At 47.9% G+C, this 71334-nt stretch overlaps 2 protein-coding genes across 2 annotated transcripts; one reads left to right on the top strand and one right to left on the bottom strand.

Annotated features, from left to right (window-relative positions):
* The first annotated feature begins 20771 nt into the window (after nucleotides 1-20771).
* Nucleotides 20772-28116, top strand: LOC122367061 (endothelin receptor type B-like). Its single transcript, XM_043339841.1, has 7 exons — nucleotides 20772-21128; nucleotides 21369-21548; nucleotides 21902-21993; nucleotides 23149-23283; nucleotides 23636-23803; nucleotides 24706-24840; nucleotides 26091-28116. The coding sequence occupies exons 1-7, from the start codon at nucleotides 20772-20774 to the stop codon at nucleotides 26272-26274; spliced, it is 1251 nt and encodes a 416-aa protein (XP_043195776.1). The 3' UTR covers nucleotides 26275-28116.
* Nucleotides 28117-29710: 1594 nt separating this feature from the next.
* On the bottom strand, nucleotides 29711-67324 carry LOC122367055 (fibrinogen-like protein 1). The gene is made up of 2 exons (XM_043339834.1): nucleotides 66964-67324; nucleotides 29711-31310 (listed from the first exon to the last, which is right to left on the bottom strand). Exons 1-2 carry the CDS (start codon nucleotides 67162-67164, stop codon nucleotides 30120-30122), a joined length of 1392 nt encoding a protein of 463 aa, XP_043195769.1. The 5' UTR covers nucleotides 67165-67324; the 3' UTR covers nucleotides 29711-30119.
* Between the last annotated feature and the right edge of the window lie 4010 nt (nucleotides 67325-71334).

The following is a 71334-nucleotide window of genomic DNA, read 5'->3' as shown; positions in this document are numbered from 1 at the left end:
ATAAGTTGACCTTGAATGGTCGTTTTGAAAATTTGACCTCAGGTCAAGGTAGCTGACCGGCATGGGTCATGTTGCATATCAGTCGATCTGTATTGTTGAGTTGAACACATCTGACGTGCTTTCACCGCTCTATCACCGGTCTCTATCAAAAGTTATAGTGAAAAAACTGCTGGTGAATTTTCATGACCTCACCTAAGATGAACTCAGGGTCACACAGAGCCCGTCACAGTTGCAATTTTCAGATTAAGTCTGTCATGTTTACCTGTGAATCGATGTTTGAGAAGGTTTAGAACGACATTCATCCAAAAGAGGCGCATTTCAATTTTCTTCCATTGACATAATGAAGAGGTCGCTAATCGATCTGACCAGTTAGGTTATAGATAAAAAAAAATCCGAGATGAACATGTTATACATACTGTTACTCTTATCGACTGCTGAAAGTTTCAAAGTGATCGTTCAGTCGGTGTAGCTACAGCGAGCCTTTGCACTTTTCTGTGGTAAGGTCACTTGACGTGACCTGGTGACCTGACCTTGAACGGCCCGGGTCTGAAATTTTCACAATTTGTGTGGAAAAAATGCATGAATAAGTGTACAACAAAACACCCCGCCAATGTAAAACGTCTCACCTATCTCGGAAAAAGCAACGTTGTGGGGAAGCAGCTGCCGCTATGTAAAACGTACACTGTGTGTTCATTATAATGTGTATGGAAAGACAACTGGGAAGGAGTTGTGATAGCTTTTTATGGAGATGCAGACAAAAATTTGCTATCCGAGTGTTCTTTATATTTACTGTCGTATTATGCACAAAAGGACTCTCAATTGATGCATATTAGCTTAACGACTTGAATATGTTTTCTAACAACATTTAACGCTTCTTATGCCGGTTTGGTTCGTGTTAACACTCGCAACGAAGTCTGCGCCAACTTCGTACCGACGGGGGGGGGGGTGGGCGGATGACCGCCCCCCCTGAGATCTCGAGAACAAAGCAAGATAGCGACAAGCGGTAAACGGCATCGGATACGCACGGACAAGGTCTACAATTTTTACTAAGGTCATTTTCAGGTCAGGTCAAAGATGACGTCACAGGGGTCAAAAAAGTCAAAATGGCGGCGCTAGATATGGCGTGAGTTTTTCTCGAATAACTTTCGAACTGGTCAAGCTAGGAACAAACTAAGGGCACCATCGTGATCCTCTCGTCAATCCGCATCGAATGATATATGATTTGACCTCGAAAGGTCAAGGTCAAAGGTTGACCTCAGGTCACGTGACCTCGAGGTCATCATGTATATCAATCGATGCGTCTTGACGAGGGAACACAATGAGACCATCCGCGCGGCTGTATCTTGTTACTGTACCGAGTTATTGGCAAAAAACCGCTGGTGACCTTTGATGACGTCACATGACCTTACAGCTGCCCAACAGCAAAACAGACCATAAGGTAGTGAAGGTTGATCGTATATGAAGTCATGTATGGTATATGGGGCCATTCCGACCCGTTTTAGTGGTAAAAACAGGAAGTTGATTTTTCCTCCATTGACTTATAATGGGGAGGTCGAGAAATTGACCTGACCTTAGGTCATCGATATCAAAATTCCGAGATATACAAATTGTAGCTACTAATGACTTCATAACATCCTGCGACTTTCAAAGGCCTCCAACATCTACTGTAGCTCTGGCACGGTAACAAAGTTGCAAAAAAGTGACTTGAGGTTGGGTTATTCAAAGTGACCTGGTGACCTGACCTTGAAAGTTAGGAGGTTCAAACTTGCACACCATGTGTAAAATTGATAAGAGAATAGTCGTACCGAATTTCGCGGCGCTACGCGCCGCGGTTTTCCCGCTATTTGCTAAAAACCTCAGGGGGCGGATATCCACCCCCCCGTCGGTGCGCGTGTTAAATTATAGTTGGCTGGCAAGCACGGCGCTTTGTCTAGACGACCTACATTAGTGAGGTAAAATGTCCCAGTATACATGTAGGTCGCGGGGCAAGTCCGATGGGGCGCTACCCAATGTGCTGGTCGAACCACCCAACTTTTATATAACGTTGGGCAACTAGCGAACAGTGAGGCACTAAGTATTTCAATGTATTTTTATTCGCAAATGGATAGCAGCGGAGACGGCATTTAGTTAAAATTCGCATATCGATAATACACTATTTTGCTATGGGGCAAGTGGGACACCTGACCAGAACAAAGTGTCACAGCTGAACAGAGCATGATGGGATGGGAGGTGCTGGCTCAGCAACGTGATTCGGAAATATAACGGACCTCTCATATAAGATTAAGCCAAATACCATGTTCAATTTTAATCTCAAGAATGTCACTTCTTGTCCTAGGCTGGAGGCATTTTGCCCAAACGCCTCATTTGCAGTTGGCTTTACAAATCGCTTTTTAGTCAGAAATCCGATTACAAGTGACTTAATTTGAGCGATTGAATTTATATTAAAATGTCCAAAAAATACACTGAGCACTAGAGGTGGCAAAATGTGGACCCGAGGACCCGGTCCAAAGAACCAGTCTGGACCCATATGGGTCCAGACCGGTTCCTGGAAATTTTCTGACGGGTCCAACCGGGTCCTACCATAAACGGTACATCTTGCACACTACACATTATTGCAAAATATGAAGTGAATGAAGTGAATGTTTTTTGGCACACAGTAGCTCATGAGTATTCCCAGTGGGAAAAAGGCTGCTTTACATGATGCAACTAATGATACCTACAAGTAGTTTGTATTAATTGACTTTTGGGGAACGGGTCCAACTGGTTCCGATTCCAACTAAGACCGGGTCCGACTGGTTCCAGAAATGTCCAGCCGGGTCTGGTTCGAGTCTGGTTCCTAAAATTTTCATCTTTTGCCACCTCTACTGAGCACAAATTAGCCCTTTCAGGTGATGTGGGACAAAGGTTATTTAGGAAAATAAATAATTTGGGCAGCCTGCCCCAGTGGGAGTAAGCAGCAGGAGCCATGCAGGAGGACGATACCATGTGCGGCGGGCCGAAGCAGTGCAAATGGTTACCTAATGCCTGGCGTTGGATAATACCGTCTACCGAGCGCGATGTCCCTGCGGCCTGCCGTCTATCGTACCCGTTCCACTTGGTCTTGCGTAATGTATAAAACGGACAACAACATGCCGCATCAGTTGGACCACAGAAGCAAAACTTACAATCAGCCTCTTCTTCCATGGACGCATTTGTGATCCAAGTTCGGTTTCTTCCGTTGGGTGATTGGGCAGCCACAGGGTAAAAAAAGGAAGAAAAGTAAAACAGTATGCTGCGAAGTAAAGCAGGGTTTCATTACCTATTGATTTCTTTGAGATATTAGAGAGATAACACATAGGATGATATCGGGAAGATACGCTGCGCTCTTTGCTTACATGCATATTACCCATGACTATCTGGTAACATTTAAATTGCTTCAAATTAAAGTCCCTAGCTTTGTTGGCTTCAGAGACATGATGTTGCAACATATTGTCCTCCTCCCAACGATTCGTGTTGCAATTAGACCCAAGCGACTGTAATTGGTTGAATGCTGAGCTGAATTAAAGGGGACAATCATTGGAAATGGATGGCAATCCATTGCCAGTGTTGGACCCAAATATGAATTTAAGACTGCCTAAATTTGAGGCAGAGCGGTAAGACGGAACACCCGCCGGTCGGACACTGCAATCAGCACAATCCTACAAAGGGCTGCTGAAACTCGCATCAACTAAATCTGCGTGATGATCGTCGAATCGATTCACGGTCGTGAGCCTGTCAGACGGAGGCTTTTGCCGGGAACTGTCATCGTCTGGTAGTGCTGACAGCCAACCTGTCTGACGAGGCAGTGGATGCTGTCGCCGCGGTCGTTACGCTACATTGTCCGGAAGGACGCTGGTCGTCTTGATCGACTCAGCCGGCCTGGCGACTGTCACGGGTATAGTCTGTCTGTTCATAGATCTCTGCCTGTCACGTCACCCGTCTTTCGCTGGAACCAAGGCTATAGAGCTCCGCTGGAACCCCGACGCCCCGGCAGCGGCTCAGACGGCTGACTTCCCCGGCTGGCTGTGGGGTCGTGGTGCATGGGTCTCGGCCAGTCTCTCCGGTCAGGGCGGTAGGCCGCTCGGTCGATGTAAATCGCGTGGTGCTGGGCGATCGGCGGCGGCCGTGTGTGCCGCCCCTCCGTAGGCCGTCGGGCCGCCCCGGCCGGCCACATTAGCCGGACCCAAGTGGCCGGCCACCCTGTGACGGACTGCCCCGTAACGCTGACGCACGGCCGGCGGCCGGCCGTGAAACCGGCCCTGACGTCGGCCATTGTCGGCCGTTACCTACGGCCGTTACAATTACGCGGCGCGGCGGGACCAGCAGTGGCGGCGCCGGATACTAATGCATATGCAATATGCTGGGACTGCCGTGTCGGTGGGACTTAAGGCTGAAACAGACTCTTTCCGCGTTCAGGAACTCGCATGCGAGAGCCTATTCAAATACATTATAATTCTTCCCGCATCAATCGCATCCGGGAGGTGCGTGCGATTGATGCGAGCGTGCTTCCATGTATTGGAATAGGCTCTCGCATGCGATTTCCTGACTGCGGAAAGAGTCTGTTTCAGGCATTAGGAGGAGCTGACGTCTCTCTGACCGGCGAGTAATTACAACTTGCTCTATAGGACTTAGTAATGAATCATGTGGGCCAGGTAATGATGCATTCGCGGGAGTTGGTCGACTTTGTGCCGCTAATTCCCTTTACTGGTTGGATGGCGGAAATTCATTGGTTAAACCATGTTAAACCATATTCCTCGGTAGTTGAGAAACACAAGCGTGGTTGATTTCATGCACTGGAACAGTAAATCCTACTGGGAAAAAGTCGATGGAATATCCACGAATTATTTGCAGTGCCGTAAATGTATTTGTTGATTGTTCAGGTAGGTAGGTTCAAAGGTTGTTGTAGGTATAGGTACCTATGCCTACAACCAAAGGCTTATAAAACGTTGTTTTGACACCAGCTTTATTATCTTAATGGAAGCTTTCAAGAGCACTTCGACTCCCTTCTTCAGCCAAGTCACACAAAAACACTAAAAAAAAATCAGTACCTAATACAAAACATCGGATATCTATCGGTTCGAGGTCAAAATCGTATATGTTCAAAAAGGTCAAATTTAGTCCATTTCAGTAAGTTTGAAAACTGCCAACGGCTATCTCGGGAACCAATAGCGCTACAGCGCCGCGGAAAAGCGCATTCGATAGCCCTTTTACAGACCTTTCATGCAAGTATTGTTCCTTTCCAGACCTTCCCGGTCTCCCCGGCCACCGGTGACCTATGACCCGCCGCCGAGCAGCCCTGGCGCGCGCCGGCCGGGACTCCGTCGAGTAGGGTAAGGTGCCTAATTAGGGACCCCTTTAATTTGAACCGTCATTGCTCACGCTCTGTGGGTGCCACTGTGTTACTGGCTTGATTTTCGGAGAGATCGCTCATTTTTCTATTAAAATATAGTCATTTTCTGCCCCAATATTCACTAACTTATTTGTAGTGAACATTTTGGCAAACCATTGCAAAAAAAAAAACGCTAATAGTTAACTCTTCCTGATTAGCGACCGGGGAGGGTCGCTAATAAGTCTATGGGTTTCCCCATATTAACCCTCGCCCATGTAGGGGGGGGGGGGTGCAACCCCCCCGCCTGAGGTTTTTCTTAGCTACACGCCGAACCGTTTCAGATAGCCTGCTCAAATTTTCAGTACCCTTTGGGGCATCCTTTGCGCAACTTTTGGTATTTTTTGGTCAAGGTCATGTCAGGTCACGGAGTTATGACGTCATAAAGGGAACAACCTCCGGCCAGATTTACGCTAAATTGGAGATTGCTTCACATTGGTATAAATGCCGACTGACCTGACACACTGATGGATTGTTTTAGAATCACAACTGGCTGATTTGACATTGACACAATGTCCGTTGACATTTTGAAGGTTACTAAAGGTCAAGGTAAGGTCAGTGACCTCGGTTGACCTGTAATGACTTCTTGCACTTGTATGCCTTTTCGGGGTATTTTGATGCCCTGAATTCGAATTTGCTATCCATTTCAGGCATCGTCGGTTGTTTCTTGTAGTTCACTTTGGGTCAGGGTCAGGTCAGTAACGTCACACGCCTGACGTGACCAAATGCACAAATGACCTTGCAGACTTCCGATGCTCCCAACGCATCATTTTTAGAGTTATGACATCGAAGTACACACCAAACGATAGAGAATTGATCAAGGATCACGATAGTAAAGGTTTCAAGTCGATATCTCTTACCGTTTTGCCGCAATCGGCGCGGAAATCTGAAAAAGTTAGATTTTTCCGAAAATTTGACCTTTGACCGGTCATAAGTAGGTCAAATGTTGACCTAGGACCAAAAAATATACCACCAATCGCGAGATCTCGTTGAGAGCACTCAGTCACTCGAACAGGAACGTTTATTCAACACATTTACGTAAGTAAAAACTGATCACGTGATGCACCGAAGGCGAAAAGAAGGCGGAAACCCAAATTTTGCGGGCTATCTTGTATAATATTCGAGGTCCGCGCTCAATTCGGCACCCCTGCAGTCGGTGACGACATTTGGCATCCCCTGCCACACATTGCAAGCTTCAGCAACACCTCATTTTCATTTCCCTCTTTTCCCCTTTCTTTCCCTTCTTGAGCTATTTGCGACCATGTCAGGCGCAAATAGGAAATATGAGTTGCGACACATTTTTAACCGCCATGCTGTGCACAGTTGAGCGATTCACTATGGGAAAACGGCAATCAATTAAAAAAGGAATGTCGATTCATAATAAAAAAGTTGCATCATCCTAATGTGCATCGCTTTTCATCAGAGAGGGCTCAAACACATACGTTTTGGATAAGAAACTCGTCATTTTTATTTAAACTCACCTGAAACGTCCCACCAGAAACATCGACGACCGGAAAATAATTTAGTTTGACAACCAAAGTATGGCTAAATTTTTGACGATGTTTTTACCCCGCTTTCTCCTGCCAGTTTTTCTGCAGGGAGGTAGGTCGCAAATCGGAAAGGGTCGCTAATTAGGCACCTTACCCTACCGTGATTTAAACCGGGCCGTCCGCTCCGCTATATACGCAGTGACAGGCGCCGCGACATACAGAGGGAGATCGATGAGCGTGGTCCTAACAGGGGCCCTCTTCGGTCGTTGTTCTTATATCAGCGTGCTGTCGGTTTTCCCATATTAGGAAGTTATTGCTGGCGCTTCTTGGCCTCTCATTGGTTTAACGAATAGACCACTCGAATTCGACCAATGAGGAGCCAAGAAGTAGCAGCATGCTCGCAGCTTTCTGATAAATATACGGGGTGCGAACAGAGCTAGGGTGTGGCGCTGTATTAGGTCGGTGGTGGCTGGGAGGCGGGGTGCTGCGTCTGTGCGGCCAGACGCCACGGCTGACCAGCTGAACGTCTTTTTCGTTTCTGTTGGTCCGAGGGTGGTAGCGGAGGTTGGAGCGCGCGGGCCGGTGTCTACCGTTGATGCGCGTTTAATCCGTGTCGATGCCTGTTCTTTCGCGTCCCCCCCCCCCCCGTGACCCAGGAGATGCTAGGACACACGATTTTCAGCATGCGGAATTCGGTCGCCTGCGGTGCCGATGGTGTTTGTATCCGCATGCTGAGGATCGGTTTCCCAGCTATCGGTGATCCCCTCCTGCTATCATCAACTCAACTCCTGCATCACACACTCCGACATCTCATATCCTTGGAAACACTCCCTAGTCCATCCCATTCACAAATCCGCTGACCCCTCTGACCCTACTAGTACTAACTTCTGTCCCATATCTCTCGTTCCTGTCATTACCAAAGTAGTCGAGCGCGTCGTACACTAACAGCTCTACAACTACCTCACCAGCAACCACCTCCTTTCATCCAGTCAGCACGGTTTCCGAATGAAAATTAAACCTCAGGTCAAATTTTCAAAATGACCCTTCAAGGTCAACGAATGGTTCATTCGACGCTTCTCGACGAGAGGAACACGATACTGGCAAAAGTAATTTCATGGCTCAAGGTCAGGTCAGGTCATGACCTGACCGGAAAGGGCCATGCTGCATATCAGTCGCTCCAAGTTCAAGTTCAAGTTCAAGTTCGGTGTATTGAGGACATTTCCACATAGTGGCTTAATATTTAGTCCGAGTCAGAGTACATAGATAAAAACATGACAAGTCCATTTCACAGTAAATCACAATCAAGAGATAGGTATATAAAAACACGGTCCAAAGTCGGACAAACCAGACCCTCGACTAGTTCGACAGCCGGCGCAGAAACTCGGCGCGGGTTACAGAGCCGGTGACAGCCGGCGACAGGCGGTTCCACGCCGCGGCCGCTCGGTAAGAAAACGCGCGGCGCGACGCGGACAGGCGGTATGGAGGCGGGGAACATTCATTCTGCCCAGGGTTCATAATGTCCAGGGTATGATATGCCCAGTGTCGAAATGCCCAGTGCCTTGAATGGGCCAGAGTTCATAATGTCCAGGGATTGCATAGTCCAAATGTGGCCAACTGGCTGCAGATAGGGTAAATTCAAAGAGGCCAGGGTTCATAATGTCCAGGGCACGATATGTCCAGTGTCCGAAATGGCCAGGTTTCATAATGTCCAGGGCACGATGTGTCCAGTGTTCGAAATGGCCAGGGTTCATAATGTCCAGGGCACAATTTGTCCGGTGTTCAAAATGGCCAGTGCCTTGAGTGGGGCCAGAGTTCATAATGTCCAGGGATTAGGGAGAGTTAAGGTTAGGTTAGGTTAGGTTAGGTTAGATTAGGTTAGGTTAGGTTAGGTTAGGTTAGGTTAGGTTAGGTTAGGTTAGGTTAGGTTGGGTTGGGTTGGGTGGACTATGTAATCCCTGGACACTATGAACTCTGGCCCATTCAAAGCACTGGCCATTTTGAACACTGGACAAATCGTGCCCTGGACATTATGAACCCTGACCATTTCAAGCACTGGACACATCGTGCCCTGGACTTTATGAACCCTGGCCATTTCGAACACTGGACACATCGTGCCCCGGACATTATGAACCCTGGCCTCTTTGAATTTACCCTATCTGCAGCCCGTTGGCCGCATTTGGACCATGTAATCCCTGGACAATATGAACACTGGCCAATTCAAGGCACTGGCCATTTTGAACACTGGACACATCGTGCCCTGGACATTATGAACCCTGGCCTAAACAATACGCACCCTATGGAGGCAGCTCGAGAGCGCCCGCCTCAGTCGACCGGGTGCTGCGCCGGGAAACCGCTGTACGAGGGACGAACAGGGAGCGGATCGCCGCGGGAGCGTGCGGGTCCCTCAGCGCCCTGTAAACGCCGAGGCAGTCACGGCGCTCAACCAGCTCGCGCACGTCACACCAGCCCAGCGCAGCTAGGATCGGCGATATATGGTCATGCCTGCGCACGCCAGAGACAACCCTCGCACCAAAATTCATCGCCTTCTGCACACGGTGAAGGTGGCATGCAGCGGCGCCACCCCAGACAGAGAGGCAGTACAGGATGTGAGGAAAGGTATGACACTGGATAAGGAGCTTAAGAATGTCGGAACTAAGATGATGGCGAATTTTATACAGACATATAAGGATGGAATTGCACTTTTTGACAACGTTGGAGATGTGCTTTTCCCAGGATAAGGTGGGGTCTAAGGTCACTCCCAGCATCTTCACAAATGGCGAGGGTGTTAGTAAGTATAGTCTGGCAGGTTAAGGTGGAAGGATGAGGTTTTCTTAAGGTTTTGGGCAGTGCCGACAAGGAGCAGGGTGGTCTTGGATGGGTTCATTTTTAAGGAGTTGGATGTGAAGTAGGAGAGGACAGCACGGAGGGTATCCTCCTGTCGGGTTTTAAGGATGGATAGATCTTTAGGACGGGCCGAATCAAGTAATTGGGTGTCGTCGGCGTAGGAGATGAGGCGACCGTGAGGAAGATAGGATGGAAGGTCATTTGTGAAGATGCTGTAGAGGATGGGACCTCGAGCTGCTCCGTGACGTCGAGCTGAATACATCTGACGTGTTTTCACCGCTCTACACACATAAAAATATTGACACCGTTAGCGGTGTAATTGCACAGTACATATCTGAGCACTTGAGGAAAGTTAATTTAGTCCCTTCCCCGCTTAAATTACTCGCGCTTCTAAATGAACACCAGGAAGAAGGTAATAGAACACTGTTAGGAGGGTTGGGTGTTTTACTACATGTAGCAAAACACCCAACCCTCCTAAAAGTGTTCTATTACCTTCTTCCTGGTGTTCATTTAGAAGCGCGAGTAATTTAAGCGGGGAAGGGACTAAATTAACTTTCCTCAAGTGCTCAGATATGTACTGTGCAATTACACCGCTAACGGTGTTAATATTTTTCTGTGTGTAGCACGTCTCTACCAAAAGTTATAGCCAACAAACTGCTGGTGACCGTTTATGACCTGAGATGACCTCAGAGGCACACAGAGGGGTCACAGGTGCATTTTTTTTTCGATTCAGTGTATCATATTTAACTATTAACCCGCGCGGGGCTGGGCGGGGTAAATTTTACCCTCCCCTCGCGATTTTTTGCAATATCTCAAAAACGGCGGCGCGCAGCGCCGCCAAACTTTCAGTACCTTTTCTTACATCAATTTGACACGTTCCCTAAAAATTTGAGCGAAATCCGTCGAAAAAGTTTTGAGGAATGGACGTTTTAGTGACGTCATGTTCGCCATTTTCGCCTCAAAAACGGCAAAATTTCAAACGCCGCTAACATCTTCATTTTGAAAGGAATTAAGACGTAACAAAAAAGGTTATACGTAATTCTACTTTGTCTATCAAATGGCTATCTCGGTTTTTGAAAATTTTGGATTTTGGCCTAATTTTTTTTTTTAACTGACTTTTGGGGAAAATGATTATAAAATCCAAAATTTTGAGTCTATCAAAAAACCGGAATATATGTCAGAGAAGTGGTCTATGTGCACCTACAAACCAAATTTTAGAAGAATCGGTTCAAAAATGTGGGAGTTATTTCAAATTTTATGACGTCACGACACACAAATTTTTTTGAAAAATGACTTTTTTGGAAGTTCTAGACCTCGTACGGAAACAAAAATAGCACAATTCGATTCGCCGTGAAAAACTGCATCAGATAGACACCTTTTTAGGCCTTAACAACCAACTTCAAAATTTGACCTCACTTGACCTGACCTTGACCTGACCTCGACCTGAAATTCACCCAGAGGTGGTCCATATCACTCATTGAGTGTGCTTTTTGAATTCTATGAGTAAAATGACCCATAAAACATGTGTCGCACATGCCCTTTTCTATATTTTGTTTTTTGGTGACCTGACCTGACCTGACCTGACCTTGACCTTGACCTCTGAATGATATTGTATGCAACGAATATTTTCTTGGTAGCCTAAGAACACGTTTTGGGCGATCAGTCTCAGTCCATGACTCCATTCTTCGGCAACTACGGTGCAAGGCCGATACTGTAGAAACTTGCAATTTGTACCCTTGACCTGACATTGACCTTGACATTAAACTTTAAATTAAGTACATGTTTTTAGTTGTTCATTATGAGAGCTTTCCATTGGCGTTTGAATTTTACAAATCGGACCATTAGTTCGGGAGATAACAGGGGGGGGGGGGTAAAATTTACCCCCCCCCCCAGCCCCGCGCGTTCGGCTGGAGACCCCAGCCCCGCGCGGGTTAACCAATGTTTGAGAGGGTTTTGAACGACATTCGTCCAAAAGAGGCACATTATAATTTCTCTCATTGACTTATAATGAAGAGGTCGCAAGATTGACCTGAACTTAGGTCAGGTCACAGATATCAAAAATCTGAGATATACATTTTATACACTAAGATATTCTTATCAATCGCTGAAAGTTTCAAAGTGATCGTTCAGTCGGTGTAGCTGTAGAGAGCCTATGGATTTTTTTTTTCTGAGGTAAGGTCACTTGACGTGACCTGGTGACCTGACTTTGAACGACCCGGGTCTGAAATGTTCACAACATGTGTTGAAAAAAATGTATGAAAAGGTGTACCAAAAATGGCTGCGCGTAGCGCCGCCGTTTTTTTTTTTTAGATATTCGCGAAAAGCCTGAGGATGGGGGCGTAAAAACGCCCTCCCCCATTACGGCGCAGGTTAAACCTCCTTTTTGACATGCTTGAGTGATAAGGTCCTGTCCGAAATTCGCCACTAGGCAATTACGCCTATGTCATATGGACAACTGAGGTCAATATGAAAAGGTACTTTGGAATATAAATTTGCTGACCTGGGAAAGTAAAATGCTCTCGTGAGATGCAACAAGATACCTAGGCTCAAAAATCTTTTTTTAATTAATGGGCTGGGAGATGCTGCACGAGTCAACAGATGAGATATTTATGATGATGTACCGACTACCGATGCTCGTGGGATTGCTGTTGACACTGGCCTGAATGGCTGGCTGATCCTACAGACGGCTTTCTTTAGGCTGCTTCTAGGCTATGGTTATAGCCGCATATCGAGTGTGTCGTAGGCTCGGCTGCCTCGCGCTGCCGGTGCCACGAGCTGTCACTCGTCAGTCGTCAGGCGACCCCACGCTGCGGCCGTCCGTCAGGCCACTGACGTCAGCGCGCCGTGACGTCACGGCGGCGGTGACGGCGCTCGTTAGCGCGCGGCGGCGGAATCGGCAGAAAGCGTTCTGCCGACAGACGGCCGACAGCCGGGCCCGTTCGCACCATAAATCGCCCGCCGGACGGAACAGAGCCACTGGACGGCGCGGCGGGCGGCCGTCTGCAGCTCTCAGCGGCGGCTCAACGGAAAATAGCTCGCCCCTGGTTATGAAGGCATAAATCAGAATTGGATCAGCGTAATCGTTGCTATAAAATCTATTGACCATCTCGACAAAGGAAACGCTTTCACCGGCTGTGAGGTATATGCACTCGGGTTAGAACGTACATACCTGAATGATCAAACCGCGAAGGGACGGGAGGGGTTGTGTTTACCCCCATTGATTTAGGTATTTATTTTCAAACAATCTTAATAAGGGTTAAGTGGCTTAACTTCGAAGAAAAAATAAAGCGGGGCAATCACACCGAATTAACAAGTACTTTGAAACATTAAGCCATTAGTTAGGGTGACAAGATTTACAAAACGTATAACTATTGGCATTTTGGATTTATGCATGTCAATGGCCTATAGGGTAAGGTCGTTTTTATGGTATTTCCATTTTAAGTTAATGAGAAAAGGCCTTCCTAAGAAATTGATACGAACTCTCAAGCATCGCGTACCATACCTGGTTGATATTGAAAACTAGATCGAAAAATGAAAGCCGTGACTAATCTTCGTCCACCTGAGAGGTCATCTTTATGGAAGGCCATGAGCAGTATTTGGACGATACATTTTGATAGAGACATGCTATATAGAGCGTCGCCTTTGGTGTGCTCAGCTCACCGATACTTATTGGCTGATAATGGACCAGTCAGGTGAAGTCTTATACACTGAAAAAAACTTACACCTAGAGAGTTATTTTTGGAGTTTTTCCACTCCAGTTTGGCGAATAATCACGCACCAATGGCATATAATGATTATGTTTTGTAGCGTATTCTTACTCTCTGCATTGCATTAAGGGCGTTTTTGAAAGTTATTCGTAAACCTGGTACTATAATCATCTCTTTTGTGTTTTAGCAAGTGGTAATTTTATCTTCTAATTTTATCACGTGTCCTTTTTATTCTTTCGGGTTATAAATTTATATCAGTCTCAAAGAGGCATGGGGTAATTTTAGCTTATTTCACAGTGATAAACAAGGTCATTGGAATATATTTGTGCTAAACTCCCATTAGATGGTAATAAAATTGACAGCTAGAGTACTTTTATCAAAACTGCATAAAAATAAACCGCTGTGGAGTAATTAGGGTAATTTTTATACTCCATTACGGCTGATAAATTGACGCGACAGAATAAAACTATTCTCATGTAGGTGTAAAAATTACTTCCTTCGTGATAAAACTATCATGTCCGGACAATAATTTTATAACCATGGAGTAATATTATGTGGTAGCATTACTAACACTATTCTTCGGGAGTACTCGGGAGCGTATTTCAAGCAATACTGTATCACTTTCTTGATAATCCTATTCCGTTGTGACATAACTAATCAAAAAGTGATTAATCTATTCGTCCAGCACAGTATTATTCCAAGAATAATATTTTCGGAACGTCTCTTCAGTTCGCGACCATTCGCGACCGCCATTGTGCTCAAGTCGTCAGAACCAAGGCCTTCTGTCAGAGAACCGAGCAAGCGTCCCAGTCCTCGAAGGTAAGCTGAAATTACTGTATACTTTGTGTTTTGTTAGTATGACTTTACAGTAATCCGTAGTATGACCATACAATCCAAGAAATGCGTTGACGTAGATTTGCGGACGAAGATTTCCGCGATGATGAAATTCTGGAAGACAAATTGTCAAAACAAATTGACAAATTGTTGTTACAAACAAACAAAACAAATTGTTAAAACGGTCATATCCGGACATCTACTTTTTGTTGTTTCTATCCTCCCAATATCACGATAGAAGAAAACACGTTTAATGAACGTATTTATATCTTGTTCAGTGTTCACTGCCTGATAAAGCTGTCCATGAAATTAAAAAAAAACGGTTCTTTTCTTTCTCAAAGGTGACTCTGCGGAAGAACAGCTTCCGACAGAAACTTCGGAACAGATTCAAGAACTGTCGAAAGCCACTGAGCATTGAGCAACGCCGTCATCGACACGGAAAGACGAGCCAGGGGCATCGTTGTGAAAAGGCGTGCGGCAGCTGAAGAGGGGATGCCGGGGATGTTTCCCAAAACGAAGAAGTCGAAGCTAGACATCTGCACCGAAACCGCCAAGTTCAGTGCCAAGCTAAAGCACGCCGATGTCACTCACAAGACATCTGTTCTCAAAGATTCCTTCGAGGTTCGGCGGATATGCCTCACGAGCAACCGAAACCGGAAGACTGGCGAGAAGATGAAGGAGATATTCCCGGATATGTACAGCGAAGCTGCCGTAAGTGTTGCTTTTTTCGGTATTTAAAAGTCTTGTCTAATGTTATGTGTGATTGAACTCGAGATTCCTTTACTAACAGGGTAGTTCAGTAGGAAAATTTGACCGCGCACGGTGACGTCACAGTGGCTATGCGTAGGCGTGGTGTAGTTAAAATGTCACATTTGACATCTGTGCCTTTTAAGGGTGGATTATCGAGAAACGGGGCTTCAAACATTCATGTAAACGTGTTTTTTTATAAACTTCCCAATTATAAGCTCGCCAGTTGACCCAGATGATCACCATCTTCCTATGTATTATGAATGCGTGGGAACTTTTTTCCCGCCAGCGCGGCAGCGTGATGTAACGGTAAAGGAATTTTGAAACTCATTAACGGGGGATGGTTGAACTGAACTAACTATATAATTAGTGGCACCATTTTATATCCGCGCTATCAGGGAACAACATTGGATAGGAAAACATCTGGAAAATTTGTATAATTTTTAACCCACTCCCTCTGGTTTTTCTACCGCCTGCTGGGAAGTCACCCCCCCCCCCCTCCCATCTAACTTGGCGGGTCCTAAGCAACGTAACCGTGAAACGCTCAAGGCGGAGTTGGGAATCTTGTCACAAACCATGACGAAAGCATTCCATTCATTTTTATCAGGTAAAAGATCACCAGAGGTTGACACTTGACGTGGCGCGCTTTCAAACTTTTTGTGAGCTGGAGTAACTTACCTGTCACCTGACCTGACCTTCAACAATGATTTAATGTTCACTTGATGTTGCTTGATGTTAATTCCATTCATTAATGTGATTTTGCGATGTTTCCAGGTGTGGACTGACTTGGGAATGATCATGGGGCTCGAGGAGGACGTGAAGGAGCATGTCCTGCACAAAATCAGACATACCGCGAAGAAGTATGCCCAGACGATGATAAACGTGGAGCCGGCCGACAAAGACGGTGAGTTTTGAACGGGCACAAGCACACCTTTTCGGATGAGGTGTTCCGCTAGCAACAATCGTGCCGGAGGGGGGGGGGATACTCTTCTTCTATATAACTGGGCTCGAGCCGATCATCGTAGACAATATATTCCTGGCCAGGGCTGGAATAATGTTTAGATCTGACTGATTCTTTTTTTAGCGAATGTAAAGTTAGGCCCGAGGTATTTTCGATAAATACGAGGTCAGGCCAAAACATTAGCCAAGACCAAGTGTAGGAAGGTATTTCCCACGCATGCTTCTTCCTGCACGATGGAGAAATGACGTTTCACATATCCCAATGGCGTAATACATTAATAGCAGAGGGCAGGACAACTGTTTATTTTCGTGATAATTTTTTTTGGCTTAAAGGAAGACTGCCACCTTTTTTACACAAAATGGTTTTCACTAGACCTAACCCACCTATGACCTACCCTGAAGTCTGTTTCCCGAAATTTGGCCTAGTTTTCAAGATATCCGCAATTGGACTTCAGATTAAAGCCATCACAAATGTGTGGAATATGGGAATGTAACATTACCATGTTAAAATCCCATCTCCCACACTTTTTGTGATGGCATCAATGTGAAGTTCGAATGCGGATATCTCGAAAACTAGGACGAATTTCGGGAAACGGACTTCAGGGTAGGTCATAGGTGGGTCAGGTCTACTGAAAACCGTTTTAAGCCGAAAACCGTAAAAAGGTGGCACTTTAACGACGGGCGGGACAACATGTTGTACCTCACCTTTGGACAGCCAATCGTCGTTGGTTTTGCTATTAGTCAAAAAGTGTTGTTTAACTCTAGTGATATTGAAAAGTCATGGTTGTCTCCATTCAGGTTGTCTCCATTCATGGTTGTCTTCATTGTCTCCAAATATACCACAGTTACATGCAGTTTGATACCTACTTGCACTCCATACTTAACCATGACAGCTCAGAACATCGGGTACTAATTCCTTATTTCACTGAAATATTTTAACGACGTATAATTACTAGTATTTTGTAATTATGCACCACGTTTAGTTGTAAGAGTGTATCGTACTACGCAAACGTACTACGCATCGTACTACGATTTTGAGAATGAAAAGAAATCAGGAAGAAGCGAAGAATCGTCTCCAGATACTGTAGATGGCATAGCCAGCTACTGTACGAACGCGGTTCCTTGTTTCTCTCCTAATAGGTTTCCTTTACGTTTATTTGTACGATATGCATTGATGCCAACTGACTGCAATATTCTTTTTCACGGCAGACGACGAGCTGCTAGCTCTACTTGCCTATGGTTGTGGAACAACTATTGGCACCTTGGCGGATCCGAGAAACGGGGTTCGTCAGGCAGGTGAGGAACTATCGGTGGACGGTGTGGTGGTCTGCCAACTGCCGGCCACCAGGTTGGAGACCGTGGCCCTAATGACGGCCGCCCACGCTGTCTTCTACACAAAGTTCACGGGGCCCTGCAGGGCCCTGTTCGAGATTCTTTACCGGAGTGTGGGATTCGATGTAAACCTATCTGGCTTATCACAGAAGGTGTGGGAGGTTACCCAGGTAGTGTAGAACCAGCATCGGAGATGGCCACTTCGAATGACTGGCGACCTGTGGCTCACCTGTGGTTCAAGTGACTCGTGACTTGTGGCTCACCTGTGGTTCAAGTGACTCGTGACTTGTGGCTCACCTGTGGCTCAAGTGACTCGGAACGTGTGGCTCACACTACTGGAACCTCTGTATTATGACTAATTCAGCTGCGGCGGTCTCAGTACGCCAATGAGTCTCAGTACGTCTTTCATAGCCTGCAGATCACACTCGTTTTATATGCCATCCGTGGCGGTGGTTCTGTGCGCAGGTGTTATTCGTTAGCCTCAGTGTTAACCATACACGCTCGTTTTATCTGCCATCCGTGGCGGTGGTTCTGTGCGCAGATGTTATTAGTTAGCCTCAGTGTTAACTACACGCTCGTTTTATCTGCCATCCGTGGCGGTGGTTCTGTGCGCAGATGTTATTCGTTAGCCTCAGTGTTAACCATAACGCCCTTGTGAGATGTGACCTTGGACGTCCTTCCAGTGATTTCGCATTGCGGCCGGCAGAGACGAAGTTTTGCCTCCCAGTTGAGACGCCGCTTCTCAACTAGGAAGCAAAATTACGTCCCTGTCGGCCGCAATGCGCCATCACTGGAAGTGCGTTCAAATTAAGATGTACCTGCTGATGCTCAGGTACCATTCGTTAATCAATTGTTGGTGTTTCAATACATTGTTTAAATGCATTCCTTATTTTACACTTGGTCATAATATTATCACATCACCCCGCATTATCAGGGGTGGTACTTTTACACCGGGGCTTGATTTTACCGGGGAGTTACTCCGGGGTAAAATTATCGAAAAAAGGAGTGCTTTTTGGCATGGCAATATTATTCCCCGAATGGGAGTAATTTTAATATTAAGTTAATAAAATTATCATCTGGTGTAATTTCATCCAAAGATAGCATACTTTTATCCTCCGTCATAAAATTACTCCCTAGCGCGAATATTATAAGCGTTCGGATACTAAATATATTCTATATGCTAGTTTTATTCCCCAAAACTCCCCATTTTAAGCGCTTATGCCAGGTCATAAAATTATTCGATTGCAGGAGTGCTTTTTGGCATTCTAAAATTAGAAAATGGGGAGTAAGTTTTTTTCAGTGTACGGTCATGTCATGAGCTGGACCTTTTGCCGATTTGTTAAAGACACTTTTCATGTCATGCTGTGCAATTCGTTCGACCTTTATCGACGACAGAAACATCATGCCGTAAAATAATGTTGCGCTTGCGCTTAGTCTAAAGTTGTTTTAGAGAAACATTTTCAAGAAAAATGTAAATTTTTAACGTTTTTTGTCCTCTGAGACTTAACTGTTGTCCTTAGGTCAAAGCTAAGGGCACTACCGTAGAATCCATGTAAAAGGGCAATTACTGTTTTCCGTAGCATCCTAATTCTGATAAATCACGTGCAACGGGCCAATTTGTACGAGGATAACAAAATGAAAAAAAAAATCTGACCTTAGGTGACATGACATGGGACCTAACCGCGAACTAATAATGAAAGAACTTCCTCCGCGATTTTTAACCCGCACCGGGCCGGGGGTGTCTGCCCCCCCCCCCCCGTCTAACACAGCTCATGGGCCACGTAGCGACACGCAGTAAGCGGTATGCGAAAGAGCGTAAAAAATGACCTAAACATTTCGGCTACTTTTTAGGTCAGGTGAAAGGTCAGGTCACTGAAGGTCATCAAAGGTCAAATTTTGTCCATTTCAACAATTTTGGAAACTGCCAACGGCTAAGTCGGGAACCGATAGAGCTATGCGGAAAAGCGCAATCGATAGCTCTTTTAAAGCTCTTTCGCTAATATGTCCTTACATTTCACCTATGTAGGTCAATGGTTTAGCCTCCAGAGGGCAACAACTAAAAGATAACCGTTTTATGAACGTTTTTTGTGCAATAATTTTGGATTCAAGAAACTGACGACATTTATTTTGTCAGCATCGTGTTCCTCTCGTCGAGACGCGTCGAATTAACTATAATTCACCCTTGAAAGGTTATTTTGAAAATGTTACCTCAGGTCGATCCGTATCGTCGAGCTGAACACATCTGAGGTGTTTTCATCGCTCTAGCATGTCTCTACCAAAAGTTATTCATGTAAAAAAACTGCTGGGGAATTTTTTGTCTTCATGACCTGATATGACCTCAGGGGCATAGGGAGAGGTCACGGATGCCATTTTTCGGTTCAGCTTGTCGATTTCACGTATAACACGATGCTTGAGATTGTTTGGAATGCCGTTCGTCCAAAAAAAAAAGGCGCCTTCCAGATTTCTCCCTTTGACTTACCTAATGGAGAGGTCGCAAAATTGACCTGCCCTTAGGTCACTGATACCAAAATTCAGAGATAATTGTTTTGCATATACGTGAACTGTTACTCTTATCAATCGCTGAAAGCTTTCAGGTGATCATTCGGTCGGTGCAGCTATGACGAGGATTCTAACTTGTTCTGAGGTGAGGTCTGCACTTGACGTGACCTACCTAGTGACCTGACCTTGAGCAGACTGGGTCTGAAATTTTCACATGTGTGGAAAATATGCATGAACAGATGTGCCAAAAACAGCGGTGAGATATCTACGAAAAACCGCAGGGGGGGGGGGGGTGTTCAACCTCCCCCCGCCCGGCGTGGGTTAACGCTCTTTCGAACGAGACGTCAACGTCACGCGGTGAAGTGTGTCATTACTCACTACGTGGCTTGGCTCAGGAGCCAAGTTAGAGAGTATTAAAGCAAGCAGCCCCCAATATGCGACAATCAGTCTCCGGATATCATCCTGGCGCGGGTTAAATCATTAATGACCTGAGTAATGTTTAAGAAAATAATGTCACAAGCAGTCAGGCAGAGCCGTTTTCATGACGGGTTATCCGGGAAACATTGATTGCATTCTCCCGACGAAACGCGTCCACCCGAATGCGCTGTGTCCGTCTCAAGTTCCGGTATGTTTTCACGTCAGATTCGCCGCGCTGAAAAGCAAAGCTGCTGAAGTTGTTGTCTAAATAAATTCCTACGTAAATGAATAATATTGTGATTATCATGAAACGAATCACAAATCACAATCACACTGTAGAAGTGACGTGCATCACTGCCTATTTACGTCCACCGGCCAATTTTCAGGTGTAGGGCTGTCAGCTACCCGTAGCTCCTATATCTCTGAGCCGAGGCCCGGCCGTGACAGACGCCGGGGCCGGTCACCATGTCTGGCGGCGCGCCGAACGCCAGCGAGCCGCCGGCCGGCCAGGGCCAGCAGCAGCAGCAGCTGCCGGACATGTGGCTGCCGCACGTGGTGCGGCTGGTGGAGGAGCTGCATCAGAGCGGCCAGCTGGCGGCCGGCGGCGCGGCGCTCCTCCAGCCGCGCCTGCGGCCCGTGTTCGCGCGCCTCTGTCCGGCGGTGGTGGCCGCCTACACGGTGGTGGCCGCCGCCGGCAGCGTCACCTGTCTGGCCGCCGCCAGAGCTATCTATCGGCGCGGCGCGCCGCCGCCGGCCGGCTGCGGGCCGCTGCTCACCCTGCTGGCCGGCTGCCTGGCCAACTGTCTGCTGGTGCTGCCGCTCACGCTGACCGTGCTGCTGCTGCAGAACTGGGTGCTCGGCAGCACCATGTGCTACATGCTGCCCATTATGCAGGTGAGCGGGACGCCCACTCACTCTGACGGAATCCTACCTACGCTACACATCGATCCACCAGACACACATAACTGATGAGCTTAGGTAGCTGCTGAGCACGGTGCTGAGCACTCTGTTCCGAGGTCCTGACAGGTCTACGGACGCCCTGTCCTGTGCAGCAGCACCTCCCTCTGAGTTCTGACGCTGAGGTCGGCTCTGTGTGGTATCATCTCTCTGACGCTGACTGACGTTATCCGGCAGAACATCCCGCTGACGCTGATGACGCTGACGCTGCTGCTGATGACGGTGCGCCAGTACTGCCGACTGCTGCGCCGGCGGCGCTGGCCGGCCAGCAGCCCAATTTGCCTGCTGGCCGTGTGGCTAGTCTCCATCTGCGCCGCGCTGCCCTACCTCATCTACACCGACTACCTGGACATGGAGGTGGGACTCGCGGTCAAACCACCGGATAGGGAAGTGGGACTCGGGATCAAATCTCCGGACAGGGAGGTGGGACACGAGATCAAACCGCCGGACATACTCGTATAGGGGTGGGGCACGCGATCAAACCTTGGTGACTCAGAACTCTACCCGTCTGCCGTCTAATTACTTCGCTGTTTTATGCACACTGTGAAATTTAGTGTTGTTTGTATTTACCGTCAATGGAGTCCATATCATATCCTCATATACATAGTATTTATGCTTTAATTATTTGATCACACATTTGGCAAGGCTTATACGTCATATCGTGTCACAGGCGCTCCTTGTCACAGCTGCATTCCGTGTTTTCCCGGCAGCTGTTTTTCGGCGACCTGCGCGGCGTGGGCCTGTGCATGGTCAATGTTGGCCGCGGGGTCGGCCCGCTGACCAAGGTCCTGTTTGTCACCACGTGAGTAGTCCGGCGCCGTTTCGGCCTGAGCGACCCACTGCGCGCGGCCACCGACCATGAGGTCCCACCCGGTCACCGGCCCGGCCGGGTGGAGCAACTCTGCGGTCTGCTGGCCAGTTGCAGACCGCAGTAATTCCCGACAGTGTGACATAAACCTGTTCCCCAAACAATGACAATGCAGCAGCAATGGGCACGTCTCGTGTGCGTGCAGGCACTCCAATGCAAGGATATTGCTTATAACTACATCTCTTTGCTGGTAATTTGCATTTTGACTTCGGTATTCAACGAACTACAACCCAATGCCTGGGTACATACAGTGGTGGTCGGGAGCTTTCAGACATGCTTGTTTGGTTTTCCAATTGCAATACAGGTTTCCGTTTATAGCCCGTCGTAAATATTATCTAGATAGTTCTTACGGCTGGTATGAATGCATTATAATGTTAGTCTATATCCAAACTTATTTTAAACGGTTCTAAAAGCTGCAGGCAAACCCATTTTCCTTGCGGTATAAAACATAAAGAGAAGACATGAAAATTGAAAATGATTATGGATTCGAGAGACAAACGCTATGTAGTGTACATTTGTTTACGTATAATAATTAATATACTTGATAAGAGACAAACAAAAAGAAAATGACAAAAGATAAGAGAGGAAGAGAAAGAAGAAGAAAGAGAGTAAGGGGAAGATAGAAAGAAAGACAGAAAGACAGACAGACAGACAGACAGACAGACAGACAGACGGTCAGACAGACAGTCAGACAGACAGACAGACAGACAGACAGACAGACAGACAGACAGAGAGACAGACAGACAGACAGACAGACAGCAGACAGACAGAGAAGATAGACAGACAGACATACAGACAGACAGATAGACAGACAGACGACAGACGGACGGACGGACAGACAGATAGACAGAGACTGAATAAAAAAGAGTGTTGCCCTTTTATTTAGTAGTCAATGCAGAACGTTTGTTTTGAGTAGTTTTATTGGATCAGTCGTATGCTTACAACGGTCAAAGTGCAAAATCTATGAATCGTTAAAGTTTCTGGTCGCTAAATAGGGAGTAGGTTGCACTGTGTTGCAGCAGCAGATCTGTTTTATTGAGCTCCCTGCAGTGGGGTGATGAGATGTGTGTCTGTCGGTGGCGTTCGCAGCTACATCCTGCCGCTGCTGCTGATGGGTCTCCTCCAGCTGTTCATATCGCAGGGACTGGCGGAGCGCCGCTCCGGTCTGCAGGCTCACTCTGATGACGAGCCGCCGTGCGCCGCTACCGTCGGCACCGTGCACAGGTGGGGCTGAACAGGGAGCTATAGCTGCCCGACCGACCGGCCGCGGACGGAGGGCAGCGGGTCACTGGCGAACGGGCTGACAATGAACCGCCGCAGGCGGGTGCGGGGAGGTGGGAAGACAAACTTGCTGTTTCTTCACAGAGATAACTATGAATAGCACGAGCTTTCCATACCGGTTGAAAGAAAACGAGAGTTATTCATCGCAAATGGTTGCATAACCCGCGCTCGTAAGTGCCCCCGAGTTTGGCATAAATCGCTCTGAAATGAGATACAACTGGCCGCGCTGGAGCCGGCCGCGGCGGCCGGCGCTGACGGCGAGGCCGGTCCGGTCGGGTCCGGTCCGGTGCCGCAGGTGCAGTTACGTCACGGACGCGTCACGAGAGACGGACCAGGAGGCGGACGGCCTGGGCGAACCGCGCCGCCACGTCCTCGACCTGGCCGCGGAGGCCGCCGCCCACAAGTACACGCTAGCCATCACGCTGGCGTACGCCCTCTGCCTCTGCCCGCTGATGGTGCTGAGGTGAGCAGGCGCAGCGGCTCGCAGTTCGCACCGAACCGCCGCCACACACATCGGTCGTGACATTATTTAAACGTCTGTTGAAACTATGCGGTCACAAGGTACGCCTTAGCATGTGTGAACACTGATCTTAGTTTAAGTTCAACGAAGACGCGTTTAGCTTCATTATTCTTGTGTCGCGAGTACTGAGCATAAGGACAAGCAGAAGCATGAAAGTGACTTGGAAGATTTCTTCTGGGGTTATTAGGAGCGTCACACTGTGAGCAGTTCCCACACACATCAGTTCAACAACCCGAGACACAATTCGCTGCACCGAATCGTTTCCATTCCCAATGACTGTAGACCACAGCAATCATCACTCATTGGTTACCGACATAATTCGCAACCGTTCTCATCTTTCCAAATGGATTTGGTTACCCTCCTTTGTCACACACAGTCTATACAGCCGGCCGCGTTCATTACGTCAGCCGGCTGCGGGCCGATCATTATCACTTGGTAGATAGGCTGTGCCGCACGACACCGGTGCTCGGCGGAACAGACGACGGCTGTCGCCCAGGCGGCAACATTCCGCTAACTGCCCAAACGGCCGGCTGAAAACGGACCCGAATCTTACGGCGATAAATCATAAACCTTAGGAGATGAATTATATTGAGCATAGTTTTCGGTAAATGTATTTCAAGCTTTGATTAAAGCAAAGGAGAAGGGGAAGTTGATGTAGAAGTGGTCATTGGTCTTTCATAAACACAAGAGCATGATAAATTCATTTCAAATTTGAGAATGGAAGACGAATAACGTTGTTTATACATACTACATATTTTACACTCCTATCTTGTTGTGATCTACGTGCTTTTACATAATTTTACCTTTCTCTTACTGAATGCTATTTATTTCACTTCCCATTTCAGAATTGCTAAGGAAGCCATCTCGGAGACATACAACAACTCACACTATTTCGACATCATTTACGTGGTTTTTGTTTGGATTTGCTTTCTCACAAGCTGCACAACTCCGGCCTTGATGCTGGTCTGGCACAAACGAAGGTACGTCTAAATGAGAAAGAAATGTAGACATGCAGCCGTACGCTGTTTCATTGCTTTAGACTTATTTTGCAAGGTGCAGGTCGTATGACTATGTTTCACCCATCTTGGACAATTGTCGAAACATCTGTTATGTATTGAGCGGTACTGCTTACGTATATGCATAAGGTGTAGACTGTTAGTGTTGTCTGTTATAAATCCATATACCTATCCCTCTATCAAACTTGTTATTTATTTTTATCGTTAAAATCAAGCGATCAACTAGACAAAACGAGTTTAATGAAAAGTATTGCGTAGTGCCCCAAAGACAACTTCTGCATGACGTGTCTTTTAGGTAATATGCAGCCATAAAACAATATTTGATTGGTAGCAGAAGTATAAAACAAGACCGAATTGTCTGACTGCAGCGCTGGCAGCCGCCCATTGACTAACGGGGACAGCCAGCAGGATGTGATCAAGGCCATAGTCGAGAGCCGATCTCTTGTCGTGCTGTATGTTGTTGACAGACTGACTGATGGATCGCCTATTCCGTGGTAACATATGAACGACAAAACAAATGACAGCCAGAAAATGGAACATAAGTAATGGCAATACGTAGCTGGGAGTTCTATGCTTAAAGGGACCCTCCCACCTTCAAAAAAGTTAATGAATTGGCATGAAAGTGATGTCGCTCGGTTCAGAAAGAGCAAAAACGAATATCTACCAAATTTCATCGAAAAATATTTACCGGTTTTCAAGATATTAGACTTTTACTTTTGTTTACTTTTTGGGATCTCCGCTGTTCCTAGCGACTTTATTTGAAAGTGCGGCATTTTTTGCGCGCAAAGCAGCATATACCACCGCGTGCTACAAAACGTTTTAGTCAAATTAATGACGGACGTTCGAAAGCCTGATGACGTCATCAGATTCCCGTAATGGTTAAGAGATAGGGATCACGCTGGTCCCACCCTGCAAGTAAAGGGAAGAAATTTCTTGAACACCATAAAGCTGCGGGGGTTGCGACCAGGATAAATGGTGGTTTCTGAGCCTGGCCGCAAACTTGGCTATCTCAACTCAAAACTAATGTTAAGGTGGGAGGGTCCCTTTAAGGCTCGCGGATGTCTGCTGAGGCCTGAACTGTTGTGTAGAAGTTGTTTGTGTGTAGGAATTGGATGCAGCAGAGGTTGTAGCATTATGTAAGCTCAGTCGAACCGAGACCCACACGTTTGACTCTATGTGTGATCACCAACTAACGATGTACGTTCGTTGCGCAGTGGAGACCCCAAGTTGAGCCTGCGGACGCCGGCGGGGCGTGGCTCAAGGGACGGCCAGCCGGGCCTGCTGGGGACGTCCCAGCGCGAGCGGCGCAAGCACAGCGTCGCCGGCGTCAGCGTGCAGCTGCTGCAGCTGGTGGTTCCCGGCGCCGACACCGGCTACCGGCTGGCCGGGGAGGACTGAGGCGGGATCCGACCGTACCCACTGCCGCGGGGAGGACTGAGGTCCGAGGACTGACACCGGCTACCCATCGGCCCGCGAGATCTGACGTAAAGGTCCGCCCGATGGCGTCGTCCCGTGCCGTCATTTATAGCTGTGTGTCAACAGTGTGGGCTGACGTCGATATTGTCTGAGACATTTTTGTTAGCTAGTGCTACCGATAGCCGCTGGATCCAGCATTGTTTATTGGTATCACCCGGAGATAATTGTCTGCTGACGTCCAATTGTCTGCTTTTAAACTTTGAAGCCCGGTGGCTGGCATCACCATCATCAGCTTGGTGGAACCCATTGACACCTCTGTCTGCTGGTGTCAGCATCATCTGCTTTTGTAGCCCGCGGTGTCACCATTATCTGCTGGTAATAGCCGGAGATAATTGTCTGGGGATGTCCAATTTCAAGCGTGGCATCACCATTATCAGCTAGGTAGAGCCCACTGACACCTCTGTCTGCTGGTGTCAGCATTGTCTGTATTTGTATAGCCTGATGTTACTATTATCTGCTGGTGAAACCCGTTGGATCCTCTGTCTGCTGGAGTTGCCAGGCGATTAGCTACTGTTTGCTTATTTGCTTATTTGGCAGTTGATTACTATTTGCTTATCTGACCACCGGCTGTTGGTGTTGGTGTACCCGCCGTTTCCACTGTCTGCTGGTGCCACCTTTGTCTGCTGGTGCTACCTTTATTGGCTGGTGTCACCACTGTCTGCTGGTGTCATCATTGTCTGCTGGCGTCACTCAGTGACCACTGTCTGCGGGTGTGTCACTGTCTGCTGGTGTGTCACCCAGTGACCAACCACTGTCTGCTGGTGTGTCACCCAGTGACCACTGTCTGCGGGTGTGTCACCCAGTGACCAACCACTGTCTGCTGGTGTGTCACCCAGTGACCACTGTCTGCGGGTGTGTCACCCAGTGACCACTGTCTGCTGGTGTGTCACCCAGTGAACACTGTCTGCTGGTGTGTCACCCAGTGACCAACCACTGTCTGCTGGTGTGTCACCCAGTGACCACTGTCTGCTGGAGTGTCACTGTCTGCTGGTGTGTCACCCAGTGACCAACCACTGTCTGCTGGTGTGTCACCCAGTGACCACTGTCTGCTGGAGTGTCACTGTCTGCTGGTGTGTCACCCAGTGACCAACCACTGTCTGCTGGTGTGTCACCCAGTGACCACTGTCTGCTGGAGTGTCACTGTCTGCTGGTGTGTCACCCAGTGACCGCTGTCAGCTGGTATGTCACCCAGTGACAACTGTCTGCTGGTGACGGCTGTTCGTTTGCGCTGACAGCGGTCGCTGTCCGCCGTCACCTGCTGTGGTAAGTTACATGAGCGGTGTCGGCTGACTGATGGTATGTATATGTAGTTACACACGTCGACCACGGAGCCCGCTGGGACGGGACAGAGCTCGGCCTCCCCTCCGGAGCAGACCGGTCTGCCGGGAGCAGCGGGGTGGGTTGCCGTCCGCGCCGCGCCGTCCGAATCAGGCCACCGCTGGACAGACGGCGCGCTCTCTCTGAATCATGGCGCCGTCACCCGTCCCGATAACAGCGGGCTGACGGCGCCGACCCGGTGCTGAGGCACCATGAGTGGCATGGTTTCAGAGAAGGGTGTGGTAATTTTTTGGGTCCGGACAAGGTGTCTCAGTCGGGAAACGTAATGTCGTGCAGGTGTGATGCTTACGCAACATTCTGGCGCTAAAGAAACACTCTAAAATGCGCCAAGTTATAGCGCTCAACTGCTGTCACTCTTATAAAGAAGCCGAGGTCGCGTGCTCTAGCAGCTTAGTGTGATGATATTTGATAATACAACTTCCAAATCACAAATTTTTCTTTCATTTCTCACGAATGGTTCGCAATTTTTCGTTTTCGACGCGATGACGCCCTTGCCGTTCTGAGATCGTCACACGAGTACCTGTCAGGGAGTCGCTCCCGGATGGAGCAGGCTGGGCAGCGGCTGCGGTCCCGGACGCCGCACCGGCCGGCCGCGCCAGCAGTGACGGACTTCCCAGCCGTGCCCAGGTGCGGCGGCGGGCCCAGTCGGCCGGAAAGCTGTCGCCGACGTCAGACCGCATGCTCGGCGGTCCGGTGAAATGCGGCGCCGCGGTGGCGCCCGGTGCCGACCTGCCGGGCCACTCAGTCACCCCGGCCGACAGCCGACACCGCGGCCGACCTCGCCACCGTCCGCCCCGGCCCCGCCGTATCCGCCCACTGTCCGCCCCAGCCCCGCCGTCTCCGTCCACCGTCCGCCCCAACCCGCCGTCTCCGTCCACTGCCCAGTGTCCGCCCCAGCCCGCGCCGTATCCGCCCACTGTCCGCCCCAGCCCCGCCGTCTCCGTCCACCGTCCGCCCCAACCCGCCGTCTCCGTCCACTGCCCAGTGTCCGCCCCAGCCCCGCCGTCCACCGTCCACTGTCCGCCCGAGCCCCGCCGTATCCGTCTACTGTCCGCCCCAGCCCCGCCGTATCCGTCCACTGCCCAGTGTCCGCCCCAGCCCGCCGTATCCGTCCGCTGTCCGCCTCTGGGCTCGCCGTCTCTGTCCAGGGTCCGCCTTTGCCCCTCTGCCCCTGCTCCTCTCCCCACTGCTCCTGCTCACCTTCCCGGCCCCGCCGCCTACCCCTCCACCACTGTGCCACCATAGCGTCGAGTGCATGCTAGGTACTTCTTTGAGTTCTTACCGTCGGGCGTCGAGGTCGTCGTGGTCTCTGCTTTGTCGTGTCTACACAACTTCCTTGGCAGCACCTTTACCTAACAACACATCATTATGAGTTATGACAGCATCATTCAGCACCAGTGGCGCGGGAACTTCTTCCAGACTGGGGGGGGGGGGGCTGAAACATAATAGAAATCAACCTAGGGTACCCCCAAATCTAGTTTTCTCACCGGTTTTAGGCCACTTATTTTCCAGACCTTGGCCTTTTCAACAAAAAAAAAAAACACGACAATATTTTCAAAAAGTGAGGTATTCCGTCTCAGCTGAGTGAAGAAACTACCGTTTTGGCAGCCTGGAGTAAAGGTTTTAATCTGCCAAATGAGTTGCCGAGCCAGTGAAATAGGTGGAATTTTCACTTACATGCTTTCTTCCTTTGTGACCCACAACCCCTAATTTGGGGAGGACAAGCTGCCCAACGGTTCCTGGCCTCATGAAACGTTGTGGGGCACCGCCCCCACTGCCGCAGAGTTGTGGGGGCAAGCTTCCCCCACTGCCCCCTCCCCCGTTCCCACGCCTATGTATGAATCTATGAAATTATGTTGGTAGATTTCCGATTTCGATTCCTCCAGCTGGGGGGGGGGGGGGGCTCAAATACATTACGAGCCCCCCCAGCCGAAAAGCTGGGGGGGGGGGGCTCAGCCCCCGCTAGCCCTCCCCCCGGTTCCCGCGCCACTGTTCAGCACAGCAAAACTTCGTCTACTCAGAAGGGCTAACCCCATTTACACACAATGTATTGATCCTCCTATGCATACAATAATGCATCAGGCATCGATATGTTCAATGAGTTCAACCCTCTCACTCCAATAACTTCGGAGAAATTTTGTACAGATGAAAGTCAAATGATGTTTCTATGCTGTCGCTTAGCTTATCTAGGATAATTATATTTCGGACATCTCGGAGTCCTTTCTCTCCATGATTTGCTGTCACCTGACCGGTGACCCAACCCGCATCATCGTCCTGCTGTCGACTAGGTAGTCTCCGCCCCCTCGCCCTGTCACCACTCCTCACGGGGCGTCTCACACAGCAGGTCAGCCCTGACCCGTCCCTCCGGAGCGACTTCAACAAAACACAACACGGGTGGGCGCCGTGCCGCGCGGCCGCCCGAGGGAGCCTCACGGCAGCCGGAAGCCGCTGGGCCTCATCTTGATCTCTATGCTGGGCAGTGAGTAGTGGTAGCCGCGCCAGAAGCGCCAGTTGACGCCGTCGGCGTAGCTACCGTGCGGGCCGCGCAGGTAGAGGCCGTTCGGGTTGGCGTTGTGACACGCGTCGTACCACCAGCCGCCCTTGTAGAGCTCGGCGCAGTTGCCAGCCGTGTACTGGTCGTTGTCGACGTCGCGCGTGGTGAAGCCGACGCCGTTGGCGCGGCTGAGGCCGTCGCCGGCCGTGCCCGAGTAGGGGCCGACCGTGAGCCGATACTGGTCCGTCTCCGGGCTCACCGAGAAGCCGCTGTACTCGGCGTAGCGCTGGTTGCCCTCCAGGTCGGCCATGTCCAGGCGCAGCGTGATGTCGCGCTGCCAGGTGAGCTGGTGGATCAGCTCGTTGCCCAGCCAGAACTCGCCGCTATGGTTGCCGAAGCCGCGCCGGTACTCGGCCCAGCCGCGGAAGAAGTCGATGTGCGCGCTGAGGTCGGCGCGCCGCTGCAGCACCGTCCAGCCGCCGCCGGCCGTCGTCATGTCGCAGTAGACGGAGACGAGCCGTGCGCTGCCCAGGTCCGGACGGATGGCGTACACGCCGCTGGCCGTGAAGCCCTGGCGGCGCAGGTCGGCGCAGTCGCGCGCCGGGCCGGCGCAGGGCAGCCGCGCGGCCGCCTGCGACTGGTTGGCCACCATGCTGAGCAGGGCCGCGCTGCGCTCCTGGCCGGCCGTCAGCGCCGCCAGCTGTCGCCGAGAGCGGTTCGCGTAGCGCGCGAACGAGTCGCTCAGCAGCGCCAGCCGCATGTCCGGGTCAGCCGGCGGGGCGGCCGCGCCGCGCACCATGGTCGTCATGTTGCGGCCCAGCGCGGCCACCGTGGCCGTGATGTTGTTGAGATGCTGCCGCACCGTCTGCTGCGTGCCGATCGTGATCTCGGCGATATCGACCACCGACTTGAGCAGCGCGTCGTACTGGCGCTGCACGTCCTGCTGCAGCGCGCGAAGCTGCTCCACGCAGGTGCACTGGCCGCCCTGCTGGCGCATCGCCTCCGTCATCTCGGCCACCTTGGTCTGGACGGTGTCGCGCGTGTCCTGTAGCTGGGACGAGATGTCCTCCTTGGTGTCCTTCAGCTGCAGACTCAGCTCGTCCGCTACCGACTGCAGGCTCACCCCCTGAAACGGACGGAGCAGAGGTCAGTACGTGATGCCAAAAACACCCCCAGTGATTCCCGAAGCCATGACTCAGAAGACAGTGCATCATCAGGAGCACCCCGAACACTCCTAAACGGCAAATAGAGTTGAGAATGACATTACAGAACACCAAACTGACGTCCCAAGAATTAACCATTTAGCTGTAAGACGTTGATTGAAGCTGCAAGCTTCATCAACGGTTAGCAGGTGACGTGCTTATTTGACTATCTAAATTCTGAAATCAATAGCTCTGTCCGTATTATCTTACTTATGAGCTTAGTGATGACAGTGAGAATTATATGATAAAGCACTCTTATTTCCCGGCTGAATCTATGCCTGCTTTCCACCTCTCAGTGATGGAACTTCGAATGAAACTTATATAAATCCGGGTAGAAGCATTGTTCAAGTGTTTTTATCAGCTTTAGTTAGGGACTGGGGTGTCCAGGCATTGCTAAAAAGAGGTCATCGCTTAGTGTGAAACATCAAGGATTGGCCAATCGTCCGATCACACCATCCTCGGCCTGTTAATCGGTAGCGGGCATGAGTTTCCATCGAAAGTGTGACGTATAACGTCCTATAGGGAGACGGTATTAAAACTCTCACTTCATCTTTCCGTGTGACGCTAACTGCGTACGTATGTACAGTAGGTCTATTAAAAAAGTCCCCAGCACCAGTGGGCGCTGCCTTCGCTGAGCCGAACCCCCGTCTGCCCGTCCCATATCGCGCCGGGCTCATGGGTCAGGTAGGGTCAGCGAGACCGCTCGGTCCGGCCCGCGGGCGGTGGACGGGCGGCCGATAACGCTTTCCGCCTGCCAGCTGTAGAATCCAACAAACGGGACGGCCACCGCTCAGCGCAGCGAAACCGGTGTTAAAGAATGACAGTAGATGTTCATGGCCACAATGATTATGAGATAGTCATTGTTAGCCCGTGCCCCACAGGAATGCCAAGACTCTCACGCCCTGTTGGAGGGGAAATGGGGATTGAGCATCATTCTTATAACTCAGCTTTGGGCATTTAAGTGGTATTCGAAGTAGCGTCAAAAGTAGCAAAAAGAAGAAAACCTACTTCAGCCAATTTTAGATCGGGTCAGAGCAAAAGATCATGTCACCAGAGGTCATCGATGGTAAAATTTTGCAAGGACTAAAATTTTGCGTTGCGCGCACCGGTGCATTGGGTTTCCAATTTCCATGGAAACATCAACAGACTCGGAAGCTCGTAACCGACCCCCACCAAACACGATTTGGCAGCACTGTAATGTCGCCTGCTGGGCGTGAAGTTTTCCCTTCACCATAGGGTTTACACACAAACTGGTCAAAGTTTGAGCCAGGATATAGTAGTCTAAAAATGCAAAAAACGAACAAATTTTGGCATCAATAGATTCAGCATTTCATCGTGTGCCTCAAACTGTCCATCATTTGGCCTCAAAGGAGGTAAAAATTGTTCAAAATCGAAGTTGAAAAGATGCTTTCTGAGCACATAATCTGGTAGCAATCACGTGACCTGCCATAAGCAGCTTATCGATAATTTACAAACATAATTATTAATATGCTGCTTTAAACAACATTAATCATACATTTTGAGCTTTCAGTACTTTAAATAAGGTCAAAACATCGCAAAACACAAAAGTTAATACAATAGTCACGTGGGTGTCAGGAAATGTCACAGGTGCGTCAAATTTGTGACTGGGGCTTTACTTTCAAACATCGGATCTACCTGTTTCTTATAGGTATCTTGCTCGTAACGCTAGCGTGGAGCCGAATTCATATCAACCGCCGCAACAATGCATGACAGCGCAGCGCAGCGTGCTGCAGCGCGGGGCCGTGAAACACCGCCCAGGGCTATCCATGTGTCAGGGCAATCCAACCCACGTGATGGGCTTGGCCCCAGCGGAGCATGAGGCCCAGGACTCCCGCCCAGGCCCCCTGTCTCCCCCTAATTCCTGTCATCCTTCCCACTCTGAACTCGACCGAAAGAACCTAACCTAACACAAGCAGCTCGTTTACCGCTATGTCTGAATAATATTGTCAGGTTTAATTAAGGTCAACGGCTTAGCACGTAAATAACAGCAACTGCCACCATCGGTAGGTATTATGAGAAAACCAATTGCTTTTCCACAAACACTAAAAGTTTTAAGCTAAACTTGCATGAAATTAATTTTACCAGCCTCGTGTTCCTCTTATCAAAACGCTTCGAATGAATTAAAATTTGATCATTAAAGGTGATTTGAAGAATTTGGCCTATGTTCAAAGACATGAACTGACCAGAAATGGTCATGATGCATAGCAGGATATTAGATCCGTATCGTGGAACTTTACAAACACTTGAGATGATTTCATAACTTAACCCGCGCACCGACGGGGGTCTGCGCCAACTTAGTACCGACGGGGGGGGGGCGGATGACCGCCCCCCCCTGAGATCTCGAGAACGAAGCAAGATAGCGACAAGCGGTAAACGGCATCGGATACGCACGGTCAAGATCTACAATTTTTACAAAGGTCATTTTCAGGTCAGGTCAAAGATGACGTCACAGGGGTCGAAAAAGTCAAAATGGCGGCGCTAAATATGGAGAGAGTTTTTCTCGAATAACTTTCGAATTAGTCAAGATAGGAACAAACTAAGGGCATCATCGTGATCCTCTCGTCAATCCGCATCGAATGATATATATGTTGACCTCGAAAGGTCAAGGTCAAAGTTTGACCTCAGGTCACGTGACCTCGAGGTCATCATGTATATCATTCGATGCGTCTTGACGAGCTGAACACAATGAGACCATCCACGCGTCTGTATCTTGTTCCTGTACGGAGTTATTGGCCAAAAACCTTTGGTGACCTTTGATGACGTCACATGACCTCACAGCTGCCCAACAGCAAAACAGACCTCAAGGTAGTGAAGGTTGATCGTATATGAAGTCATGTATGGTATATGGGGCCATTCCGACCCGTTTTAGTGGTAAAAACAGGGAGTTGATTTTTCCCCCATTGACTTATAATGGGGAGGTCGCGAAATTGACCTGACCTTAGGTCAACGATATCAAAATTCAGAGATATACAAATTGTAGCTTTTAATGACCTAATAACATCCTGCGACTTTCAAAGGCCTCCGACATCTACTGTAGCTCTGGCACGGTGACAAAGTTGCAAAAAAGTGACTTGAGGTTGGGTCATTCAAAGTGACCTGGTGACCTGACCTTGAAAGGTAGGAGGTTCAAACTTGCACACCATGTGTAAAATTGATAAGGGAATAGTCATACCAAATTTCGCGGCGCTACGCGCCGCGGTTTTCCCGCTATTCGCGAAAAACCTCAGGGGGGGGCGGATATCCGCCCCCCCCCCGTCGGTGCGCGGGTTAAGCATGTCTATCAAAAATATTTATTAAATGGCTCATGTGTAAGCTGGGTGTGTGATCATGCTTACGAGTATGTTAGACGCAACTGATAATGTTCTGTTGGCCACAATTTCTATGTTTAATTTATCCTTCCGGATTTCATATTTTTATTAATGACACCTTGACGATGTCGAGAAAATAAAAATGCTTAGGAGATTTAACAGCCTGAGATACATTCAGGATAAGGAAGGGTCAAGGGTGCTAGATTCCTTCCGTCCTCGCTATCCTCAGGAAAAACCAATCCGCATCGCCCCTAGTCTTCATGCTTGCCTCTCTGGACTGGAGGTCACCCCACCAGCCAACCTTTAGTTGATGTTAGTTCCATTCCAGGACACATAATCCTCTTCGGGTGACCGTTGGGGAGACGGCTGGACCGCCCCGACAGGGCAATCATCCCACGGGAACAGTCACGCTTCCGCAGATCACTGTCGCTGGCTCGCACAACCAAATTACTACACCAGAGCATAGTTATGTCATAGCTTTGCAAGGGCCTTCTCAGACCGAAAAGATGGCTCCCAACAAAACAATTTTCTCATTCAGTATTGTATCTCATCAGGCACCACATGTTTTCAGAGTGTTTATTATGCGTTCCGTCCAAAAAAAGCGCATACAGTTCAACTTTCTCCCATTGACTTGAGCTATCTCAAAATTGACCCGACCTTTCTGTCAGCAATGTCAAACTTGCAAAGTAAACGGTTCAAATACATATAGGGGAGAGTGGGGCAAAGCGGCCACCCTAACGCTTCTCACGATGCCAACGCTTGATTTTTAAACTTGGAAAGATTCTTTCTATACCAATGTGATCCCTATTAAGTTGCCTTTTATTTCAGCTGCGTTTTATTTCCAAAGGCGTTCACATATGAAAGATGTTGACCAAACTTTAAACCTATGCATATTGGCCACTTTGCCCCATACCCTGGGGCAAAGCGGCCACCGGCGTTTTCTCAAGTCCCGATATGAGAAACAAAATAGTTGCCTCGTGTACGACTAGGGTATTTGATGGTGACAAGGTTAAGCGAGGATGGATGTTTACTTTATCATCTTCCACCTGTAGGTAAACAAAGAAAGGATTTTCATGAAAATAAACATTTAATTGCATTATTTGGTAACTCATGCAACTGAAAAGTGGCCAAGATGAATGCATGACGACACATTTGAATATAAATAATGTTTTTTATCCAGATGGGAGCAACTTATGGCCAATTGGGGGGTGGCCACTTTGCCCCGGCCACTTTGCCCCGCGCATACCGTCCGAGACAAAAATATTCCAGCTTAGCTATTAGTGGGGTAAAGAACATTAAAATTGGTAGAATACATGTACGATAACCATGCAATGCATGGACAAGAACGCTTATAAAAATTCCGAACGGTTATGGAATAACATAACATTTAAAAATTGTTAACATAGTTGGTAACCTGGCAAGAAATGCTTTTCCGCGTTTCACAGAACAATGGTGATGGGCCTGAAACCCCGGTCTGGCTCATTCGAACGACCGTGAAGAGAAGTATAATTGGAAACCATAAATTGAAACTGACGCCAGCTATGAGGGGCTAAAACGATGGGTGGCCGCTTTGCCCCGGGTGGCCGCTTTGCCCCACTCTCCCCTACTGTTGCCCATTGAAATCGCTGAAGGTTCTAAAGCGATCGGTTAGTCGATGTATTTAGATATGATGAGCACAGGAACTTCCCTTGAGGTAAGGTCACTTGACGTGACCTGATGTTATGACCTTGAATTGAAAGACTTGGGCGGGAAAAAATGGGTCATTTGAAATCTTAAAATGTTAGATTTTAACAATAATTGCAAACATTATCCCGGCCAAATAGTGCGTGAGAAGGGAGCGATTCCCCAACACCCCATGTTTAGCTCCTATAATCGAGCTAACTGCTACAGCCTCGTGGAAAAAAAAACGAGCGCTTGCGTCGTTACGTGACGCAGCGACTGTCACCCCATTTTAAAATATCAGTGACCTCTTAGGGCAGGTCAAGGGCCCCAAGGCATTGGATCGGTTTTTGGTGAATAACTTCGCAAAAAATAGTCGCATTGTCGTCATTTCGATACAATCGTGTTTTCTGTTCTCAGATGCGTCGATTTATATGCTCTTTTGCTTAGGTGAAGCAATTTAGGATGTTTAGGTCAACGTCATGTTAGGGCAACACAGGTCACGAAGCTGTTGAAAGGAGGACATGTTGCATAACATTTGATTCGGCAAGTTTTGCAGAGTCCATTGATGGCTGTCCCGACTGGCTAGCTCATTTTGATCGGGAGTTATTGACGAAGCACTCCTATTGACGAGCACTCCGTCACGCAAGGTGAACAATGCAAAAGTGAAGCATTAAACCTTGCCAAGAATGTATGAAGTCACGATTTCATGTGCTTGATTGAGGTAGAGTTTTAGGCAGGGCTGCGGAGTCGATGGATTTTCGGCGACTCCGACTCCGACTCCGACTCCGGCTTTAAAAAACCAGCTCCGACTCCGACTCCGACTCCGGGCAGAATTGTCGACTCCGACCGACTCCAACTCCGCAGACCTAGCAGGGCTGCGGAGTCGACAGATTTTCGGTGACTCCGACTCCGACTCCGACTCCGCAGCCCTGGTTTTAGGTCATTTCTGACGCCAAATTAACAGTTTCCATATTGCTTATATGACACTAAGTGCATTACGGATTTGCATCATTTTATAACCGACAGTCGTGCAGTCTGCAGAGGTTTACTTAAGACGTCATAGTTATGTGACCTGACAAACGTGGTTGATTTCAAATGATCCGGCTTGAATCAAATGTAAGGCATATGAAATGTCAGCCTTCTATCATCAGTGTGCTTTGAGCTACCGCAAAAAATACATGGTGGCGGCATCCACCCCTTCTTCTCGGCCGGCGAGGGTTAAACCTCGCTTCGAATCATTGCAGATAATGATGCGACCGAAAACAAAGCATTTATCTGTGTCTAGAACGGCCGCTGACCTGCTGGACAAGATCCCCAATTTTAATTTGCTAGATGAGAATAAAATACTCGGCATATCATACATTATAGCCCTCGATTTGCCCTCGCGCTAAGTCAATTCTAATCATCACTGTCGCTTTTTTATCCGAGATGATGTCGCCGCCAAACGAGTTGTTTTGTTTGCTTGCTTGCGTTGAATGATCATTACGGATTATTGAAGGATTATGATATAATAGGAATGGGGCAAGGGAGCATATGCACTGCAGTGCAGGTGTTTAATTTAGATCACAAAAGCATCATTTCCGGCATCGTGCAGAGTCACTATCTTCCCCTCCTCTGCACTGCGGCATCTCTGCGCCCCACACACGGCGTCCTCAGTCCTCACTCCACGGCCGGCCGCCGCCAACTGACCCAAACTGACCCACTCGCCGGGCGCCGCGACCTGACCCGTGTCACTGCCGCGGCCTGCGCAATAGAGTCGGGGCTGGAATCCGGGGGTTCGGCCGGCCGGCCGCCTCTGGAGCGGGGGACTTTTTTAGTAGACCTACTGTACCCATAAAATGAAAGCATTTTACCGCGCGCCTCAGCAACTGAATCGATATATCCACTAAGCGAACCTCAAGTTACTAGTAGGATTAACACCTGTCGACTGTATCTCAAATAAATTGGGTCACGAGAAACCTTCCATGAATGACTTATGTTGTAATTCAATCAATGGAACGATAACAGTGAACACTCTTATTGTGAATTCTTGATGATTATAATGAGTTGCTGCTGACTTAAATAGCAACGATTTAAATACAGGTCACAACGTGCTATCTTATGACGAACAAGCGTTGAGCGCAGGCCATCGAAGTTTTTGTATGAAACCGGAACAGTTAATGACAGCAAAGCGGGTGTTGTACATACTTTGTACATGGCTACGGGGCATTGAACTGAAATGGCGATTTTATTTTCGTCATGGCGTCGTGAAAACGGCTAATATATTTCATATAAAAATACCACATATTTTAGACTAAACGAAATGTCTTCTACACGTTTAATAGTTTGTTAATCGTCTAGACGTTTAACAAATTAGTAACACGACATCTGATAATTTTCTCTCTTTGCACGTGAAGCAATTGTAAACACTGTCTACGGTGCGGGATAATGATTATTATCCCGCACCGTAGACTGTGTTTACAATTGCTTCACGTGCAAAGCGAGAAAATTATCAGATGTCGTGTACCTGATTTGTTAAACGTCTAGACGAAACTTAAACACTGTCTTCGGTGCGGGATAATAATTGTTATCCCGCACCGTATGACTGTGTTTACAATTGCTTCACGTGCAAAGCGAGAAAATTATCAGAAGTCTTGTAACTGATTTGTTAAACGTCTAGACAATTAAACAATGTTAAACGTCTAGTAGACATTTCATCTAGTCTAAAACATGTCGTATTTTTTAAATGAAATGTATTTTTACCTTTAAGCGCCCGAAAGATGTCGGCGCCGGCGGTACGGGATAAAATTATTAAACCGCTCGTAGGTAGAAAATCCTTTAAATGTCTCGCCTATCGGCTTGACGTTTAAAATATTTGTTCTACCTACATGCGGTTTAATATATATTCATTACATTCATGGTTTATTTGTACTTATCAAATAGTTTCTGAATTTTGCCTTGACATTTACCAGCACCCCACGGCATTAAAAAGTTAACTAATGAGAATTTAAACGAGGGAAAATGTACTACACATATTTAACATCGCAGGGCGCTACATGCTACCGAAATTATGTCGGTACGGGTTACAAATAAGTAAATCAGTCGTAGGTGAACCAAAACACAACAAACCAAAGACGCTTTGCAGTGTTGTTCTACCTATGCATGCGAGGTTAAACACCCTATTAGAGTATACATATGTTGTTTGTTTTGAGAGACATCGATGCCAACCATTCGTAATTCAATTAAGTGATGTTACAGTGAACTAGGCCACATAATTTTAAGGATTTTTTTGTACCTCACAGGACATAGCTAGGTATATGGGTATACGTGTAGTTGCCGTGAATCTTCTACTCATCTCGGCACCATCGCACTGCATCTAGCACTGGGCACCTAATATATCTGTGCAATGCATATGCCGGGCCGGTTTCAGTTTGCGTAAGCCAGTCATCTATAGCTGAGGTGAAACTGACACCACGTATGTTTAACAATGCTGTGATGTTATCAGTTCTAAAGGCCCTGGCACTCTGAAGGGACATGTCAGGCGCAAATATGCAACGCCATGAATTATGCGGCCAAGGCTGCGAGCATCTATGTCACCGTGTCCAGATAATACGTATGTGTAATGCTCGAAGTTCTTGCGGAACTCGGTGCTGAAAGATTTTTTTTTTGAAGTACAGAAAGAATGTTGAACGCATTCATAATTCAAACTTGTCATTTTAAGATTGCCATGTTCTAGCAACGGTATATTGCTCGGATGGGCTATAAACCTGAGAGCTGTTCCAGCTGAACGTGAGCATTCTGAAGTTGTTTCAACTAATTTTATGCCTATTACCTAAATCGATATAGGTATAGCTGGATATTGGATAGGTTTATTTACCCTATTAAGGTAGGGTAAACAACGATAAGAGATAGGTACCTCTACCTCTACCCACATAACCTAATCAAAATAGTAGGTATATAATCATTCAAACTCTTAGGATGAAACAAAGTAATTAACTTACGAAAATTTCATTTCATCGAAGTCCACGGTCTCATCAAATTTGACTGGTAATTTCCCGAGTTAGCATCTGGAGCCTTCAGCTGTTTAACTGAGCCGTTGTTATTGTTAGTGTCGCCGTGTTAACTACGTAATTTGTCTTCTGCAGTTATTTCAATAAAGCCCTTAGGCTATTCAAATTTTAAGGGTTAAATAAAACAATCCGTAATTAAAAACTACGCTTCCGCTCTGCGACGATAAGTTCGTCAACGACGCAATGCACATTGCAGGAAGCCCTACCCATTACCATTTGCCAGTCCATCGAAGCCTCCTCTCCCCGCCCACAACACGGCCAGTCGCAGCCACTGAGCGTCACGGTTCGGTGCCGAACGTGTTCGGAGCGGCCGAGAGGCTACACCCGCGCGGCGCGCAACCGTCCGAGACGATCGGCTGGCGCACGCGCCGTATCTGTATGCGCCGGCCAAGGCTGAGCAGTGCCGGCTGCGCCAGTGTGCACATCGCCAGTCGATACCATCAGTAAATGTGAGTTCGGTGTCGCCGACCGATCGTCGCAGACGTACGAGCCACTGCTGTCTGCTCATCAGGGGCGCCGCGCGAGTGGAGGCCTCCAGCTCCCGTCAGTCCCTGAGCTAGACAGAGCCGTAGGCATTCGCTGAGACTGAGCACCTATGGACATAACGCAAGTTTGAGCCTCCTTGCCTCCTTGCCTCCTACACATCTTGCTTCCTATAAGCATCATTCTGACCATTCTAGTCTAGGTGCAGTCTACCGGCACTGCCAGACAGTGGCACTCTGTATAGGCAGCCTGCAGTCTCCGTCCATCTACCGATAGTGGTGTCGACTTTCAGGCCAAAACCTAGTCCCGCGAAGGAGAGACAGGCCACAGCCGCATGTCAATGGGGACTGAATGGCCCGAATGCGATTACCTTGTTATTAGATAGAGGTCCACAAGAAAAATAAAAATAAAAGTAAGATAGCAACATTTTCTTGTCACAGATTACTCACATTAAACCGCGCTCTATGAAAACTAGTCTACCCACTGCGATGAAAGATATGCCACATGTCATACCGATTTTGATGGATTATGCAGAATGTAGCCAACCTACAACCACATGACATTTGACAGATTGACTTTTACTTTGAAACGGTAGATTCCCGTGAATACAATCGATGCATGCTATTTGCCGGGGAAGATAGCATGCAGTTCACTCAATGGGATAACCAGTGATGTGTGTCATTGTTTATCCGCGTGAGCGTGACGGGAATACGAGAAGGAGCACTACATAGTACATGACATTGAATTGAAGATTCAGCTACTGCATCAGCCACATACACTAGAAGAAGCAGATAAGATGGCTTGCAAGTGAATCCGGCTATTTTTCGCCCTTCACATGGGAACGAGCTGCTCAGGCCCCGGCCCCTGCACCGGAGTCCGGCTTCGGCTCCGCGGCTCAGGCGTTGGTTCCGGCACCGTCTCCGTGATTGGCTCCGGCACCAACTCTGTCCTGGATCCGGCACCAACCTGGATCCGACCCTTCTTTTCTGAAAAAAAAACTTCGAGTCTGGACCCGACCCTAGCTCCAGCCTAGATCTGACCCTAGCTCCGAGTCTGGATCCGACCCTAGCTCCAGCCTAGATCCGACCCTAGCTCCTGCTACATGGCTCCGGCACGTCCGTCGACTTTCTCTGATCATCTCTACAGGATCCGTTAATAATAACCATTGAGAGTATTATTTTGGTTTCGACTCTATGTAGTATTGGCTTAAAGACGATATTTGCGACCACGTTTCGGTTTGAACGCTCACACTTCACATACTCGTTATCAATCCAAAAGCTTTCGCAACTGATTGAAACATTTCAGTTCCAATAGGCTGAATGTTATCCTTTGAAGGATATAGGACCATAAGGTACCATTGCAGTAAAGTCCCTGATAATTTCCACCGGAACGCTGATCGTTGCCGTAAATAAAAGAAAAAACCAAATGGCTTTTATTTTTAGCATCTGAGAGGCTCGATGCGGTGGACTACCGCAGCGGGATAGCTGCTATCGCAGAGTTTACGCGATGCAACACCACGGCCCAGCTAACGTGCGATTCACTTGTCAAACATGTATTTTCCCGAACTTGAAGCTAACCTTAACCACTACAACATGACCAGAACTAGGAATAAAATTTAACGAGCACTTGAACTTCCCGTTATTAGCTACTGAAACCGCAGCTGATGTCAGCTACCCGCCTATGGCGACTGGCGGACGGATTCAGTCCAGCCGGCACAAATCTGATCAGCAAGCCCCGTCCAACCATCAGCACATATAACGTCACTCAGGGTGTCCCGCTGCTCGAGAAGGAAGTCCAGACGAGTGACGCGCATTAGCGACCACAATATGTATCGTGATGTTACCGGTGCTCGCATATGACATCAGGGTCAGACGTCGCCGTTGCGGATTTCCTACGGGCCTTGAGGGACTTTCGCTGTGATCTATGGTCATCATCGAGCTGGACGAACCGGCGCCGGCTCGGTGGCACAAACAGCTGCGCGGCCGTAAGCTCCTTTCGGCCGGAGCCGGCGCGGCATGCCCGATATGTGCCCGCCGTCGTGCTCGGTAGTCACGATCCAGCATGCAAACTGATGACTTTGTCCTTGTAGTGGGTTGCCGCTCTGCGCGGGTGTTGCCTCAACCTAGCCGAGTGGGAATTCCGCGCGAAGATGACCATAAGGGACCCGATGGATAAAAAGAAAAGAAAAGAAAAGTCATTAGGCATACTCGTACCTACATAGATACTGCCGACTAGATTTTCGTTAAATTGAACTTTCTGTGACCGACTAATCGCAAATGCAATCGAAACATGATACGCAAAAAAATAACTACCCGCCTTTAAAGGGAGATTATGACCTTTTTCCACAAAATCTGAGTTAGGACCATTTTCTGACAAAACACAACAAGTTATAATGTAAATTAAAACCATTTTGCTCAATTCGGTACCTTGCCGCAAATATCTCAACTTGAAGTCACGTTAGCGGGGAGCGCTGAAAATGACCGTTGAATAAGTACTTACATCACTTTTTGGTACTTGCATGTAATTTTGTAAAATGAGCGTATTCATTACATTTGATCTTCATCACATCTAGTTAGTTAATGGTCGTCTATAGTGCCTTCAAAAGATATTCATGGTTTGGGGGTGGTTTATGTCTAAATTTACGCAACTATTTTTCCTGTTCATCATCTGTCGCCATATGCTGCTATTTTAGTAGCAACGACTCAATTTTGAATCGGTCCCGCCGACTGCACAATAAAAGAAGATAGATACAACACTTTTGCGGCATCACTGAAAAACTTATGCAGTAGGGGAGAGTGGGGTGGGTTGTATCAGTTTTTATTCCGAGACCCATAACCTCGTAACTATCCGTGATAAACTCATTATTTCCATACTATCCCCTTCCTTGATTCTTCTGCTTTTTTGTGCAAAGTAACTTTTCCGCTACCTCTACCAGTTTTTCTTCTACGGTCTCCCGAATAGAACAATGTTTTTTATACAACTTGCCCCATGGCTTGGGTGAGTTGTATCACATGGTGGGGTAATTTGTATCACTATTTCACGTTTCAGGGAGTGTGCTTCCTATTGGTTTTGAACATAACAACAACATTAAATGGGGTTAATACAATGTATAGGTATGCTCAAAGGCTTCACTTTATTAGACCAAACTTAGGTCAATGCAATCCGAACGAAACATCAACAGACTAGACGCAAAAGTGGCCCGTTAAGAGCAAAGAAGCCAACACATTGTGCCGGAATGGAACGAGCATTGACTAGCTACCTACAAACGCGAGCCAGGGCTTAGCTTTCGCGATCAAAAGTAACATACCCATACATACATACATACATACATGTTACAACATACCCCACCCGGCTCTGATACAACATGTACCTAGCCGCCATCTTGGAAAGAAACATCCTCGTGCTAAAAAAACAGCGGACAGCTGGAGAAATCCGTTTTCACTCACGCAGCCTTAGAACCTACCCTCACCACCGCTACGGAGATCTTTCAAATTCGTGCACATCTAAATGCCCAGAACACACATTTTCTTGCAACTTATTTTTTTAGAATGACATTAAAAAAACATAAAATCGGCTCTCACCTCGAGACGCGTCCACTCAGCCACAAGGCAGAACAGGGAAAGATGGCGCCCGGAAAACCTCGTCGGCTGGTCGTGTCGCGAGCGCCATCCATTGGATAAGTTTGGCACAATTCGCCCTGATACAACTTGGACATGATACAACTCACCCCGCTCTCCCCTACTGTTATCAAAATTCTCATAACACCGTTCGACAAACCTGAAGTCTTTTTGAAATAAATATGCTTGTATTTTTCGCTTCAGGCTCTGAGGCCAAAATAATGAATTTCGTAGTCGCAATCGCAAGATTTGGCTGCGTTTCTGGCGCTTGCCGTTCATTTGTGGCGCAAAATAATACTTGGAAACAAAGAAGAGTACATAGGCACTATGTACCCCCGAATTAGAATCTAATTAATTCTAAACCGAATTAACTCTAATTCAAATTAGAATCCTTACAACCAAGCAACGACAAGGCGATAACATAAACAAAAACCCAAGCGTCGCTGTTTGAAACAAAAGCGCCATATACTGCGACTTTTTTTATAGAGAAGGACAACGCATTTCGGTGGGTGTTACAAGTACTGCAAGTACTGCTTCTTTTTTGCAAAAATAAAAACCTTTTTCACATACGAAAATGTGCTAGGAAATTTTCATATTTTATAGAAACTACAGTAGAAATAGTATAGATGTCGAGTAATTTTTATTTAAGAAAAAAGAAAGCTCATTATCTCCCTTTAAAGGGACCATCCCACCTTAACATTAGTTTTGAGTTGAGATAGCCAAAATGGGGTCCCTGGCTCACAATTACCGGTTTCGGCACTCACAACATCGAGAAATGCCTTAAATCGGAAATATTGAATTTCAAAATTGCAGCATTTTGATTCAGAGGGGCTAATGCATAGGTATACCCCTCTGAATGTGTGACGTCATCGCAGATATCTAACGATTTTTAAATGTTTGACTAAAACGTTTTGTAGCACGCGGTGGTATATGCTGCTTTGCGCGCAACAAATGCCGCACTTTCAAATAAAGTCGGTAGGAACAGCGGAGATCCCAAAAAAGTAAACAAAAGTTAAAGTCTAATATCTTGAAAACCGGTGAATATTTTTCGATGAAATTTGGTAGATATTCGTTTTTGCTCTTTCTGAACCGAGCGACATCACTTTCATGCCAATTCATTAACTTTTTTGAAGGTGGGAGGGTCCCTTTAAAAAGTAATGATAATGTCTACCCTCTATGTACATGCAGATGGATGTTACACTTACTTTTCACCCCATTAACCATTAACATGATAAGTATACGTGCGTCAAATTAAGTAAGAGGACACCAAAAGTGGCAATCTTTATCACAACATATCGTCATTATGACATTGGCATAGCTTTTTAGTCCCGACACCGGCCGTCACTTGTGCGAAAGGCTGTTCCTTCGCTATCTTATTTTTTTTTTATAGATAAACTGGTGTGCTGCAATAACGAATACATGTTGTGTTGGTAGGCCAGCGCAAGCTATTGCCGTTTGCTTCCCCTCGCCTATGAGGTTTGTGGGACCAGCTCAGGTCGCAGGCCAATAATAGACACCATTTGTTGGGCTTCACTAGAAATAGCCGGCCATCATCGGCTAGCCATGAGGAGCGGCGGACATAAACTGTCCACCGGCACAGCACCCCAACATCGCCGAGCTGATCCGGGGGCTGAGACGGCACGCCGACAGCATCAATACTGTGCAGTAAGGCAGCGGTGCATGTCGACATGCCTTCTATTCATTGCAAACCAACCAGATAAGTGCAAAATCCGTAGACCGCATGAGGTAACTCGTGTCTTTCGCCACAGCGAACGTTGGCATCAGGCTTATTCATCCAGTCTCTATCATATTTGTTCGATCGGCAGAGGAGAGATAAGGGATACAAGAGTCGAAAAACCACTTGCGATTCATTAATCTCCACTTCATTCGTATTGCCGTAGCCATCGCTTTTTTGTAACCACGCCTTAGCTGAGGGCCGGGGTCCGAACAACGAAGAAACAATAGTATGAGGGCATAAACTATTGTTTTGTTATGAGGACAAACAATAATCCAGCCGTGTTTTAGTATAAGATACTAAACATGGCTGAAGGTTCTTGGGATAGGACGAGACGATTTTCTTGCTCTAAAAGCAGACTCAGTAGTCTCCAATGGCTAATTATGGTGAGATAACGTGACCCGATTTATCTTTGGTGGCCTTTATGAATAATCCGGGATATACAATTTGTAAGAACTCAGGAGCTTGTTACTTGGTGTCTGACGTGCTTAACCCTCGCGGGCCCGGGGGAGCGTTTTTCGCCCCCCCCCCTTAGCGAATATTAGCGATAGCTCCCGAACGCTTAGGGATAGGAAAGCGAAACTTTCAGTACCCTTTTCCCCATTAATATGCTATTTGACTGTTGACATCTTCTAAAGTAAGTTTTAGGACCTAGCCTCCTTGATGACGTCATAGGGTCGACTTTTCTAGATCCCTGCACGGCAAACTTTGGCGTCACAGACGTGAACTTCAAACTACTGCCAAAAATAGAGATTTAGAGATAAGACAAATAACCAGCACGGCTGTGTGGCATTTGACCTAGGGAAAAATATAAAATTAATTTTGGTGACCTGAGGTCAGAGGTCAGGTCAACGTATCCGAGCTGGGGTTTTAGTTTTTCGCAAATGACTTCAACTAAAATGGTCCTAGAGCTACGGCAGTAGTGTGAACGCTTTCGTCTTGTCAAGCCACGCCGCATGACATATATTTTGTCTGGAAAAATGTCAAGTTTCATGCTGACCTAGTGATCTCGAATGACCTTTGACTGATCTCGACACATGAAAGGTCGTGCCTATGTATATGATGGAATCGTAGCCGCTGATCACGGATCTGGCAGTGGCATCCATTTTGTCCTAAGCATTCATTAAAAGCCTCAGGATGGCAAAATTGTTTTAATTTTTATGGCTGACTTGAATCAGTGAAAAAGCCTCTAGCAAGGATACTGTTCCGTGAAGTTGACCCTGGAACAGCCTTGTATCGTAAGACAAACCACAGATAGGAGCCTGATCAGCTTCAAAACATTTCACCAACATCATGGAATTTACTATACAAATATACGAGAGGAAAAATTGTTGAAAGATTTTTATGGTGCACCGATTTTTTTGTCCTGCACGAAGTATGACCATGCCACGTGCAAACATCTCGTATACCCCCCAAAAAAGATTATTTTTACAAAGTTGGCAAGCCCATGACAATCACTACGTTTCCATGACACGTCTAAATCGATTTAGCGAAATTTCACGTGCGTTTTTCTCGGAAACTATTTACCTTATGCAAAAAATGAGCGTATACATATATGGTTTTAGCTAGCACCTAATCCTATATTTACATTTTTAGATTATGCCTAAATGATGGATGGAGCAAATACATTTTTCAAAATCGGCTTAGCTTGTGCCATGGAAACGTTAGTGACTTTTAATGAAATGTTTTCTGGATTTTTTTTCGAGAATGGGATATTATATCGATCAAACCATTGGCAGCATTGACACTTTTGCTCGTCTGTCAATTGATTCATAACGCCGAATGACGCCGGATGAAGGGATCAAGTTTGCCGACTTTAAAAATAATATTTTCTGGGCACGAGATGTTTGCACGTGGCACTTGCCCGACAATAAGAACCGACGTTCCATTAAAAAGATTTTTAACAACTCTCTTTTAAATGACATATTTATCATTTTCCTAGCATGATAACTTTTCGAGTTATAACGATTCTTTATCGTCTCGTTTTTTTTTCTTTAAACACCCTGTATATGCAAGAGAATGCTAAACTGGGAAATATGTCAAAAGAGCTGATGAACGATAGGAGGGCAGCGATCAACAGAGGTTGCCATTTGCCAATGGGCCATATGTAGAAGGGCTGCGATCGACAGGAGGGCGCCAATAGGTAGGAGAGCCCTGATACATTCGAGTTCCGGTAGAAGGGCACCGATAGGTAGGAGCGCGGCGAGTAGCAGGAGGACACCAATGGGTAGAGAGGCGACGATCAACACAAAGTCGTCAATAGGTAGGAGGATGGCCATTAACAGGAGGTCGCCAATAGATAGGAAGTGGTCATCAGCAGGAGGTCGCCAGTGGGTAGAAGGGCGACGATTAACAGGGAAGCGCCAATAGTAAGAGGGCGCTTTTGCCCAAGACGACGACATCGAATAGGAGAATGCCTGTGAGGGTAACCGGACAAAAGATCGTAAAGCAGAAAATCGTATGGCAGAAGATCGTAGGCAGTTGATCGTATGCAAAATATCGTAATGGATAAAGATCGTACGACATAATGCTCGTATGGACAACAGATCGTATTCGCTAAAGATCGTCAAGGAAAATGATCGTATGCCAAAAAGTCGTAATGGATAAAGATCGTACGACATAATGATCGTATGGACAAAAGATCGTATTCGCTAAAGATCGTCAAGGAAAATGATCGTATGCCAAAAAGTCGTAATGGATAAAGATCGTACGACATAATGCTCGTATGGACAAAAGATCGTACCTATTCGCTAAAGATCGTCAAGGAAAATGATCGTACGCCAAATGATCGTATGAGATAAAGATCGTACAGTCAAAATATGGTATTCACATGCTGCAGCCCAACTCCAGCGCATACAAAGCTTATCAGTTTCTGTGTTCGCGTAGTAAGTGGCCGTCGTAAGCTCGACCATACATTGATGTTATTTCAGAGCTTAGATGGCTCAATGACACCTAAAAGCAACGCGTTGTATATGTGCCGAATAAATGAATGTATGTGCTGCCGTTTTCATGTACCTATTTGAAGTGAATACAACTAAACCCATGTTCCCCCCCCCCACCCCGCCTGGAAGGTTAAAATGTTGCTTAAGCGGCTGAAGTAAACGGCGTTAAAATACTTTTTCCTTCGCACTGTTACATTTTCATATTGAATCGTCATCGCTTTACGAGTCATCAACAGATGTTTATCGCGTTATCACTATCGAAGTCGCAATTCTCCTAGTTATAGGACCCTAGTTTCAATCCAATCCTAGTTATAGGAGTCATTGTTATCGAAGGCCGGTTAAAGATGTCAATTGTCCATCTTGGTTCGAAATCGCCCCAGTAATTACCGAGTTACTGAAATGGGAACAAATTTGGCACCTCTTTTTTTTGTATTTTGTACGTGCATTGGGGGTCACTCACATAGATCAAGGGTATCCGACCTTTGTTAGAAGGGATGCAGCTATCCTATAAAAATTACCGCAAGACAATCGCTCAAGCCGCTGCTGAGATATGCATATGGACCTCTCAAAATCATTACTTTTGCAAAACTACTTGAACACCCTTGACTTCTCACGTGGCACGTGCCACGACAGCCACTGAGATGTATCAAAAGTAGTCAATTACGGGGAAAAGGGGATGGGGCTACCCAGCAAAAAAGACCGCAGGCCAATCGGTTCAGCGGTTGCTGAGATATAAGCCTCTCAAAAGCGTTACAGGCCGGGCCGGGCCGGGCCGGGTTGGGCCGGGCCGGGCCGCTCATACTGAGATTTTCCCGTTATATTCAAAAGACTTTCGCTTGGCTCGCTGCGCTCGCTCGCTCGTAACAACACTATTCTATACGATTATTTACTTTACGAACGTAACGTTACGATCTTTTGTCGAACGATCTTTTACAACATACGATCTTTATCTTACGATCATTTTCCTACGATCTTTTTTGTACGATCCATTGCTTTACGATCTTTTTCATACGATCAATTGCTTTACGATCTTTTGCTTACGATCTTTTTGTCGTACGATCTTTTACAACACACGATCTTTATCTTACGATCATTATCGTACGATCTTTTGCATACGATCAATTGCTTTACGATCTTTTGCTTACGATCTTTTTACCGTACGATCTTTTACAACATACGATCTTCATCTTACGATCATTTTCGTATGATCTTTTTCCATACGATCTTTTGTCTTACGATCTTTTGTCACGTAATCGCCTGTGAGGAGGGTGCCGATCAGCAAGGGGGCGCCAGTGGGTAGAAGGGCAGCGATCAACAGGACTTAGGAGGGCGCAAATATGTAGGAGGATGGTGATCAGCACGAGGGCACCAATAGGTAGGGGGGCCCGATCAACATTTAACAGAAGGGAATAAGGAACCAATAGGCAGGAGGGTGTCAATGGGTAGGAAGGAGGGCGGCGATCAACAAGAGGGAAAAAAATTCCACTTGAGGGCGCAGTAGGTAGGAGGGCGCCAATAGGTGTGAGAGTGTCGACCAGCCGAAGGGCGACAGTGGGTAGAAGGGCGACGACCTACAGGGGGACGTCTCCGGGTAAGAGGGCGCCGATGCACAGGAGGGCGCCAATAGGTATGAGTACGCCGATCAAAATGAGGGCACCATTGGGTAGAAGGGCAGCGATCAACAGGCTTAGACTGGCGACTACCGCTACGATTAGAGTACTATAGCCTACAATTGTGGTTGGAGGGCGCCCCAGACGCATTTTCCCTGTAAACACATTCGCGCCTCCAATCGCGATTGTTTTTCGATTAAATTTTATTGCAAAGGGTGTCCTCAGCGCGGCCCACTGGCGGATCCAGACTTGCGTTTTGGGGGGGGCCAACTCCTGCAAGTAACCAAACCTAGGGTACCCCCAAATCCTGTTTTCTCATCGGATTTAGGCCACTTATTTTTTCGTCACAGCCCTGAAACGATATTTTTTTTAACTAAAAATAAAAAAAATAGAAATGGTAGCCCCCCAACCCGAGCCTAAATATTACTTTGAAAACACTCTAAATTGCTTTTGTCGACCAATTAGCCCGCTCCGGGTCGGTGCGTGGCGCAGCCTTCGCGGGCTGGGAGGTGTCGGTTGGACCCCCTGCCGTTCGGCCCCTGATTAAGCTAGAGCTCGCGGAAAAAAAAAACAGGCGTGTTGCCCGTGAGTGACGAGACGAAGCCGATGATACCCGATTTTAAGGTCCTTGGTCATTAGTTGACCTTCCAGGGCGGTGTTTCACGGTCGTGCTGACAGCCGCTGACAGCGCATTCCGCGAGCTAAGGTCAGCCTTCGGTAGTGTTGTGGGTATAGGCTTGTTGATGTCTCCATTGAAACCAAAAGTGCCATCAGCGCTGGCAGCGGCTGGCAGCGTGCCGTGAAACACCGCCCAGGTCAGGTAACAGACCCAAAAGACGGGAAAATCAGGACCTGTCAGAACCTCCTAAAGTAAGGCTGTAATACGTTTTTTTTGTGTGCTGATCACAAATTTCATGTTAGTTTGGATCATAGATAATGTCTTCATGCGTTTAGACCATGTCGGGGCAGGTCAGGTCAGATCAACCAGTAGGAGTACTTATGGGCGTCCGTATAGCAGGTGTCCACTACCACTGGCAGCTACGTAACATGATACGAAGGCATCAAAACTACTTCGTAAATGTTCAAATGGCTGCAAAATGCTAAATTCAAAATCAGCTAAACGAAACTATCCTAGAAACATGTTAAACTCGGAAAAGTGCACCGAGGTCATCAAAGGTCAATGACCTGACTTGACCGTAAGGTGACATTGGCATCCGCCCTAATGCGTGGGAGCAACATCATATCACATGTTTGAGCGTTTTAAACCACGAAAAGACTATAAAAGCGCGGATAATGTGAGCCGACATACGCCGAATCGCTATTCCGGCCAAACATTGCCTCCAACATGGCCAAACAGTCTCGAGAAATAGGCCACAAGTCAAAGTTCACTTGGGTCAGGGTCATGAAATTTTCAGACTTTGTCACCATGAGGGTACTAAAGTTTCGTCGCGATCGGCTTCATGATACCTTACACGATAACTTCACACGTCGATCGAGAGTTAAAGCATGGATGAAGGAGAACCAGGGGATGAAGGTTCTTTCATCCATGGTTAAAGTGTGCAATAAGAACTTCTGGGTGAAGACAAGACCAACACTTTTATCAAGCTCACAGATTTTTAATGATACGGTATTTTCTCTCTACCTACTACGCCCTTCTCACATTCATTTTTCTTAAGTGTTTTTGGGGACAAAAAATATATGTTGTTCCCCTTTCAGGCTTGGGGGCATGACCCCGTGGCCCCCCTGGATCCGCTAGGCCGAAACTAACTAGGTCGTTTTCAAACGGTCTGATATTTCAGGTCATAGTTTGCAAACGGCCGGTGTTTTCAGGTAGTTTCATATGGCCTGACTGGGCCAGGCCGTTTGCAAACGGACCGAATTTTCATACGGCCTGTAACATATATTCAGATTTCGACATCCGTCGTAGCATCAAATGCTGATGTGGCGCACTCAAAAGCCGGAATTGGTCCTTGGATGCCGTAAGGACCCTTTTAAGAAATAAGTGACCCGACTGACCCTTAGAGATTGGCCTGAGCTGTGACCGAAATAAGTCTTTTACCGTTTCGCAGGAAGGGACAAAAAGGTCCCTCATATGCTTCTTGTACAATTACGAAACAAAACAAGTTTTTTTTTCAACGAAAACTTAGTGAGTTTTCCTAAAAAATTTATTGCGCATATTCCGTGAATGAAAAGTTGCCGGGTCATGTCAGGTCAGGCTGCCACAGCAAGTTTGTTAACTTGACAGCTCAATCGATATTTATGCAATAAGACCTTCTGGGGTGACGATAAGACATGACGACACTTTATGAAGGAAGCTAGTAGACCCGGTAGTTTCTCCATAGGCGCGGGAACCGGGGGGAGGGGGCAGTGGTGGCAGCTTGCCCCCCCCCCCCAACTCTGGGGCCGTGCGGGCGGTGCCCCCACAACTTTCAGACAGAATACCGCTCCTTTTTGCAAATGTTTTCTTTTTTTGTTGAAAAAGCCAAGGGATGAAAAATAAGTGGCCTAAAACCGGCGAGAAAACTATATTTGGGGGATCCTAGGTTGATCTCTATCATGGTGTGACCTTTCCCCCCCCCCCCCCCGTCTAAAAGTAGTTCCCGCGCCCCTGGGTTTCTCTACGCTATTGAATCACGCTGCTGATTCTAGTAAGTATCTACTACACAACCTTCTCACATTAATTTTTCTTCGAGCGTTTTGGGGGGCCAAAAGATATGTTGGCCCCCTCTTTCAGGCTTTTTGGGCCCATGGCCCCGGTGGCCCCCTTGAATCCGCCAGTGGGGGCGGTGCCCCCACAACTTTCAAACGGAATACCGTCCTTTTTTGCAACTGTTTCTTTTTTTGTTGAAAAAGCCAAGGGATGAAAAATAAGTGGCCTAAAACCGGTGAGAAAACTAGATTTGGGGGGAACCTAGGTTGATCTCTATTATGGTGTGCTCCCCCAGTCTGAAAGTAGTTCCCGCGCCCCTGACTTTCTCTACGCTATTGAATCACGCTGCTGATTCTAGTAGGTATCTACTACGCAACCTTCTCACATTAATTTTTCTCCAAGCGTTTTGGGGGGGGCCAAAAGATATGTTGGCCCCCCCTTTCAGGCTTTTGGGGGGGGCCATGGCCCCGGTGGCCCCCCCCCCCTGGATCCGCCAGTGTCAGCGCCCAAGGGGGGGGGCGGGGCATGGCCCAAAGGCCCCCTGCCTACGCCCCTGTTTATATTCATCGCAACATATCGCATAATGGCAGCACGTTTCAACTCATCATTAAGAATTTTCGCTTGACCTGCCGCAGCCATAGTAGGTAACCGTAAAATATAATAATTTAAAAGAGATTGCAATAATAAAAATGTTAATCGCAATGAAAAGGTTTCCATGGTATTCACACAACAATCGATCTGCGCTTCTGTTCGCACCATAGCCGGATCTGCATCACCTGTCGTTTGCTGACAGCCGTATCTGCCTGCGACCCAGTGAACTACCCTGCGGCCTACTTCGCCCTCCTGTCTCCCGATACGCTGCAGGTCTGCCATCCAACCAGCTGCTGTGTCATCTGGTCAAGTGTCAAGCCGTCTAGTCTGCTGTCCTGTTACCGGCACTGGACGGCACACGCCCTGTCACGGGACTGGTGTCAGTGGCCGCTGAGCTTAGTGACGAGAATCTATTTCTTTGCAGCTCAGCGCAGCAATGTCCACGTCGACCTGATCAAGTCGGTCAGCTTGAAAAGATCGTGAGAGAGTTGTCAGTGAATCTAGTAGCAAAAGAGGAAAAGTCTGAATATCAAAGTTGTCAGGCCGAAAGGCCATTCTGCTGCACTAAGCATCGCATTTTATTTCTCCAAAGAATGAAAAATGTTTATTCCGCTGGCGTGATCATTTCAGACAAAACATGGTCAAAACTGAACCGCCAGGGCAGCTGCACAGTAACGGTAACGCTATGGCCTGGATTAGTTAATTGAGCTCATTAGTAATTAACGCGCGGCACATGCTTGATTGGAAACAATAAAATAATAGTTGGAGCTCATCCATCTGGGGAAATTTCCGCACATAAAACTGATTCAGTGGCATTTGTTGTCTATATTGTTACGAGCGAGCGAGCGCAGCGAGCGAAGTGAGTCTCTTCAATATAACGGAAAAATCTCAGTATGAGCGGCCCGGCCCGGCCCGGCCCGGCCTGTAACGCTTTTGAGAGGCTTATATCTCAGCAACCGCTGGACCGATTGGCCTGCGGTCTTTTTTGATGGGTAGCCCCATCCCTTCTACCCCGTAATTGACTACTTTTGATACATCTCAGTGACCGTCGTGGCACGTGCCACGTGAAAAGTCAAGGGTGTTCAAGCTGTTTTGCAAAAGTAGTGATTTTGAGAGGCTCATATCTCAGCAGCCGCTTGGGCGATTGACTTGCGGTAATTTTTGTAGGGTAGCAGCATCCTTTCTACCCAAAATAGGATACTCTTGATGTATGTGGGTCACCCCCAGTGCACGTGCAAAATACAACAATAAGAGGTGCCAAATTTGTTCCCATTTCAGTAACTCGGTAATTACTGGGGCGATTTCGCTTAGCCCTCGCCCGCACATGGGGGGGGGGGGGGGTGGTTGCCACCCCCCCCCCCAGGCAGTCTTTCTGCTCTGCACTCAACATTTTTAGAGCTAGAAGGCTGATTTTTCGTATAGATGCTCGTCTATCCTTTCTTGATGTCCACTAAAAATTTTAAGTTTCTGTGATTTTTGGTTTGGAGATATGACCTTGTTTTTCAGGTCATGTCATGACCCAAATGGCCAATTCTCAACATCTTGCGTTTGCCATGGGCCTTGTGAGCTTTTGACACCCTGATTTCGGCCTTTTTTGCCAGTCTTACCTCCCACCTATCATGGAACATGTTGTTCGACGATGTACAGGGGTCAAGGTCAGGGTCAAGGTCAACCTAGGTCATCTAAGATAATTGCGTTTTAGGCAAGCTGAATTTACTTTTTGTGAAGTTTTTTGACTGCATTTTTGGTAAAAGCTTCTCAGATCATGATTTCATGTGATATGGACCCAAAAACAATCGGTGCACACATCAGTATACACACAGACACACACAGACATACAAACACATATAATTGACCTTGACCTAACTTGACCTGAAATGACCTCAGCAGCAAAATTCTGGTCGGATAGTGTGACAAAGAGGTTCTAGCTGGCTTGGCACCAGAAAACAGCATCGTCATCGGTATTTGATAAGCAGCGCACTTGATATCCAACGGTGACCCAAAACAGCAACATTTTTTAGTTTGACCTGACCTGGAAGGTCAATGACTGACCTGAGAAGGTAAAACTGGGTATCATTGGATTCGTCTCTTCCCAAAGAATCTTTTTGGTCTTTACTGCTAAGCTCTATCTCCAACAGGAACGAAATGGCGCGGGGGGGGTGGCAACCACCCCCCCCCCCCATGTGCGTTCTAGGATGGGAAAATGGCATGTGCGGGCGAGGGTTAACCCTCGCCCGCACATGGGGGGGTGGTTGCCACCCCCCCAGGTAGTCTTTCTGCTCTGCACTCAACATTTGTAGAGCTAGAAGGCTGATTTTTCGTATAGCTGCTCCTCTATCCTTTCTTGATGTCCACTGAAAATTTCAAGTTTCTGTGATTTTTGGTTTCGGAGATATGACCTTGTTTGTCAGGTCATGTCATGACCCAAATGGCCAATTCTCAACATATTGCGTTTGCCATGGGCCTTATGAGCTTTTGACACCCTGATTTCGGCCTTTTTTGCCAGTCTTACCTCCCACCTAACATGGAACATGTTGTTCGACGATGTACAGGGGTCAAGGTCAGGGTCAAGGTCAACCTAGGTCATCTAAGATAATTGCGTTTTAGGCAAGCTGAATTTACTTTTTTGAAGTTTTTTTGACTGCATTTTTGGTAAAAGCTTCTCAGATCATGATTTCATGTAATATGGACCCAAAAACAATCGGTGCACACATCAGTATACACACAGACACACACAGACATACAAACACATATAATTGACCTTGACCTAACTTGACCTGAAATGATCTCAGCAGCAAAATTCTGGTCGGGTAGTGTGACAAAGAGGTTCTAGCTCTGGCTTGGCACCAGAAAACAGCATCGTCATCGGTATTTGATAAGCAGCGCACTTGATATCCAACGGTGACCCAAAACAGCAACATTTTTTAGTTTGACCTGACCTGGAAGGTCAATGACTGACCTGAGAAGGTAAAACTGGGTATCATTGGATTCGTCTCTTCCCAAAGAATCTTTTTGGTCTTTACCGCTAAGCTCTATCTCCAACAGGAACGAAATGGCGCGGGGGGGGTGGCAACCACCCCCCCCCCATGTGCGTTCTAGGATGGGAAAATGGCATGTGCGGGCGAGGGTTAAAGGGACACTCCCACCTTAACATTAGTTTTGAGTTGAGATAGCCAAATTGGTGGCCATGGCCTGAAAATACCGGTTTGGGCATTCACAACATCGAAAAATGCTTTAATTCGGAGATATGGAATTTCAAACTTGCAGTTTTCGGATTCTAAGGGGCTAATGCATTGGTATGCCCCCTTAGAATTTGTGACGTCAGCGGAGATCTAACGATTTTTAAATCTTTTACTTAAACGTTTGGCAGCACGCGGTGGTATATGCTGCTTTGCGCGCAACAAATGCCGCACTTTCAAATAAAGTCGCTAGGAACAGCGGAGATCCCAAAAAGTAAACAAAAGTAAAAGTCTAATATCTTGAAAACCGGTGAATATTTTTCGATGAAATTTGGTAGATATTCATTTTTGCTCTTTCTGAACCGAGCGACATCACTTTCATGCCAATTCATTAACTTTTTTGAAGGTGGGAGGGTCCCTTTAAACTTGGCATACAGGTAGGCACCCACCAGGCAATGCATTCCCATGTGTTGCAGTTAGGGTGCTACTGCACGTGCGCACGTGCAGGGGGAGTTTCCAGATCTCGAGAACGGCTGGGCCGATTGCGCTCAAATTTGGTACACGGTTGGGGACCAGTTAGTAGGGTGCCGTGCAAAAGTCATTTTGGACCCCGTTTGCACGTGCGCACGTGCAGAATGCCGCTTCCAGATCTCAGGAACGGCTGGGCCGATTGCGTTCAAATTTGGCACACCGCTAGCGACCGGTTAGAAGGGTGCTTTGCACAAGCCCGTTGGAAGCACCCTCTCGCCCTTCCGCACGTGCAGGGCTCACTATCTCGCTCGCTCGTTCTTCGCCCAAAAGGCGTTTTACTGGTGTTATTTTTCCTGGTGATAGTTCACACAGTTTGTATGTACGGCTCTCGCGAGATAAAGCGGTAGGTTTTGCACATTTACATTTCCGGTTATATCTCAGAAACTAATCGATCTACGATGAAGCCATTTTACACGATCCTGGCCGGCTTGTTACCCAACAAGTCGATCGTATCTTTAACACTTAAAAGCTTAATACGACGAAGAGCCTGAAGTAGGGGAGACCCGGGAGGTATGGGCCCCCTGGAGGTATGGGCCATCACAGTTTTGAAGAAGTGTTGCGTATTTTTACACATTTGACCGCGTAAAATGGTAGCAGCCATTCCGTTATACAACCCACGTGATTTCTAAAATTTGCCTCAGTCTTCTTTGGCAATGAGCGGTGATAAAGCGTTTTGGCCCTCTTCGAGTAAAATACGGTACATACAGAAAATTCGTGATAGATTTGAACCAGGCTCGTTTTATGATGTCAGACCATTGGTAATATAAAGTTTAAAGCATGCAAATTAAGACTGGATAGACAATTTGAAGCTTTCTTGCAAGATTATGAGCCCAGATGCTACGCACATTCTGGCGTCCTAACCGGGAGGCTCGGGCCACCCACCCCCGTTGATCCTAAATCAATAAAATGATGCTTTCATTTAATGTCCTCTTCAATAAGTTTTATTTTTGTCGCGCAAGGTCGAAAATTTAACTACAAATTTCATTCGAACAAACAATATTATTTATCTTATTTAATGGAGAATCATTGAGTTTACCGAAATACATATCAGTGCCCACGTGACCCACATGAAGTAAGCTGTTGGCCGCTTATGTGGTTCTTTGGCTCTAAGAGAGATCAAGGTAGATACCAGCTACGGGTATTGTTCTCAGTATCGAGAAAATAATATGAAAAAGGGCACCGGCCCATACCTCCCGGGCCATGGCCCATATCTCCCAATGTATTTTGATGGATCGAAAAAGCGCATGATTTAATGAGAGTTATCTCGAGACAAAATAGTTGATCCCAGATGCTTAATATCAGGCACACTTTGCAGACGAAAGGCAATTTCACGTACACAGAGTGAAAAACCGGGTCTAGCCACTTCCCACTGGAAGAAAATTTCCTTTTCACAAAACCGGCCCATACCTCCCGGGTCTCCCCTACATAAAATTTTCTAGGTGCAAAACCTACCGCTTAAACCCGCGAGACCTGTACATACCTACATCTCCGCAGCATTTCAGTCTACGGCCGAAACTGTTCTGAAGGCATGCGTTTGGGGTCAACTGCTCGCCATGCCAAAACTGAGATCTCACATCAGATTGTTGAGTTTGGAGTCCTTTCAAGAGTTTCACTGAGTCCTAAGAGATAAATAAGTAGCAATAATGCGAATAATGCGATATTGGTCTGGCCCAATGTGCTTTGCAACGGGGGTTCAGGCTTCACCATCACCAGAACCCCTTCGTGATTCGGACTCGGGATCCTTAGCGTCCCTCATGGCTGGCTTCTGATAATGGTGCCGGGCCGTTCAATTACGGAGCGAGCGAAGCGAGCGTAGTCTTTCCTTAGATTAAACGAAATTTCCGTGGTCACGATTTTGCGAGGCTTATATCTCAGCAACCACTTGACCGATTTACATGCGGTAATTTTTGTAGGGTAGCTTCATTCCTTCTACCAAGTATTGGACTATTCCTGATGCATGTGGGTGATCCCTTATGCACGTGCCACGTGCAAAACGAAGAGGTTTCATTTTTGTAATAGTTGCAATATCTCGGTAACTACTGGGCCGATTGCGCTGAAAGTTGGCATGTAGGTAGGCACCCACTAGGCAATGCATATCTATGAGCCAAAATTGGGGTGCTGCTGCACGTGCGCACGTGTAGGGGTCGATTCCAGATCTCGAGAACGGCTTGACCGATTGCGCTCAAATTTGGTACACGGTTACGGAGCAGTTAGTAGGGTGCCGTGCACAAGACAGTTGGGACCCAGTTTGCACGTGCGCACGTGCAAGGTGCCGCTTCCAGATCTCGAGAACGGCTGGGCCGATTGTGCTCAAATTTGGCACATCGCTATAGACCGGTTAGTAGGGTGCCGTGCATAAGTCAGTTGGAGGAACCCCCTCGCAATTTCGCACGTGCAAGACCCACCCTGTCGCTCGCTCCGTTAGTCGCCCCAAAAGGCGTTATACTGGTCAATACCATCCAGCATCGCGTTATTGCGAATCTATATATGGCCTTGTTGCGAATAATTTCTTATATCATAAGCTTATTGACGATATTTACGACTCCCGGTGATTTACAACCAGTTCTCCCTTGAACACGGATACCAGGATTACGACTGGAATGGAGAGAAACGAGCTTCTGCAAATTAAAGGTAGTGTGCCAGCTTTCCTGGACCGTATGGAGTTAATGGCCCAGATAAGGAGAACCGGATTTTTAGAACTTATCCATACCTTCAAAACTCATGGAAACGTCTTAAATTCTTCAAATTTTGAGTACCCCAGTGCGAAATTCGCCCCGACGGGTTGTCGGTCGTACCCCAACCACATTTCACACCACTATGAACAATAAACGCACACACTGAAATCGCTATTACCGATATGCTCATCCAATCAAGTTTCGATAAACCCGTTCATCATCATCTCCTGCGGTTTCGAACACGCCTGTTAGGTGGTGCGGTAGACCGCGCCCAAAGCCAGGGCCCCGGTAACGTGAGGTAGCCGAGTCGGGGCAGCGTGCGCTGACCCAAGCCGGGGCCGCGCGTCCTCCCGGTGTCATGTGATAGCCCGGGGCTGCCCGCGGGGATGCGGTAGACCGCGCCCAAAGCTGCGGCCCCGGCTTGGGTCAGCGCACGCTGCCCCGACTCGGCTACCTCACTTTACCGGGGCCCTGGCTTTGGGCGCGGCTTCTGCTCATACTTTGTGGTGCGGTGGTGGTGCGTCGGGCCGCGCGCTCTGACTTCGGCCAAGAAAAATGCGTCAGCTGATCATAGTCATTTCTGCCACTTGCGTGTGGTGAAATGGGGTCATAACTTAAGAGACGGCTTTTTCATATCAATTATTTTACATAAAATCATATTTCAAACCATAAATAATGTTCGACAGCCAAATAAAAGAAACAATACCAATACAGGCTTAGGGTAGACCGGGGCAAGTCGCCCCGCCGAGGTAAAACGCCTCACCGATGTTTCTCGGAACTGGCAGAGTTCTGGGGAAACATCCTCTCTTCTATAAAACGTGCACTATATGATCATTATATGAGCAGACTGGAAAGAAATTGTGATGACTCTTTCGGGAGATATAGCCAAAAATGTGTTTTTTGAGTGATTTTTATGTTTTGTTGTCAGATTATGCATCATGGCGTTCTTTTATGGTCCACATCAGGTTAACGACTTTTATGTATTTTGAACAACTATTGTCTAACGCTTATCATGCCGGGTTGGTTCGTGTTAAATTATGTCTTGCTGGAGTGCAAAGCGTTGTTCTCTGACCGAACTACGTGATGGGGTAAAACGCCCCAGTAGGTCGCGGGGCAAAAAGCCCCATGGGGCGTTTTACCTCATGTGTTGTTCGGGCCACCCACTTTCTGATGTTCGGTAGCTGTCGAACAGTAAGTTTCTATGCCTTTATGTGTATTTTTCTCAGCAACTGGATGGCAAAGGAAGTATTCTGTAAACATTTGCATTGCAATAATTTATTATTTGGTCTTATGAGGCAGGTGAAAAACCTGCTCATACAATAGTGTCATAGCTGAACACCTGACAGGATGGAATGTGCTAACTTCAGAGCCGTGCCTCCAGAGGTCTAACGGACCTCTCACATAAGATTAAGCCAACTACCATGTTAAATCTGTAATCTAAAGTATGGGGCTACTTGCCCCAGGCCGTGGGGCGTTTTGCCCTGGGGTTGGGGCAAAATGCCCCATTTGCAGTTGCTTCACAAATCACTTCCTAGCTTGGAGTCCGATCATAAGTGAATGAATTTGAGGGGTGCAATTTAAAGTAAAATGTCCAAAGAACGCATTGAGCACAAATTTGGCCTTCCAGGTGATGTGGGACAAAATTTATGCAGCAAAATAAATTATCTGGGGCGTCTTGCCCCAGGCTACCCTACAGTTTAAGGCTCGACATTGTGTTGTCTACGATTAGACAGCTGATAACTCATTCCCGTACGTCGTAACTCTATAATGACCTTTGCTTATTGTCACATGTGCCATGGGTGTAGGAGCGCCAAAAATATTGGTGAAGGATGCCACCTGAGCCTTATGAAAAGGGACAGGACCGTGCCAACCAACACGCACAGTGCAAGCGGGGGGGGGGGGGCGAATTTCGCCAACCCATTGTTTTTCGCAGATATCTTACGCCCTTATCATCCCATTAACGTCAAATTTTCAATGCCTGCCTAAAATTGAATTGTGCATCTTGCCATGACAGCAAAATGTAAATCAGGGCCTCGGCTAAGGAATTTTGACTACTGGGGCAAATGGTCAAAGTGTGTTAACCCGCGCCCTGCTGGGAGGGGGGGGAGGTTTTTGAACACCCCCCCCCCCTGCGGTTTTTCGCAGATATCTGAAAAACGGCGGCACCTTATCATCTATCAATGTTATACATTTTGTGAAAATTTCAGACCAGGGTCCTTCAAGGTCAGGTCACCAGGTCGCTACGAGTGACCTCACCTCATAAACACATCATAAAATGTTTCAATGTATGCCATAGCTACACCAAGTGACGGATCGCTTTGAAGCTTTCAGCAATTGATAAGTGCAACAGTATGTACAAAATTCGGATTTTCATATCGGTGACCTAAGGTCGGGTCAATTTTGCGACCTCTCTAGGTATTATAAGTCAATGGGAGGAAATTCAAAACCGTCTTTTTTCGGACGAAAGTCATTCTAAACACTCTCAAACACTAAATTACAAGTAACTTTGACACACTGAACATGAAAACGGCACCCGTGACCCCTGTTTATGCCCCTGAGGTCATCTCAGGTCACGAATAATATCTAACAGTTTTTGCGACTACATAACTTTTGAAAGAGGCACGCTAGAGCGATGAAAACGCCTTATATATGTTCAGCTCGACGATACAGATCCACTAATATGCAACATGACAATGTCCGGTCGACCAGAGGTCAAATTTTTAAGTTGAACTTTCAATGTCAAATTATAGTTCATTCGATGCGTCTTGACAAGAGGAACACGATGTCGGTAAAAGAAAGCTCGTGCAAGGCTTGAGTCAAAAGTTATTGCAGAAAAACTGTTCCCGAAAAATCGTCTTTTTTAAAATATTTTTGGTGCCCGACTCGGGCTTTTGTCGTTAGTAGCACGCATTCATACTGGGTTAGTACACTATATACACGGCAGTGGTACGAATCGTTTTCGGCACCCGCTACGCGGGACAGCCTTGACCGCACGCTTCCTGTCACGTGCCCCAGGTGGCACCGCACTGGTGCGCACGCTGGGGCTATCCCGATTTCTCGGGCCCGGCAGGTCAGAGGGCTGCTCCGGGACATGAAGCGAGGCCGTGCCCTCGGGACATGTCACCGGACCGAAGGATCTGTTTAACCCTCGCCCGCACATGGGGGGGGGGTGGTTGCCACCCCCCCCCCCCAGGTAGTCTTTCTGCTCTGCACTCAACATTTTTAGAGCTAGAAGGCTGATTTTTCGTATAGCTGCTCCTCTATCCTTTCTTGATGTCCACTGAAAATTTCAAGTTTCTGTGATTTTTGGTTTCGGAGATATGACCTTGTTTTTCAGGTCATGTCATGACCCAAATGGCCAATTCTCAACATCTTGCGTTTGCCATGGGCCTTATGAGCTTTTGACACCCTGATTTCGGCCTTTTTTGCCAGTCTTACCTCCTACCTATCATGGAACATGTTGTTTGACGATGTACAGGGGTCAAGGTCAGGGTCAAGGTCAACCTAGGTCACCTAAGATAATTGCGTTTTAGGCAAGCTGAATTTACTTTTTTTGAAGTTTTTTTTTACTGCATTTTTGGTAAAAGCTTCTCAGATCATGATTTCATGTAATATGGACCCAAAAACAATCGGTGCACACATCAGTATACACACAGACACACACAGACATACAAACACATATAATTGACCTTGACCTAACTTGACCTGAAATGACCTCAGCAGCAAAATTCTGGTCGGGTAGTGTGACAAAGAGGTTCTAGCTGGCTTGGCACCAGAAAACAGCATCGTCATCGGTATTTGATAAGCAGCACACTTGATATCCAACGGTGACCCAAAACAGCAATATTTTTTAGTTTGACCTGACCTGGAAGGTCAATGACTGACCTGAGAAGGTAAAACTGGGTATCATTGGATTCGTCTCTTCCCAAAGAATCTTTTTGGTCTTTACTGCTAAGCTCTATCTCCAACAGGAACGAAATGGCGCGGGGGGGTGGCAACCACCCCCCCCCCCCCCATGTGCGTTCTAGGATGGGAAAATGGCATGTGCGGGCGAGGGTTAAAGGCGGATCAGGCCCGTGTACCTGCTCCCGAAAAATCGTCTATTTTGGCAGTTTTTGCCCCCTGCAGGCAAAACCGTTGACGTTAGGTCAAATCTGAGCGAATTACTCAGAAAGGGCGTTAATAGGGCTATCGAATGCGCTTTTCCGTGGCGCTGTAGCTCTATTGGTTCCCGAGCTATGCGTTGGCTTCTTGGAAATTGTCGACATTCGACCTAGAAATCAGCGAAATTTTGCCTTCAATGACCTCTAGTGACCTGACCTTTGACCTGACCAAAAAAGTGACCGAAGTGATTTCGTCATCATTTTTGGCGCTCTTTCGAACGCCGCCTTCCGCGTATCGCTACGTGGCCCAGGAGCCGAGTTAGAAGGGGGTGTTCAAACACCCCCCCCCCCCCCCCAGCAGGGCGTGGAAATCCAGGACCCCCAGCCGGGCGCGGGTTAAAAAACAGACATTTGATCAACCGTCGAATCCAGTAGTTCTAAGCATAGGTAGGTGAAGACCCTCCCTTGCATTGTCCAAGATTGGTGAAGGATCCTTCACCAATCTGAAACTTTGGTGAAAGGTATCCTTCACCAAAGAGATACGTTGCTACACCTATGACATGTGCGCCGCATTCGCGATTGTTGCCGACGCCTGTTTGCAGGCCAGCCCACTACAGTTGTTATACATATCGAAAAACCGATAAACTTTTAGGCGAAAAAGGCACTATTCCAGGCCCATTTTTGATTTTTTTTTTTTTGCGATATTAGGTAAAAACAGAAGCTTCTTATCCCAGGAAAAATAAAATGGGAAATCTTTCAAAGATGGCACACTACCTTTCAATAGAAACTCATGACCCTAAAAAACAATTAAAAGTGATTTTATTGGGATGGTCGCTGGACGGTGTCGGCTGACGGGTCACGCCGTCAGTGACCGATGGGTGACGCGCACGGTCTGACATCGACCACCCTCAGTGACAGCGCTGAGGCCGAGAGGGAGCCGATCGGCTCACAGAGACCTGATGCAACCGGGCGGCTGTCTCTGGCCGCGCTAAATCCGGTTGCTGCCCAGCTGGATACTAACACAACAACCATGAATTGATCCCGGCTGCGTGCGCCCGTGTGAGATTTGACTGTGCCGTTACGGCCCGACGACACCTTTAGCGTGAGCCTGCTAAATATAATGGCGAGTGGTGCACACACTCAGTTTTTTTTTTTACTTTGCCTGATACCCAATGCAATATCAAAGCACTTGATAAAATTACTCGCCCTACTTCGCAAGTTTTAACAACCAGCATAGTTTATGTTTATGTTTATAAACATAAACAGCATAGTTTATGTTTATAGTTTATGTGGCTGTTGCAAATTCAAGAGGACCTGGACATCAATGCTGACATATACGAGCAATGGACAGACCTAATTTAAGCTTTTCAAAAGCATCGCTCATGTTTCTGGTGATGTTACAACACTATTTCTCATGTAGGTACCTATTGATCAAGCCAATAAAAGTTAAGTACAAATGTATATAGGTAAGCCCTTTTCAGGACGGAACATCGTGCATCCATTTGATCTGTTTGATCCTTTAAGTACCTATACCTTAAAAAAAAATTAGCATCTATTTATTATAAGGGCTAGTTCACTAATGTCACAAATGTCACCAACCACCGGAACCCAACGCAACTTCACTACGATACCTATTGGTTGGAATCAATCATTAAATTGCGGCAAGAAATAAATATTCTTTGGAAACTTATGATGACGCGAAGTATATACTTGATACTTCTATCACTGCATTCACCTGCAGTCTTTTTTTTTTGTCGGGAATCCCTTTTACCCCGCATTTGACTACTCTTTATTGCAGCTGGGTGATCGTCGTGTCATATGCCACTTGAGACGTCAAAGGTGTCAAAGTTGTTTTTGTCAAACTTGTAACGATTTTGAGAGATCTTATCACAGCAACCGCTGGACCAATTGACTTATGGTCTTTTTTAAGAGTAGTTACATCATTTTTATCAAACATCGGACTACTCTGAATTCATGTGAGTGACTACCTTTGCACGTGCCACGTGTGAAATCAAGTGGTGTCAAGTTTGTTCCCATTACCTATACAATGACTTCGAACTTGGCAATGACAGGACCTCATGTCAGGACTCTATAAAAAGATGCCCATGCTTTTGATGTTTAATTTCCATGATAGTAATTAATAGGTATATAATGCACCACAAGGGGCCGGTAACGGGTAAATTATATCCTTAGTGCAGAAGAGGTCGTTGTTGATAAGTATTTCGCCACAGTCAAGGGAAGAAAATCAAACAGTAGCCAGGATACTCAAGAAATCATTCCGGCCCATATGATACCCACGATACAGAACCATTGATGTATCAGCAGGCCTGTGTCAGTGGGATGCCGTGGGAAGCAGTGGCCCGTCGCGGCGACGAGCGGGGCTCCCACCACCGCGCCGTCCGCCAGCGTCCCTTCTCTTACCGGTGCCTGTCGTTTCCTGATGTTGCCGCCTCCGCAGCGGTACTCGCCCAGTTGCGACCGCAGCGCGTCGCTGACGGCCTCGCGCACAAGCTGGCGCAGCTGCTGGTCCTCGTCGGCGCTCCTCTGCAGCTGGCCGGTGGCGGCGCCGACCGAGAGCAGCAGCAGCAGCAGCAGCGGCGGGGCGGCGCGTGCCAGCGCCATGGTGGCTGCCGCTCGCCGGCTCGGTGGCAGCGTCGTGCACCGTGCCACTGTGTCGGGCCCGACTGAGCGGCCGTGGCGGCCGGCTCTGCCGCCGAGGCACTCACTCTCACCGATGGCAGGTGTGATAGGACGGCGGCGCGTGCAGCGGGGCTCGGCCGCCTCGGCCGCCGCAGCTAGCTCCACTGACCCCGGGCGCCGCGTGCTGCGCGTCCCACTCCGACAGCGGCCGCCCGCAGGCATCTTCATCAGACCGGTGGACACACGGCCCAGCGCGCCGGCCGGCCCTAGCCTCCTGACAGGATTTCAGACGGTAGTTTATCATTTTCGAAAGATTCATCACATGTGAACTGGATGATGAAATTTATACAGCGATGCTAATCGCGTGGATAGTAGCTGAATGATAATGGAGCACCAAGGATGCCTTGGCGCGAGCCGAAACTGGCGCTGTGCCTATTGCTCTATGCTGTCTCCACACGGCGGCGCGGTGGACATTTGGCTGCCGCCGGCCAGCCACGGCCCTTCTCCCGCCACTGGCCAGAGCTGATTGCGTCAACACCAGTCCAGCGTCTCGGTCGCGCAATTCCAGTTCACCAACAGAATGCTGTGACGAAAGGTTTACATATGCCAGAGCATGTCATCAAGGTCTCGTCCAACTTTGACTCCCACCATGCCTGGTGTCATCTAGTTGTCAGTTTGTTGAAGCTATAGCCCCTCACCCAGAAATACTGACGTGCTGTAGGCTAGCTGCTATTAGGCTTAAACGTGCGTTTTAACGGTGAACATTTAATGCATTCGTTCCTGCCTGATGACTTCAAACAATTATCAGTAAACTTTTATTTCAATAAAATAACACACGTCTGAACATCCGGTTACAAAAATTGGCCGTCTAACATTAGTTGGCTTGAATTTATTGTGCGGTTTCCTGAGGTGCAGCTACCCTATCCCTACCTACTGCCATTTTCTACACGGCCTCCCTTGCAGAGAATCTAACGGTGTAAAATGCTGCCTGACCTCGTCGATATGCATCGCCGTGGAAACAGGCTGAGATATCGCATTTTACCGATAGAACTGCTCGAACATCATGTTTAAACCATTACGCACTCCGGCATAGTGCACGCGTTAATTTCACTTTCGTTGCGAGCTGGGCGGCCGTCCAACTGCTGCATTGCGGGCCTGCCTACCTCCCAGGCAGTCTGCCGCCAGTGCGGCCTTGTGGCGAGGAACGGGGCCCGCGGCGGCTGGCATGAAACGTGGGAGCAGGCAGCCTCGAACCGCGCAGTGGCTTCGCAAATCACAGCATCAAAGAATATAGGCATATTTGCCTTGCGTAACTTTATATCTTAATTGATGGTTACTAGAAAGTCATCTTCTATGTACTAGAGATATTTGTGCCTATATTAATTTACTAAGAATTATTTAGATCAAAGTTTTAGGTAGGTGCCTACCTCCCTACGTGTATTTCCATCTCCCCAGTGTGGTATCAATAGGAGCATTAGGAAAATGATGCGCTAGGGGCTAGGCCGAGCTGACCAAATCCAATAACGAATAATGATAGTCAGATCAAGTTGCTTGCAAGCAAGAAACTAAAACGGTATGATGAACACATTTGGCCAATCGTAACCAATCATCAGTCATCACATCACCTGTTCATTTTGCTGTTCATGGTAAGCTATTCTAATTTCACTCTCGTACAATGCAAAATCACCTGTACATATATTGTATAATGTTTTTATCATTGTAGGCAGGGATGCGGAGCCGTGGAAATTTCAGACAGCTTCGGCTCCAGCTCCGTCTTCGGAGAAATAAAGTCGGCTCCGGCTCTGGCTCCGGATGAAATGTCATGGCGGCTCCGTCTCCGACTCCGGCTCCGGGCAAAAATGTGCCGGCTCCGGCGGCTCCGGCTCCGGCTCCGCACCCCTGATTGTAGGTAATACAGTGTTGCCGAGTCAGAGACGAGTTGCGCAGGGATGCTGCCGGTTCGCGCGGCTGTGAGTTTGCCCGTTCATACACACCGGGTCACACTCGTCCCAGTCCGTGGGACGCCGGGTCACACTCGCCCCAGTCCGTGGAACACCGGGTCACTCTCGCCCCAGTCCGTGGGACACCGGGTCATACTCGCCACAGCTCTTGGGACACCGGGTCACACTCTCCACAGCCCTTGGGACACCGGGTCACACTCGCCACAGTCTGTGTGGCACATGGTGGCACTCGCCAGGGTTCGTGGGTCAGGGACGGGGGTGTCACTCGTCACAGTCCGTGGGACACCGGGTCACACTCGCCACAGTCTGTGGGACACCGGGTCAAACTCGCCACAGCCCTTGGGACACCGGGTCACACTCGCCACAGCTCTTGGGACACCGGGTCACAATCTCCACAGCCCTTGGGACACCGGGTCACACTCTCCACAGTCCGTGGGACACCGGGTCACACTCGCCACAGTCTGTGTGGCACATGGTGGCACTCGCCAGGGTTCGTGGGTCAGGGACGGGGGTGTCACTCGTCACAGTCCGTGGGACACCGGGTCACACTGGCCAGGGTCCGTGGGACACCGGGTCACACTCGCCACAGTCCGTGGGACACCGGGTCACACTCGCCACAGTCCGTGGGACACCAGGTCACACTCGCCACAGTCCGTGGGACACCGGGTCACACTCGCCACAGTCCGTGGGACACCGGGTCACACTCGCCCCAGTCCGTGGGACACCGGGTCACACTGGCCAGAGTCCGTGAGACGACATCGCGTTCCACTCGCCAGCCGCGGGAAAAGCGCGCGGAACGCGCCGCCGAGCCGCCGCGCGCCGCTGCCGAGGTGCAAGATTGATGAGCTGATGTGTCGGCCGGGACGTCGGCGGATGTCGCCACCGTGCGTCAGCCCGGATCTCCGCCCTGTGTCCCTGTGCCTGCACGGTGCCCGCCCTGCAGGTGCCGGACGGCGGGCCGGAGACACCGCCCGCTGGCGGACCTCGACTCCGGGCCGCCCCCTCCTCCAGCGGCCTTCCCCGGACCGGCTCCGTGCTCCAGCGGCCTCGCCTCCGGGCCAGCCCCCCCTTATCCGAACGTCGGAGGCTGGCTAACGGACGCGTTAACTTACGGCCGGAGCAGGACTTGGCGAGCTTCAATATGGCGTTTTTGTGACTCACCTATCACTATGTTCTATGGGCTGTGAAGGCTGGTAAAATTGTGTTGCTACCGATTAAAATGTTTGATGACAAGAACTACATGACGACATTGCTCCACGGTTTTAATTCATCGGTTATTGTGGTATAGGTAGTTAGGTTGCGTGTATGTAGATTTGCGGGAACGTAGGCAGCTGGCACCTTTTCCCATCACATGTTTGAAAAGGCAAAGCCTGGTTTTATTCGATTCAATTTGATTCGATTATTTGATTCGATCATAAGCATTTCGGGAGTATCAATTTTCATTTCTCTTCACATTTCCAGTAGTTACCTATACGAAGGACGCGATAGATGTTTCATTTCAACAATGGTATCATGGTGAACGCAAAATTTTATATTTTAGGTTTATAATCCCTTGTAATTATTCGATCGCTCTGATTTCTACGATAAATCGGATGGCAGGATCAGGCAGGCTCAGGCGGGCTGTGTGGATGTGTAGCTGCCGGGCGCGGCGGTCGGGAGCCCGCTGCCGGCAGCCGACCGCGCACCCTACACGGAGCGCCGACTGTGTCACTGACCACACCAAGGAGCGCGACACGACCTGCGCTGTCAGCGCGCCGTACAAAATTGGCAGTGGACACCGGTCAGCCATCGTGCGGGCATGGTGCCCCGACAGATAGGCACTGGAGGCGCGGGCGCCACACAGAGCTGAGATAGCGATAGCGGACTCGGGAGCAGCCGGCCCCACGTGGGAGGCCTTCACTGGTCACACAGATAGTACCTATAACTATTTCTTTAATAAATCTAGCTCGAATGTTTGAATGGACGGATTGACAGAGCCGGAGCCCACGCTAAGCAGAGCTTGTTGCGTAGACCCCACCCCTACCGTCCGATCGCGCAATTCCGGTAACGGGAGAATTTAGATGCCAAAGTTTAACGTGCCATTCAAAGCCGGACACGGCCTGTCCCACTCAACTGACTTCAACTGGCTGCGGCTGCTCTCACCAACCGCAGACCATCCTTGTCAGGAGTCTCAAATATCGAGCGCCGGAGC

The sequence above is a fragment of the Amphibalanus amphitrite genome, unplaced genomic scaffold (assembly GCF_019059575.1).
Source record: "Amphibalanus amphitrite isolate SeventyFive unplaced genomic scaffold, NRLGWU_Aamphi_draft 000847F_arrow, whole genome shotgun sequence".
Lineage (NCBI taxonomy): Eukaryota > Metazoa > Arthropoda > Thecostraca > Balanomorpha > Balanidae > Amphibalanus > Amphibalanus amphitrite.
Note: the sequence above shows the minus strand (reverse complement) of the source record. Positions and strands in the feature narration are given on the sequence as shown.

What these genes read in the sequence shown, in the direction of transcription:
- LOC122367061 (XM_043339841.1), top strand. Translation starts at nt 20,772, where the DNA reads ATGTGGCTGCCGCACGTGGTGCGGCTGGTGGAGGAGCTGCATCAGAGC. An exon ending in ACATGCTGCCCATTATGCAG is followed by an intron (nt 21,129 to 21,368) that starts GTGAGCGGGACG and finishes GTTATCCGGCAG; the next exon opens with AACATCCCGCTGACGCTGAT. An exon ending in CTGGTCTGGCACAAACGAAG is followed by an intron (nt 24,841 to 26,090) that starts GTACGTCTAAAT and finishes TTCGTTGCGCAG; the next exon opens with TGGAGACCCCAAGTTGAGCC.
- LOC122367055 (XM_043339834.1), bottom strand. Translation starts at nt 67,164, where the DNA reads ATGGCGCTGGCACGCGCCGCCCCGCCGCTGCTGCTGCTGCTGCTGCTC. An exon ending in TCAGGAAACGACAGGCACCG is followed by an intron (nt 31,311 to 66,963) that starts GTAAGAGAAGGG and finishes CGTCCGTTTCAG; the next exon opens with GGGGTGAGCCTGCAGTCGGT.